At 47.5% G+C, this 71,148-nt stretch overlaps 3 protein-coding genes and 1 long non-coding RNA gene across 4 annotated transcripts in view; 3 read left to right on the top strand and 1 right to left on the bottom strand.

The window, feature by feature from the left end:
- Positions 1–14,684: 14,684 nt before the first annotated feature.
- Positions 14,685–23,634, bottom strand: LOC121834184. The gene is made up of 3 exons (XM_042287925.1): positions 23,315–23,634; positions 16,101–16,320; positions 14,685–15,965 (listed from the first exon to the last, which is right to left on the bottom strand). Exons 1-3 carry the CDS (start codon positions 23,632–23,634, stop codon positions 14,685–14,687), a joined length of 1,821 nt encoding a protein of 606 aa, XP_042143859.1.
- A 6,147-nt stretch (positions 23,635–29,781) lies between these two features.
- LOC120847465 lies at positions 29,782–37,838 on the top strand. The gene is made up of 4 exons (XM_042287926.1): positions 29,782–29,915; positions 30,366–31,244; positions 31,836–33,270; positions 37,668–37,838. The coding sequence occupies exons 1-4, from the start codon at positions 29,782–29,784 to the stop codon at positions 37,836–37,838; spliced, it is 2,619 nt and encodes an 872-aa protein (XP_042143860.1).
- Positions 37,839–51,675: 13,837 nt separating this feature from the next.
- On the top strand, positions 51,676–52,244 carry LOC121834185 (piggyBac transposable element-derived protein 3-like). Its single transcript, XM_042287927.1, has 2 exons — positions 51,676–52,030; positions 52,092–52,244. The coding sequence occupies exons 1-2, from the start codon at positions 51,683–51,685 to the stop codon at positions 52,242–52,244; spliced, it is 501 nt and encodes a 166-aa protein (XP_042143861.1). The 5' UTR covers positions 51,676–51,682.
- Positions 52,245–57,534: 5,290 nt separating this feature from the next.
- Positions 57,535–71,148, top strand: part of LOC121834142 — a 14,560-nt gene continuing 946 nt past the window's right edge. The window contains exons 1-2 of the long non-coding RNA XR_006077078.1: positions 57,535–57,775; positions 70,249–70,359. This is a non-coding gene — a long non-coding RNA (uncharacterized LOC121834142). The remainder of the gene's footprint in view (positions 57,776–70,248; positions 70,360–71,148) is intronic.

The following is a 71,148-nucleotide window of genomic DNA, read 5'->3' on the forward strand; positions in this document are numbered from 1 at the left end:
TGGGCAAACACCTGCGCAGCGCAATTTTTGCTTTATACTAAGTCTTATATCGACCTTAGCACATCTCAATGTCAACGCTCTGGGACCAGGTGCATTCGTCTCTACCTTTCCGAACAACAGACTTCTGGAGGCGTTACCTAAGGCGGGGGTAAAACATTCGCTTTAAAAATAAAAATGCATAAAGGCGTTTCCAACGCGTAAAAATAGGCGCGGTAGAACGCTCTTCGAAAGGGGCAAACACCTGCGCAGCGCAATTTTTGCTTCATACTAAGTCTTATATCGACCTTAGCACATCTCAATGTCAACGCTCTGGGACCAGGTGCATTCGTCTCTAGCTCTCCGAACAACTAGACTTCTGGAGGCGTTACCTAAGGCGGGAGGTAAAACATTCGCTTTAAAATTAAAAATGCATAAAGTCGTTTCCAACGCGTAACAATAGGCGCGGTAGAACGCTCTTCGAAAGGGGGCAAACACCTGCGCAGCGCAATTTTTGCTTCATACTAAGTCTTATATCGACCTTAGCACATCTTAATGTCAATGCTCTGGGACCAGGTGCATTCGTCTCTAGCTCTCCGAACAACAGACTTCTGGAGGCGTTACCTAAGGCGGGAGGTAAAACATTCGCTTTAAAATTAAAAACGCATAAAGTCGTTTCCAACGCGTAACAATAGGCGCGGTAGAACGCTCTTCGAAAGGGGCAAACACCTACGCAGCGCAATTTTTGCTTCATACTAAGTCTTATATTGACCTTAGCACATCTTAATGTCAACGCTCTGGGAAAAGGTGCATTCGTCTCTAGCTTTCCGAACAGCAGACTTATGGAAGCGTTACCTAAGGCGGGGGGTAACCTAGGAACCCACCACGTCGAATGAAGCCAATACTGCGACGTGTTGGCCCCGCCGTTCCCGTCCACGATTCCAAAGTACGAACAGGACTACAGGGGGATTTTTGGAAGTGGTGGACACTGCCTTTTTTTTTTCGTGGCCGAGCTCGGAACCCAGCTCAACCGGGAGCGTACGTGAACGACCCTGCGGAAACTAGTCGTAAGACACGCCGACACTCCGAAATATTATATCGAGAGTGTGCGCAACTACGACCGTGCGGTGATTCACTAGTAAAATAAAAAAAAACACGCGCAAACCAGAAACTGTGTCTTTATTCCCACAAACACCAATCGTCCGGGTACCATGGGCTCGATTGAATAGTATCGACACGTCAGACCGCCGGCGACGCTTCACAGGTGGGAGGGGCTGAGCTTGATACTATTGTAAAAATATTCTCGTGTTTATTATTCTCAAAATGAAATGAGCTCGTGCCGCGTAACGTCCTCTACCGTTGCTCGATCGGGCAATGGGATCCGGAACGTAGAGCGATGTTTGGTGACAGGCGTAGCGAGTCCACCACAGAGGGTTTCCGGTGGAGGAGGCCGACTTAACGGCCAAGAGGACGTAGGTGCTGTCGTGAGCGCCGACGACCGAAGATCCCTTGAGTGGTATGGGGAAGACGACCTTGACCGTCCTGGGCTCGGTGAACTCTATAGGTTCCTCGTCGCGCCCCAGCCGTATCTCGACCACCTCCTTGCACATGGTCACGGTGCTATCTTCTTGGGAATCGTCGTCGACAGTCTTCAAAACTACGTCCGCGCACTTTTCCACCTTCCAGACGTATTCTCGACCGCCGACATCGGTCAGTTGGATCGACCGAAGGTCGCACATTATTTAGATCTTTTCCACCACGGCAGACATTTTGTCGACGAGTCCTGATTCTATTAGAAGACATACACGCACCACGTGGACTCCGCGCACGCCCTGAGTCAGGAGGTGATCTAGCGGAATGACAGCCGCCTTTAGGAAGGAGAAGTGCTCAAACACGCTAATGTGCTCCTTTATATAGTCGGTGTTCTTTTTCAGCACGTGACAGAGTTCTGGGAAAGGGACGTACTTGACGGCAACGTCTTTGAGCTCTATCGTCACCACAATCTGCTGCATGTAGGATACGTACTTGAGGTCGGGATGCTCGGCGCACGCCTTTTGCGCGATGTGTACGAGCGCCTCGACTTTGGCGAGCGGCTGCGTGTCCTTTCGCGTGTGAAGCGACACGACACGCCCCATGCCGCCGACTTCTCCGTTGATCTTGGCGGCGATGCGTTTGAGTCTGTGCGACGAGTTGTCGTTCATGAGCGCGATGCGGAGAATGCCTTCGCCCGATTCCGTTTCGCAGTGATACACCGAGTACAGTCCGCACTTCTTGACGACGTTTTCGTAGACCTCTAGTTTGGACTTGTTTAGCGTCATAAAGTCCGCGAGCTCCTTGGCACTGAGGGGCTTATCTCCGTCGAATTTCGTGGCGATGGGCACGTTAATCAGAAACTGGAGACATTCGGTGCTAAAGAGAGCCGAAGCGCCAAATCTTCCGTCAACGTTGCACGTTATGTAGTCGAGTATTTTGTCCAACCCGGAGACGCGCTTGTCTTCCACATCGCAAAGCGTTCGCACCGGCATGTTTTTATATAAATTAAAAACCAATTATGGAGTATGTCGTAGGGCTGCTGGCTTCTCTGCCTGCCGCGTATAATATACTGAAGAGGAAATTTAAAGGACTACCCGTATTTGTGTACATATATTCGAAAGAAAACCAGTGCGTTTTTTGGGATAACGTGGGTATGCGGTGGAACTCTCTAAATAATAGTTTATACCTGATGAGTGACGATTACAGTCCGGACAACCGCGGAACGACCGTCCTACTTTCGCCGGGCGAACTGGAAGTCGTGCACTCGAAGCGGGACAAGACAGCCGACGCGTACGTCCCTACGCACGAGAGCTCGCCTTATGCGAGCTCTCGGCTGCGAGGAGAAAATCTACGACGTCGTCTGGAATGGCGGTCAGCGCGTCGTCTACACTTCCATGGACCTGTTTCGAATGCTATACAACAAGGGCGTCTTTATTTGACGTCAAAGTTTGGAAAGTTGAGCGAGCACTTTAACAACCCGTTGAGCAGGCGCCTCGGAAGCCTGGCTCTGTACTCGTAAGGAGTCACGTCCGCCGTCGTCGGTCCGTAAATATGTAGCCACACCGAGTCTCGCTCGTCGCTTTCCGACGCCAATCTTCGGTTGGACGCGACGTCGTGGGGGCTTCTTCTCGCGTCGGGCGCGTACTTTACCATGTCCACCGGTACGTTTCGCGGTTCTAAATAACCCAAATTTCTGTTCATTGCAAACACGACAATCATGTTATCGTCGTGCGAGCGCCGCTTGTACGTTTCGTAATGTTCTCTGCGTACGCATCGTCTGATTCCTTTTCCGTAATTGCCGCATATTGCCTGCCCCGTGCATAGAGTCGAGCAGTCTCCGTCGTTGACGCAAGACACGTATTCCTTATCGCAATCCATATACTTTTTTGTTTGAAGAAGAGATGACCTTTAAAATTACTATACTCAAGGCTTCGGAAATAAACGGAGTCTATTTTCTGTGGGCTATGATACTGCTAGCATTTAGCGTTCTGGTTCTTTCGCTCACAATGTGCCGCGTCCTGTTTGCCCAAAGAAGAAAACGGAAACCGAAAAAGGAATTGAGTAAACGGGACAAGCTCGTAAACAGCATTAATAACGACAGCGACTTTTCGGACGACTTGTACGAGAACGTTCTATAAATAAAAATGGACATGTTTAGGAGTGCATTCCTGCCTTCTTCGCGAATCGACAATTACAACAATCCCCACAGCACCACCACGGCCGCAACTCCCCCTTTCAATACGACTGTGCATACAACTACGGCTCCCATGACCACTATTACTACTACTGCAACTACTAGTACTACTACTGCTACTACTAGTAGTAGTACTAGTACGAACCACTGACGACACCCGACCAAAGAAACGTAGCATCTAATGCGACCATAGTCTACGACATGATGCTGGCATATTTCTGGAAAAACACCGACAAGAACAAGCGATCCGACATTTACGACAGTCTCACTCTCCGGAACGCGGTGACTTCCGCGAGCGACCATCGAGCCGGTAGCGAATTGATTGATTGATTGATTGATTGGGGTTTAATGGCGCAGCAGCGACCAAGGCTATAATGCGCCAACAACTAGGACTATTGCTGAATCAAGGTTGAAGAGAAGAAAGAGCTATAGTAGCTTGTAATTTAATAAAACAATGATCATGAAAGTACAAGCGCATAAGATGTGGCAATGAATACGATGAACTATTAAAATTATAGCTGGTTCAGGAGTCTTATATCCTTAAGAAAGTTGAAAACACACTTGTGTGGAATCAACGGCTCATCACTGAGTAAAAGGGCGAAATGTAATGGTGTATGCTGTTGGTAAACCTTGGCAAAGTGTCTGTGGCGTTCTTGGTCATACAAAGGGCATACAAGTAAGATATGTAGGATGCTTAACGGAATGTAGCAGTGTTCACACTCCGGAGCATCCTCCCCACGCAAAAGATGCCCATGGGTTAGACGGGTATGACCAATTCGCAGTCGGCACAGAACCACCTCATAAAAACGCTCGTGGTGACGTGCACTCTCCCATTCCTGAAGTAGTGGTTTTACTGCGCGCAACTTATTGTTTATTTCTCGGTCCCATTCCTCTTGCCACTTGCGTCTTATGGAAAATTTCAGAACATGCCTATAGTCTCTGTAAGGTATTTTCCACAGGTCGACTTCTCGATCCTTAGCAGTACTTGCTGCTCTGTCAGCATCCTCATTTCCGGCAATTCCGACATGTGAAGGAACCCAGCATAGTATTATTTTCTTTTTCCGTTTTGCGGCAGAAATTAGCCTGTTCCTTATTTCTATTACGAGTGGATTGCGATCATTTCCCACTCTGGCAAGAGCTCGTAAAGCACTAAGTGAGTCGGTGTAAACAATTGACTTGTGAAGCTTTTGTTTAAGGATCTTATCTGTGGCGAGGAGTAAGCCATAGAGCTCTGCCGTAAAACTACAGGCACTGTCATTTATTCTCCGGACAAGCTGCATCCCAGGCCCGATCACTGCGCAACCCACAGAGGAATCAGTTTTACTACCATCAGTGTAAAAGCTTATAAAGTCGTGATACTGTACTTGGAGCTCAAGGAATTCTTGTCTCAGGACTTCGCGAGGAGTGTCCTTTTTGTTGAATTTCGTTAGCTCCAGTTCGCACTGAATGGGAACTAGGTCCCAAGGGGCTGCCGAACTCAAACACTGTACAACTGGAGGCAACACGTCCAGTCCTACAGACTCCGCAGAATTGCGAACCCTCATAGCAAGAGGTGGAACAACTGAAGGCTTGTTACTGAAGGTTCGCTCGTAGCGTATTCGTTCCATACAGTGTAAGGTTGGATGGTTAGGAACCGATCTAATTCGCATAAAATATGTGAAGCCCAGTTCAGATCTTCTTTTCTCTAGAGAGAGCTCGTTTGCTTCTGCGTATAGACTAAGAACAGGAGATGTGCGAAAAGCACCGGTAGCAAGCCGCAACCCCTGATGATGAACAGGGTCCAGCATTTTGAGAACCGATGTCCGGGCAGAACCATACACAATACAACCGTAATCAAGACGGGATCGAACGACCGACCGATAGATACGCAAGAGACAAAGACGGTCAGCACCCCAGGACACATGCGACAGGACCTTAAGTATATTAAGCGATTTAAAACATTTCATCTTCAGGCTCTTGACATGCGGAACAAAAGTCAATTTGGAATCAAATATAAGACCTAAAAACTTGTGTTCAGTTTTCACTGGGATAGGAACATCATACATAGTCAAAGAAGGTTCGTGCAAAACTCCGCGGCGACGTGAGAAACTCACACAGACGGTCTTCTCAGGAGAAAATTTAAAACCGTTGACATCAGCCCATTTGACCAAGTTGTTGATTGTGAGCTGGAGCCGACGTTCACATATGGATGGATTACAAGACGATACAGAAATCTGCAGATCATCGACGTACAGTGAGTAATGAACAGATGGAGCTATTGCGCGGACAATCGAGTTCATCTTCACAATAAAAAGAGTGACGCTAAGTACACCACCTTGAGGTACTCCATTTTGCTGCGAAAATTCTCTAGAAAAAGTTGTCCCAAGCTTCACGCGAAAAGTCCGGTTTTGAAGATAACTCTGAATGCCACTTAACATTCGGCCCTGTACACCTAAGCTGAACAGATCCTGCAGTATGCCATGGCGCCAGGTTGTATCAAATGCCTTTTCCAGGTCAAAAAAGACAGAGACACAATGCTGCTTATTTACAAATGCCTCTCGCACAACAGTCTCAAAACGAACTAGGTGGTCGACCGTGGATCGTCCTGAACGAAAGCCACATTGGTACCTGTCAAGAAGATTTTTACTCTCCAAATAAAACATCAGCCTTCTGTTGATCATCCTTTCTAATGTCTTCGAAAGACAGCTAGTTAGTGCTATAGGCCTGAAGCTGGAGGCACAGGCAGGATCTTTTCCTGGCTTTAAAAGGGGGATAATAACGGCAGCCTTCCAGGACAATGGGAAAAGACCCTCGACCCAAACTCGGTTGAAAAGATACAAGATGAGCTCTAGAGTAGATGGATGAAGGTGCTGAAGCATTTGATAGTGGATACCGTCCGGTCCAGGGGCAGTCTGTCCGGACGAATCGAGAGCCATCTGCAGTTCGTGCAGCATGAAAAGAGAGTTATAAGGCTCTTGCAAACCACCGGTCGTAGGCACAATCTTTTTTTCTGCATGTAGCTTATGCCGCCTAAATGATTGCGTATAGTGTTCGGAACTAGAAACAAGTTCGAAGTGCTCACCAAGAATGTCAGCCTGTTCGTCAAGGCTTGCAGGACATATTCCATTCCGGCACAAGAGTGGGACAGAGAAAGCGCCGTAGGAACCCTGAATTTTATGCACGCGGTCCCAAACTTCCTTTATAGATGCACTGCTATTGATTGAAGAGGCATATCCTCTAAAGCTTTGCCGCTTGGCTCGTCTTCGAATAAACCTTGCCTGGGCCCTTTTTCTTTTAAAACCAATCAGATTACTTGAAGTAGGGTAACGCCTAAAGATACCCCATGCACGATTCTGTTCCTTTTTTGCCTGGCGGCAGTCTTTATTCCACCACGCCTTCGGTCTTTTTGGGAGATGCGAGGACGTCATGGGAATGGCGATGATTGCGGCCTGTAATATGTGTCGAGTGATATGCAGAGTGACATCATCGATGGAAAGATCATCAAGTGATGAACAAGCTAAAACTGAAGAGCTGCTAAAAGTTGCCCAGTCAGCCCTCTCAAACTTCCAACGAGGGGTACGCGTTTGAAGACCAGCAGGAGGACTGTTAAACTCTAAAATAATTGGAAAATGGTCACTTCCATATGGGTTTGGGATGACCCTCCATGAAAACAGCGAGTATAGTGAAGGATGGCAGATAGAAAGGTCGATGGAAGTAAAAGTCCTGGTTGCTGAACTAAAGTGTGTGGCTTCTTTAGTGTTAAGTAAGCACAGTCCCGTGGAAAGAAGAAAACGTTCAACAAGTGCTCCTCTAGCATCCCGTTTACCACTCCCCCACAATGGGTTGTGTGCATTAAAATCGCCTAAAATTAAGTATGGAGCCGGGAGCTGACTAACAAGATCCTCTAGCTCTTCGTACTGCAGCTGGTATCCCGGTGATATGTACACTGAACAAACAGTAATCACCCGGTCTAGCAGTATTCGGGCAGCCACAGCCTCGAGAGTGGTGTAGAGAGCCACTTCGGCAGATGGGGTTGTGCGCTGGGCAACTACAGCAACACCACCAGACGCCACAGAGGAGTGCAACCTATCTTGTCTAAACACTTGATAATGGCGGAGTACATTTGACCTAGTTTCTTTAAGATGCGTCTCCTGCAGACAGAAGGCAGCAGGGCGGTGTTCGTCTAATAAAAAAGTGACATCATCATAATTACAAAAAAGCCCACGACAGTTCCACTGTAAAAACAGAGACATTGTGAAGATTAAAACTGGAAATTAAAATTAAAATTTTAACTGGCCTTTAGGACACCGCAAGATAACTAAGTGGACACTTGCTTATGATTCATTTCTAAAGGGACTACGATCCCTTTGGGGGCAAAATTCTAGGAAGTTTATTTTTCTTTTTCTTTTCTACGACCTGAAAAGGTACTGATGACTCAGCACCTGAAGGGACCAGGTCGTCGTCAGAGGGTGGCATGCTCTCATCCATCATTTCATCTACTGACTGCTGGCTTGCGGTCGAGTATGCCTCGTCCAGCTGGCCAGGCTTTCGAGAGCTGGTCGAGGCGGGAGTGGGCAAAGCCCTGCCTCGGCCTGAAGAGCGAGCAGACGACGAGGGTGTCCGCTCCAGCTCCTTAGAGGAGGTGGTCTGCGACGGACCCTCTTTAAGGACTGAGGGTGGTGCGAGAGGCACCACCCCTGATGCCTTTGGAGGGGATACCTCCTTTGGTGCCATGGTGTCCATTGCCTCCTTTAAGAGAGGCGCGGCAGCACCATTCAGGCACCGTGAACCTTTTGGCTCCAACGACAAACGTGGTCGTGGAGCCGACCTTAAGGGGGCAGGGGGTGTCGGCGGGGCTGCCAGGTCTTTGGGACAGACCTGGGTTCCCACCGAGGTTTTCGGTGACACGCCCCCTGTGCGTGTTACCGTAGCAAAGGATCCTTTCTGTAGAAAAGAAAGTCGCTTCCTGGCCTCAGGAAACGAGATGTTTTCTTTTACTTTGAGGGTAATTACTTCCTTCTCTTCTTTCCATTTTTTACAAGAACGGGAGTAAGCGGCGTGTGGTTCGCCGCAGTTGACGCAGTGTGGTGGGTTTGCGCAGTTGTCTGACGGGTGATCGTTCTGACCGCACTTGGCGCACGTGGTCTTGCCCCTGCAGCTCTGGGCACTATGGCCGAACCTCTGGCAATGGAAACATCTCCTGGGGTTCGGCACATATGGCCGTACTCTACAGTTCAAGTACCCAGCCTTGATTGACTCGGGAACTTTGCTCAACTCGAAAGTCAAAATAACATGTTTTGTTTTGATCTCTTGCCCCTCTCGACGAAGGGAGATTCGCTTTGCAGCGACAACTCCTTGGTCACTGAGGCCATTTACGAGTTCATCTTCTGTACTTTCGAGGAGGTCATCTTCAGAAATCACACCTTTTACTGTGTTCAATGTACGGTGGGGAGTGACTGTCACTTTATAATCAGAAACTGAATTTAGTGATAGGAGTGCTGTGCTCTGTTCACTGGTTTTAATTTCAACGAGCAGATCTCCGGATGTCATTTTTTTGGCAGAGAAGTTCTTTCCAACAATGGACTCAAGTGTTTTGGAAACAAGGAATGGTGACATTTTCGCCAAAGGTTTCTCACTCTCAGAGTGCATCACAAGGAATCTTGGAAATTTTTCTGCAGATCTAGTAGTATTAATCGCATGTACTTCGGTGCGGCCCCTTTTGGGGGGCCGATCAAGAAAGGTTTTTTGTTTAGTACCCATAGAGATGGGAGAGAATTTCGGTGCCCCGGGTGCACCACCCACCACGGAGCCCAACACGGGGGTAGGCAATGTGCCATAACAAATATGGCTTTGCTGACAACATTACACTACCAGTGCTGCCCAGGCACTATAACCTAGTGTGGATCCGGACAAGGGGTCTATCGCCACCCAAGGTTAGCCCTTGCCGCCAAAGAAGGTGAAAAGGAATAAAAGAAGAGCAGAGAAAAGAGAAAGATAAGAGGGGATAGTAGAAGATGTGGCGACTGACTGAATCATCCTGGTCGGGCCAAGCCAGGACACCCGTCTATAGGAAGCAGGGGCCAAAGTGGTGTGTTGCCTCGCCCAGGGGGCCCCGAAGGGTCCAAACCTACCCCGGGCTCAGCTCAACCACCAGGATGCCCTTTTCCCTGGACACGGGATCGCCACGCACAGCCAGACGTGGGTGGGTCTTAGCCACTTTTACTCAGGGTCTGTGGTGTCGCCAAAGTGGCTGGGGTCCGTGGTGACGCTACTCACCAAGCACCTAGCACCTAAGGTGCAGGCGCCCCCTGCGGAGCTCGGGGTCCGTGGAGACGCCACTCTCCAAACACCTGCTTTCACAGGTGCCCCCTGCGGGGGCCGGTAGCGAACGTCTCTTTAGAAAACACGTTTACGAGGTTTTGGGCAGAACCTTTCCCTGGATCCTTAGCGTCGATAACGTCCGCGTCTGCGTCTCGGACCAGAGATCCGTACTGCCCATCGAGATCCTCATTCCACGCAGGGCGGCCTACACCAACGAGAGCGCAGACTTGGCTTTTGTCGGGCGCGTCCTATACGACCAGTACAAATCGGTGATTGATCCGTACGATCACGTCACGTATTTGGTTAGGAATCACCCCAAGCTCGTGGAACGCTACCCCATGTTCTGGTCCTACGTGTTTCTCAAAAACGTTCCGGCGTACAACGATTACGTGGAAGGCGACTGGAGCGACGAGAAGACAATCTTTTCGAGTCAGACCTATCAGGCGGGCTGGTTGAATGCAGACGCAATAACAATGCTGGCAAGCACAGTCACGAATCTGCCCTTTGGCGGAACGGGTGGCGTCGGCGAAGAGCCCGTAGCCCTGGGCGTGCGCGCCATGTACAACCTGGAGTTATTTAGTTCTGCCTACAACGGAGACTACCTGTTTACGGCCGCCGCCATCCGCAACGCGTACAAGTTTGCGTACGACTCGTGCCTCTACGTTCCGCGCGGCGTGGCCACGGCCGAGCTCCGTTCGCTAAAGAAGAGGGAGGTCCTTCTGGGCGTGCGGCAACCCACCATCTCCGACGTGGTCAACGACATCAACAACGTCAAGACGTCGTCCGTCATGGTCTACCTGGAGGGAACCGTGAGAAAGAAGCGCGGCGGCGGCATCGCGAGTGGCGGCGTGGGTTGCCTCAAGGCTTCCGGCCTGCAAGAGGACGTGGTGGAGAAAATTGTCGAGAGCGTCGAGTCGACCGTCAAGACCATACTACCCCGACTGTGCGAGACGATAGGAATTCCGAGCGTGATTGCCAACGCCATGACGGCAACGAAAAAGATTCGGCTACTAGACGTGCTGCGCACCGTGGACAACGTCCTCTTCCAACACAGCGACTGGGAAGAGAGAATAAACAGGGGTCTTGCCGCGATTCCGTCTCTGATCAACAACATAACCAACGAGCCGATCGTCAGCTTTGTGCCGAGCAAAACGGCATACACGCACGTACCCACAGGCAGCACCCTCGAACTACCTGGCTTTGACAACTCGATTGTGCTCTCCACTCATCTCGATCCCGAAACAAACAAGCGCTTCTGTCCCCTCAAGTTCATTTTACAAGAGCCCTTCCTCTATCTAAACAAGGGGAGCGGGCGTTACTTTACCCACTCGAGTGGAGGTCACCCGATGCCCTTCACCCAGGTAGAGGGATTACGCATACTGTATCACTTTCTCGTCCAATAAAAAAAAAACACAACCTCCATTATTTGGCGTGACCTTGTGTGATGAGAGTACTTAAGCGTCGCCCTTCTACACACACAATAAACGTATTGACACCATGGGTATCCGAAATCTTTGGAATACACTCAACGCAGTTTGCAACCGCGCCGTCGAGGAGGAACTGGCACCGTTACTCGAGTCTCAGTTACAGCTCTTGGACGACCCCGGCAGTAACGTCGAGACGGCCACGAACCTCGTTTTGCGGACGTATTTTTCGCCTACGCCGTCTGCGCGTCACTTCGACTATGAGAGCGTGACGTCCTCGTTCGTGATCGGAGAGTCGGCGCGCATTCAAGTCGTCGTCGACGGTAACATTTTTCTACACCACTGCAAGCACTCGCTGACGGACCACCATCTCAAGACGTTTGCGGACAAGATCGATGCCGCACGAGCGATCGCCGACCGAGAGGAACGAGAGCGAGCGTGGGAAGCCTTGAACCTCGAGATAATCAAACACTACGTTGGCGAGACCAACGGAGATCTGGTTGGCGATTACGTCGAAGACTATATCGAAGACGACGCGTTTGTTCTTCGAGATTTGGACTGGGACAAGGAGTACGTGGCGAGACCGGGCGAACGCTGCATCCGATACGACGCCTTCTTCACGACGGTGTTTCATTGCATATCTAGGACGGTCAAGAGGGTCGTCAAGGGGCTGTCCCTAAACAGGCGTGTGGAAGTTGACGTGGTGGTGGTGTTTGGCGGAATGTCGCCGACGGTAAAGTGGCCCGAGCAGTACAAGCGTCGCAGTAGAGAGCTGGCCAACGTCATCAAAAACTCGTCTGGCGAGGACACCAAGCGAGTTCGGACCATCAAAAATTCGAGACTGCAGTCTGTCCTGAACGGAAGGCTCAAAAACTTGGCACGCTACGGCAAAGACGCCATGGCTACAATCTGCCGATTGACCGCGGCCTCGGACGTGATGCAGCACGTCAGGGAATATGCCACGCTTCTCGAGAACCCACTCTACGCCAAAGAGGTGATTGACGGCTACTCGAACGAGTCGGCTGCAGCGTACCAACTCTCGTCCTTTACGATCCTGCCGCCGTTCTACGTGGGGGAAGGCGACGTCAAGGTCGTGGACTCTTTAATGTGTCCGCCGCCAAACGACGAGCGCTGGGACGTGTCCGTCGTTGTCACCGACGATTCGGACATTCTCCTCGGGGTAGCTGCGGTCGTGGAAAAGATACCCTCGCGAGACGTCTACGTGTATTCGGCCCGCCAGTACAGCGAGAGTAAGAAGCGACAGGACGAACACAGGTTCGAGTTTGGCGGCGTGCAACACGCCGTGTCTCTGCTGGACAAGTCTCTTCCCAGTCGTCAGGCGGGTTACTACCACATCAAGGACGATTTCTTTACTCGCGCTGTACGCGTCAGTAGTTCCGATCTTCACCCGCTGTCGTTTGTGGTGCCAATCTTGCTGTACGGCGGCTACGAGATGCTCCCGTTTATGATAAGCTCATCTAAAAAGGTGGACGGCAAGAAGGTGGACCTGTTTCGCGCAATGATGAACGCCGCAACGAAGGAGACTAGCTTCTTTGACATTTTACTGGCGGCGGTCGATGCCGCGGCACCTATGGAAGGGTCCACTACGCGGAGGCGAGCGGCCGCAATGTCCAAGGACTGGCCCAAGGCGAACGAGCGTCGGCAGAAAGTAGAGGAGATTGTCACGAAATACCTGAAGCTGCTTCAGTACACCGCGCTCTACACCACGCAGCAGGACCGGCTAGCGTGGTACGTAAAGCCCGTAGAGTTTGTGTACGAAGACCGCGTGGTAGAGAGGGACGCGACAACAAACGCTTTCGTCACGCGACCGATCACGACCATGGGGCAGAACAAGGCGTGCCGCGTGAGTCTCGCCGACGTTGCGAGCGTCATAAGGGCCCTAAAGGCCAGCGACGCGTTGGAATCTGCGGTGGACATACGAGCTTACGTTATCGAATCTAGCGGCGAACACCTTGCGGTTTCCAGCGCCATCAAGGCGCATTTCGGCGCTCTACATGATGGGTGCTATGGAGTTTGATGACGACTACGACAATTGGTCGGACGTGGAAGCCCTTGCTGCCGTCTACAAGTGGTACGAGACCCGCTGTCTGTGTCCCTGCATCAAGACGATGGATCTACGACGCGTCTTGTGCATCTTTAGACAGAGCAGCGACTGGTCTCGCACGTTCACCGCTAGCCTCATCAGACGGGCCTATAAGAAGAACAAGCGGCGACTGAGCAACCTTCGATTTCCTAGTTTCGACGCCATTTACAACGACATGTTGTGAATAAAAGAACGTTTGTTTGGACACACACACACACAGACGCACACACATAGAGACACAGATGTATAGCAGCGTGCAAGCTAGCGTAAGCGTTTATTTTAGGCAAAGCAGACAAACACAAGCGAAAGCGAGTCACTTCTTGTAATACGACACTTTGTAAATGCCACAGTCGTTGGTGGACGTAATGTTTGACTTTGTAACATCTTTTAATATCTGCAATTTCTGTATAGTGATGTAGTAGAAACAGTCGACGAGCCTCAAGACGACCAGATTGTGTAGACACATCCAATGCTTCTCGCAATAAAGGCGATCTGACACATACTGTCCGTCTTCCTTGGGTTTGATTTTGGCCACGAGCGCCGGTAGAGAGGTGGTCACCTCGTAGGTGCCGTGGTACGTGACTGGAATCACGTCGAAGAAGGATTCTTGTTCTTCCAGGGGATCGAAAGTGTAATCGAGTGGCAAAGTGGTCGTCTTGTCGTTTACATAGCTTTGCAGAACGTGGTGGAGAAAGGGTAGAATTGCATGCACGTTGTGATGCGCCGACGAGTGACGGACGTAGAGGTAGACGTAGTGCTTGGTGCATATCACGTCGTGCACCTTGAGATCGCGCAGCACGTTGATGAAGTTTATGCAGTCCACCACCACTCGGTTGGCGTCCTTGTCCCTGTATGAAAAGACGAGTAGATAGTGGGACGACGAGCTGTCTTTCTGACAACACTCTGCTCCCTCTACGACCGATGGGACGTTGTTTTGAATAAAGAAATTTGCGATAGCGATCCAGATTTTATAGGGTATCGATACCGAAAGGTCCAGTTCGCAATGGAGATAGTCTCGCAGGGTCCTCATTTTTTGTTGCGAAAAGATATCGACGAACGTGACCTGTTTCAACATTTTACTCCCTCGATCGTTCAAATCAGTCACCGAACCTTTTTGTTAATGTATATGGGGGCGTTGGCGGTTTTTTTTATTTCAAATGCATATGGGCACGTTGCTGTCGTCGTCCTTGCTGTGAGGCGCGGACGTGGATGGATTGGAGAGTAGCGGCGCCATCATCGTGGAGACGTCTTCCATGGTTTTACGGAGCTTGTCTCGCATCGAGTTGGACAACAGGTCGTCGCTGTCGCATATCAGTCTGTTGAGAAACTTTGTTTCGACCGGAACGATGACTTCCACGTCGTCGGCCACGGACCACCTACAACGGGCTAGGAAGAGGCGCAAGGCCGTCGCCGAAACAAACTGCCCCCTAAACAGGTTGTAGCAATTAGACACGGAGGCAAAAGCCTCGAGTAGTTCCTTCTCGAGAAATTTCTTGTTGATGACGCTAATCTCGGTCTCGTCCTCGATAAAGAGCTTGATGAACATGTTCAAAAAGTCGGCTAGTACGCGTTGGTCCACCTCGCACGTGGATATGGCCGCCATGGCGCACTTCGCTCCGTTGGCGTCGCGCGTAGTGTGCATGGCAGTAGACATGGACGTGCACCACGAGATGATGGACGACGACACGCTAGGCGAGATGTGGTGTTCCAGACAGTTGGGCGACTGGACCCAGAGTAGAAAGTCGTTAAAAAAGCGCGAGTCGTACAGGTAGGTGTTTTCGCCGCGGTAGCTCCTGCAGAAACGCGTGTGATAAAACAGGTTGGTGGCCATCCGAAATAGCGCCGTGTTTGAGTAGGTGGCAATTTCTTCCTGGCGCGGAGTGGGTATGCCCTTGGTCATCTTGAGGCACTGTAAGGTGGCCCCAAACATGTCCGAGTCCATCATCTCAAAGTTTAGGCACTGTAGAAACAGACCGAGGTTACGGGGCGAGACGCAACAGGCCTGGCTGTAAAATTTGTTGAGCTCCTGCGTGCCCTGGTCCGACTGTTTGTGCACTTCGACGAAGCGAGAGTCCACGCGCCCGTTGCTCATGCACTGTTCTATGATGGAGGCGATGTTAAGGACCGACACCTCGGTGGCCGGCGCCTTCTCCTTCTGCAGGGCTAGCACGTAGTGGTTGGTACGCGGCACGGGGATCGTGTCGGAACTCTTCATGATGAGCTCGTTGTGGTCACGCAGCGTCGTAGAGATGGCCGGATCGATGATGTTGACGTCGTCCGTGACCCGCTCGGCCGGCATGACGGTCCGGAGCGTCATGTAGTCGGTGTCGCAGCGGTACACTCCGTTCTCGACGTTACTCGTGTACAACCTGTTGCTCTCTTCGACCAGGAGGTTGATGACGTCCTGTGGCTTGTTGTTTTGCGAAAACTTTACGCGAATGGCCCCGACAATGTTTTCGTTGACGGTGTGTGGCTGCGTGATCCTGTGCACGAGGCTGAGACCGTTGGCCACGTCGAGCCAGTTGTGGCCCATGGCGCTCTCAAACTGAAAGATGGGGTTGCACTTTACGCGCACCGCCGCGTAGTTGCACAGGGATACTAGCATGACCGCCGTAATCTTGGCTGCCGTCCTTGCGCCCACCGCCATACCGCGAGTCGCCTCGCGCGCATGGGAAAATATCTCTTCGATGTAGAGGAGTAGCAGGCGCAGAATGGCAGTAGCGTACGCGTCCACGTACGGCTTCAGATCCCTGATGACGCGCTGAGTGGTCGACGAGGAAGAGGTTTTCCTAAGTATGTTGAGACTGTTTCGTACGTATTCGATTCCCATTACGCAGTGAAATACTGTATTGTCATTCAGGAGCGTTTGGATGGCCATCTGATCCATGTCGACCGTCATCAGTATGTTACTACCGAGCTCGAAAACGCGAAAGAGCATATCTGCAACCGGTTCCACATCTCCGTTGGTCAGGAGCGTCGTGCGCGCCTTGGTAATGTGCTGCATGAGTTTCTTGGACGAGTAGCCGAGTAAGGTCGACGTGTCGTTCGGGAGCGTGGGCACGTATTTATCGCCATCTCTCCTGTAAGACACGTTTTGATTTCCCCGCTGCCGGAATACGGGTAATAAAATATCGGTGGCGTCTTCGTGATTCACCGAGTGTTGACATCGTCCCTTTTTCAACAGGTCTAAAAAATTTTCTGCGACAGACATTTTTATAATAAACAAAATTGCTACCGCCTATGGGAGGTCGACTCCGCTCCCAGTCGAGGTCAACCTAGATATGGAGAGAATATATATTGCGCACCGAGTAGAGGGCTCCTCTCATTATCGTCGCTATGGCGCACCTCGTTACGGATCCCATAAGCAAGGAAGTCGTGCGTCGCTTCAAGACGTTCGCCGAATGGCGACTTCGCACCAGAGCCACGCCTCGAGACTTTGCCTATGCCGGCCTAGAATATTGCGCTGACCGGAAACACATCTACTGTCGGCACTGCAAATTTCAAGTCGCCGAACAGGACTGGGAGACGCTCACGTTTCACCCGATGGACCTTCACCGCCGAATGCCGTGCAAGTTTCTCGAGCAGTACAGGGACCCGCGGCTGAACGTAGCAAAGGTCGTGTCCGTCTTGCCGAGCTACCCTCACCCGGTCTACAAGAGATACGTCGACGAGAAGATTCGAGCCAAGACCTTTCACGATGTTCGAGGCCCTGCGTTCGCCAAGGCCGGCTTTTTCTGCTCGCACGACGACGAGCAGGGCTACCTCTCCCGCGAACAGATAGTGACCCGCATATTCGTTTGTTTCTACTGCGGGGTGCAAGTATTTTCGATCCTCGACTGCGAAGAAGACGATCCGTGGCTGCTACACGCCCGCAGGTCCCCCAATTGCGTGTTTCTACGAGTGAACAAGACCTATTACTACGTGCACGATGCAGTCGAAAAGTTTTACAGGAGCGAGATGTACTGGGCGTCTCACTTTCCCGAGATCGACGATCTCGTCAAGGACCCAAAGTTCCGCAACAGGACTATGAGTACTCTGTACACGGCCAACCTGACGCATCCCTTGAACGTATCGGCGATGGTGAGTGCCATTCGGAGCAGCAAGGCGACTCCGTTGGGCAGTCACACTCTGTTTGAGCCAGTGAACGCCCTTCCTTCGTTCGATCACAAGGCTATCGGTAGGTGGGGTAACTTTGTGATAGATAGCGCGATCTGTGATACGCACTATTCCGCTATAAAGTCACGAGACGAATCAACTAAGAGGTGCATCGTATGCATGAAGGCTCCGGCTAACATTGCCTACCTGCCGTGCGGACACTGCGTGTCGTGTTTCGACTGCACCATATTATTCAAACATTGCAAGGCCCGTAGACTCAAAATCGACTTTATTTCTAGAGTCTACTTTGCTTAAGAACATGTCTTTCTACTGGAGACTGTTCGACCACGACCCGACTGTGGCCAAGGTGATGTCCGACTTTAAAACTTTTGCGACGTGGCCTTTGCGCAACAGTACCCCCACACCCAAGGACTTTGCCATGGCAGGACTCGCCTACGATCCGGAGAAGCGGATTCTCAGCTGCTCGATGTGCCAGCAAAAGACTCAACTCTCTACTATCGTGGCCTCGGACGAAACACTTCCCCAAGGACTGCACGAATCCGACTGTGACGCACCGCTACGCACGCTGAGTCCAGACGTCTCGGCGGTGGTGACCGAACGAGCGCTTGCCTTTAGGCCCGAGTTTCAGACTTACACTGCGAGGTTCGCCTCCTTCGACGCTCGGCCGAAAGAAGAAGACGTCTTTGACGTGGATTACATGGCATCTGCGGGATTTTATTACCTGACCGATCGGACCGTGGAATGCTTTTGTTGCGGACTTCGGTTGCTTTCGTGGGAAGCCGACTACGACGACCCAGTCGAGGAACACGCCAAGTACAACCCTCGCTGCCCCTATCTTCGATTGTGCGCGAGCGTAACCTACATCAAGGAGGTGTCCGACGTGTATAGAAATAGCGATTTATTTTGGTTGCTAGAATATACCAAGGACATTGAGTTTGTCTCAAACAAATACAGCCTAGACTTTATAACAGCATTGGCCACTTCCAAGTTTGATCTTTCCTGTCCGAACAAGCTAAAGTCCTTTCTCGAAAACAGCGATTCTTTTTCGGCGCTGAGCGTAGGACGTCCGTATCCCACGCGCATCGACAAGACGAGCATCTCCATGAAGCGGTCCGATCCGTCCACGACGATTTGCGTCGTCTGCATGAACTGTCCGGTGTGTATAGTTACTTTGCCCTGTGCCCACGCCGCCTTATGTTTAAATTGTCTATTTCCAATGATTTACAATTCGAGAGAGCAATCTGTGTGTTGCCTTTGTAAATCTGCAGTGAGTGGAATGTATCGAATTCATTAAATAAACTATTTGTACTGGCACTAGTGTAGTGTGCATGCAAAAGAACGATTCGTGACTCAAAAATATAAGCACGCGAAATATTTATTTTCAAGCATAACTCAGTCGTCTTCTTCGCCCATTGAGTCTTCTCCTTCGTCGTAGTTGAAGGTGTTTAGGACGATCGGACCCAGCATTCTGTCGTCGTCCGATTCGAGATATTCGTCGGCGTCACTGTCGTAGTCGTCACTGTAGCCGTCGTCACCGTCACCGTCGTCACTGTCGAGGTCTTGGTACTCGATGTCACCCACAACACCGTCCACACCTTCGATAACGTCTAGGTCGGTTGGCGCAATGTTTCTTAGTGACGGAGACACTGTGCTAGAAATACACAAAGTGTATTCACCAAGGTAGACGTCCTTGTTGGGGACGTCTCTAGCGGTGAGTAGTCAGCCTTCGATGCACGTTGAGAAATTGGTGAAGCGTTTCTCGGCGTATAAATCCGAGTCCGGTCATGCAGAGGCTCCGTATGCCAACGTCGATGATCCTCTTTTCTGCGAGATACATCAAGGCTTCGTCGTCTAGGTCTAGGCACGATCAATCTGCAAGTGAGTCAAATTAGGTAGACCGTCCGCTAAGCACTTTACAGAGTCGTTGGTCAAGCCGGGTGCGTGACGTAGGAGCAAAGTCTTGATGTTCGGGTAGAAACGAACCAAATCACTGACGTGGCGGTCTCGCAGCATTGGATAGTGCACCAACTCCAAGAATGTGATGTGCGTAGGAAAGCTTCTTAATATTGAAATTTCGGTATACGCACAGTGAATTTGCCCTTCCACGTTGTCCCAAGCGTAGCCCTCTTCTTCGTGGTATATACTAAGCACCACTGTTTTCCAATCCACCGCGCTTGACACTCTGGACTGAGCGAACACTTGTACGCAGGTGTCGGCCAGCGGGAGAGATGGGGACCTGTCTAGTCGAGCCATTGTCGCTTTGGGTTATAGGGTAGTAGTCGTGTCGTGTCGTGATGTCGGGGGAGAGGGTAGGGTTAGCTTTGCTGTAAGCGTAGTACGTGCGAGTACATATATATATATATACCCTCACTCGCTATCTGAAAACGGAGATAACGTTTCGCTACAAAAAACAAAATCGTACATTTCCTGACTCAACTGATTCGAAGCGCAAAAGACAAAGTGCGTCACGTTATCTTTAGAGGCGAAGAGTTCCGTCGTTATCACAAAGATAGCGTATATAGATTCGTTGTTCTGCAATATCACTCGAAGGACAGCTCGACTGGCGTTTCTTATTCCAGTCAGACACAAACTCTTGAGTCGACGCAAAGGAGCCAGATGAATCCATCCCTCGTTCCTGATACGGCCACCGTTGTTGCTGATTTGAAGATGTTCGAGAGATTGAGCGTAGGTCGCCAAGTATTGTAGAGCAGAGTTTGACAATAGGGGGGCGTTCCTCAGGAGTATGGTCTTGAGGTGCGTATACGTACAAACAATGTACAACAATTGTGCGTCCTCCAAGGTCGGATAGTCGACAAGGTCCAAAACGGTCAGAGCGTTCGCGGACACATGAGAAAGTTTACAAATTTCGGAGAACAGGACGACCCTCTCTCGTTCAAACTCTTCCTCATTTGAGTCTTCCGAATAAACGTTGGCCACTACTCTGCTCCAGTCGAAGGTTCGCGATTGATCAAACTTGGTGGCCTCGCGAAACACTTTGGACACGCTGGATGCTACTCCGGTCATGTTCTACGTTTGTCGACGTGCTTCGGCAGGCGCGCGTATATATACGTACGTTTTGTGTATGTAGAAAAATAAAGCCTCTCGAATGATTGTTTGTTTGTTTATTTCAAAAAAGACACGTACTAGACGTTGCGCAAAGCTCGCATAATGTGATCGCTTTCGGTGTAGTATCTCTTGTACTTGTAGCGCCTGATCTCGTCACTGACGTCGTCGTCACCGTCGTCACCGTCTTCAGCGTCGTCGTCGCTATCCACGTTGCGCTCAGCGTAGTCGTCGTCCGAATTTCCGTGAAACTTGGGCTCATTATTAATATTATTATTATTTGTCTCGTACACCGTCCGTCTGGTACGCAGAGTCGATTTGTAGCGGCCTCCGCCGGTCGAATGGAAGAAGCTATCCGTGGACGGACCCAGCGGTCTCTTTTCCGAGTCGTCCACGATCCTGTAGTTGGGGCGATTGGAAACGCGATACTTGAATTCCTTTCGCACGTTGTCGCGCGCGTTTGGACGAAACTTTGCACCAGACTCTCGGTGCACGATGTTGTCGGAATAATACGTGTCGTGCGTGGGCAAGTTTGTAAAGTCGCCGTTTATTGTCCTATACAACTCGCCTAGCTCGACCATCTCGTAGGCCACGACTATGGTTTCCAGAAAGGACGGCGGTGGGTCGCGAATCACGTCGATCCACTGCCCCACCTTGATCGAGCGGCTGGTGACCACGTCGTGAAACTTGCTAGATATCTTGTCAATGTTTACGTCCACCAAGACTCCCGAAACGTAGGGCGAATGATTATCTCCGGTGGTCCTACCGACTTTGGTTTCCAACAGGGCTGCGCCGTCGCTTCTCGCTTTAAACACGGGATAGAACGAGTTAGATCGAATAGCCTTGGCCGTTTCGGCGTACTCCCTTCCGCACATGACTTCGCCCTTCTTGTTACGCACGGGCACTATCGAGTACATGTCATTCAACACGTGAACTGGAAATTGATTGACGAAAATTGGGGCGCTGCGCTTGTGCATCTTAAAGACCTGAAAGTCTCTGATCACGTCGTTGGCACGCTTTATGAGACGGTTCTTGTCCGACCGCAACCCCTCGTGAGCGCTCGTGAGAAACCTGAGCAGGCTCGGCGGGAGTTGGTCGAAAGAATAATCCACGCGCACTTGATACATTTTTTTATTACACGGGATACATGTACTTGGAGTCGCTGCTGGCGTTTCTGGACATTGTTCGCCTACCGACACTGACGCTGCGACCGAGTCGGCCTCGGTTGATGGAAATGCTACGGCTCCTCCTGTTGCCGACGCTGCGACTCCTCTTCCTTCCTCTTCTTCGACCCGAGGAGAGAACGCTCCTACTCCTACTCCTCCGCCGCGCGACGCTTCCGCTCCTGCTCCTCCGCCGCGCGACGCTTCCGCTCCTGCTCCTAGTCCTCCGCCGCGCGACGCTCTTGCTACGACTCCTCCTCGTTCTTTGACTCGATGGTCGAATCTTGTCGAGGATCGCGTGAGTTATCAGCGCGTGCCTGGCTCGATTGATCGGACATGACGCCGGCAGTCGGTGTTTGCGAGCAAAGGCCTGAATTAGTTTCCCCAATAAAAGTTTCAGGTAGGTTGGACTCTGTCCTCGTTTAACCCGCATGGAGCCGAGAATGCGCCTTTGATCTTCCTTGGTGAAATGTTCGAGGCGATACGGCTTTCTCGTATCGAGTCTACGACCGTTCCTGTTGCATCTCGAACACTTTGTTCTGGCGGTTCGTTTCGAGAAACCGCACTTGGAACATTTGACCATTTTTATTTACTCGTTAAAAGCCATGCCTCTCAACAGAGCCTCGACATTTTCTGGAACGCGCGTCGGAAGACGCTCTTTGTTCTTGAGTTTGTTCACGTAAGAAGAGACCTTGACGGCGATGGCGTTTTCGCGAAACGTTGTCGAAAGCGGGTGCTTGGTGACAGAGTTGTGGGTGACGACTCCCTTTTCAAAGTGTTCGCGGACGTCGCGGGGTATCTCTCTAAACTTGTAGCGTTTGGCCAGAACGTTTGTCGGGTACTGCGATATGTCGTACTGACGCTGCTTACAGTATTGTACGATCGCCTTTCTCAGAAGAAGGTTATTTAGCTGAGTCTTCAATTTCGGATTAGGAGTAAAGGACTTTTCAATTTCCAATCGCATGTCTGTCGGTAGACTACTAATGTCCGGGACTTTTGTCAGGGAATAAAATCCCTCACCCGTCTTCTTTGTCCGGCGGGCGCCGGTCCGTCGACGCTTATTCTTCATTCTCTCGAAACGAACGAACGTGGATATGTTTTCAAACAGAGCGTCTCATAGGGCTCTCGTAGGTTTTTTTTGCTCGTCGTCCATGATCATTCGGATGGCCGTTTGAATCCGCAAGTATCGCAACACGTCGCCCGTGTACAGGTGTTGATATGGTTTATAAACGACGGCAGTGTGTTCCCAAATGTCTTCACCAATCACAAAGTCCTCGATGAATTTCCTCAATATTTTTTTCTGCGAGTCCGATTCCATCATTTTTATAATTGTAGTATCGAGGGCCCTCCCTCGTAATCCATCACCGCATCACACAACGCTCGAGCGTTCAAGTCGCGATCTCTGGACAGTTCCTCGGCCAGGCTCGGTTCTCGTCCATACTTTTCTTTAAATTCGACTCGCCACTGCCGCTTGCAGATTTGCTTCTCCACGATGTCGACCCGTTCGTAGCACTCGACGTCGATTTTGTTGTCTTTCAACACGACGTTCATGACCCTGTAGTCGTCTCGGCGCAGCACAAAATTTATAAACTCTATCACGTTGCGAAAGGCAACGTCCACCCTGGTCATGCGCTTAACTGCCACGAGCACCTTGTAGAGGAATTCGCGTTGGCGCACCGCGCCGAGTTCCTCAAAGGCGCGTTCGAGTTTGTAGGCAAAACCCTGATCTACCGTGTAATGGTTTAAGGTCTCGATCGTCATAGGGCCCAAGATTTCTCTAAACTGTCGCCTGATGGCTTCCACCTTGTCCGCGTTACTTTCGGCCAGTTCAAAATTGTATTGCGGAACGTGAAACGGCGTCACGCCGGAATACCTGGGGGTTTCTATAGCGCTCGATGCCGGTGACTCCATCATTCCGTATTCTTCGTTTGTAAACAACATTGCGCGGTCAGAGGCGTCGTCCAATTCCGAGTCCCTTTTCTTTCTAGCTGCGGGATGGGTATGCGACGAAACGGGTGGTGGAGACGCAGACGACGACGAGGCGCTATAACTATCGAGTACCAGATACTCCGCGTCTTCGTCATCAGAGAATATGGGTGGTGGTGGTGGTGTTTGAGCTGCCCTCGCGGGTGGCGCTTGGGGTGGTGGTGGTGGTTTTTGAGCTGCCCTCGCGGGTGGCGCTTTTGCCGGTGGTGGCGGTGGCGGTGGCGGTGGCGGTGGTGGTGGTGTTTGAGCTGCCCTCACGGGTGGTGCTCGGTGGGGTGGCGGTGGTGTTTAAAAATAATTTGACATAAATAAGTGCTTTTTAGAGGCCTAGAGCTCTCTAAGAAGCCTCTATGAGGCCTAGAGGCCTTCTCTGCAAACCACTTCTCAAATCGCTCTAATGACACACCAAAGATGACAATGTCACACTTAAAGTGTACCTTGTAAACGGAACCTTTTCGCCCAACTGGGAGTCCATGGCATTCATTTCGTCCTTCTATGGCATTGAACATGTGACATGACACCTGCGATTCTCAGTATTCTGATAGGAAGTGTATAGCGCAAAATTAGCAGATATGTATTTGATTGTGCATACTTGTTTGCAGGTGGTGGGAGCGATCAACATGTTCAGCTGCCTCAACTGCAGGATCTTCAGGATTACCATCTACAGGTGGAACCTGCCCAGTGTTTTCTAAGCATGATTCAGATTGCAGTGGAAGCCCACAACGGGAATTGGAGCTGCTGCGTAAAGCTGTAGAACTTCAGAAGAAGTGTTCAGTGGTGAGTTGGTTGTTATTTTGACTTGTTCCCAGCCATCTTTTGATTGCAGCAAAATGCAACAGAAGCTGAAAAGTAGGAACTCAAACCGAAAAACTGGCAGCTTTGTTACGGTTACAGCAGTACTATGAAATCGATTTTGTTTCGGTACGCTATTTACTTGAGTCTGAGCCGGCATTGATTTTATGCAGACCCCGAAAGGTAGAAAAATAATAAAAAATATACTCGAGTATGAGCCAATGGGAAGGTAAAGAACACCGTGCATTTAAAAAAAAAAAAACCTGGCTCGTGCTTTCGACACTTCTTTCGCTTTTGCTTTAATGATTTTTATGATCATGGGAAGTGCTACTGCACTCTCCGTCGAATGGATCACTCGAAGTGAGATTCGCCAATAATAACAAAGTAAGTGAGTTTATTGCGGTTCAAGTAAGGTATCTGACACAAACCAGAATACATCGAAGTCAGGACAATGCTAAACTGGAGACGCGAGCTAAGATAACCAGCTCTTCAAAAAGTCGTAGAGGAATCAATCTCTTAGTTTTGCATAACCAGACCAAAAATCGAACCCAATTTTTCTTTTTAATTTTTGTTGGGAGGTGGTATTTTGAAACAGAAACTCGGGAAAGCATCAGAAAACCAGGTGATATGTCATTCAATAAATCTGCATATCAAAAGCCGAGCTAGTCGGATAATAAAAAAATATGTGCCGACTGACCTGCGCCGTCGCAGTTGGGGTCAGGGAATCCGGGATGCTAGTTACAGCCACTCACTGCCAATAGCGGAAAGACTAATTCTGTGGCAGATCAAAATTAGTACGGTGATTGTAACACACGCCGCAGTGCACACATAGAGCCTTAGTTCCCTTAGAGCACCTGTCTTTCAGCACCAAAACAATGCACGTTTCATGGCTGGCCTCTCTAAATTCGCAAAATAGGAAATGCTTTTTAAGGACATCCAGACCGATGATCTCGGTACTTACAGTCGAGGCTTTGCAGCCTACACGTCCTTCCTCGAAGGTGGAGATGGTTGCACACAAATCACACATCGCGAAGTTTGCGACTTTAGGACACAGCACCGGCCATGGGTATCTTCAAATATTCAGGTCCAGCTGAGAGGACAAGTTTCTTCGGAGGTCATGAAGGCATCCAACATTCAGAGGATTCGTTACAAGGCATTTGAAATTTAAGCATGAGTGCATTTGCTTTGTTTTTGAGCATGCTGCCCCTTGTCCCCGAGCGGAGCTGTGTTTGACGCTGGGGAACCGGCTGCTCTTCTTTCTAATGAAGCTGAAACTCGGGTTGAGCTACACTGCACTTGGTGTACTTTTAGTGTTGACAGAACAACGGCATCACGCCACTTTCGAGCTGTGCTAACAACGCTGACTGCTGCGACAGCGAGGTGGAGTTTTCGGCCTCCATTTAGCATTATGCGGGCTATGTTGCCAGAGTGTATTGAAGCCCACTACCTTAAATTCAAAATGAATATTGATTCCAACGAAGTGAGAACAGAGACGCCGAATAGTGTAGGCCAGCAGCGCGTGCTGTACTCGAGCTACGTGAGTGGCTACACTCTTAAGTTTCTGGTTGCTATACCCCTAATGGGGCTATTTGTTTCCGTTCAATGGCGTACGGAGGCCGATGCTCCGACATCCATTTTACGGTGGACTCTAGGTTCTGAAACATTGTGCAGCCCGGGGACGTACTACTGGCTGACAAATGTTTTCCGGGTATCAGGGAAAGTCTGGCAGACACTGATGCGGTGCTCGTGATGCCGCCTTTTTTATCGGTGCATGGGCAGTTCAGTGAGCCAGAAGTGTGCGACACACTACTTTGCCCAGGTCCGAATTCACGTTGAGCGAATGATACAGCGAATTAATATACTCGGGACAACGGTGCCCATTACTCTGATCCCCCCGATGGATGACGCTTCAACATGTGCTGTACGCTGGCAAATTTGCAACCTGCCATTATCAAGCCAAAGGAATAAATGGCAGCAAATGTAGGTACATTCAGACGCATGGCGAGGCTAGGTACAGAGCTCCAATTTCTCTCGTGGGGTTGGCTCTTCCTGGGTACCAGCGTAGGCTTCTTATCCGCAACCGAATTCTGCGCCAGAGATTGATTTAAGTGTTTCTGTATGATATGTGATGTCCTGCCGTAAAAGATGGCTAACACCTTTTTTATGAGATGCAAAGATGATTGATAGCAACGAGTGTATTTTCCATGCCCTTGTGGTTCTATTCTATAATGAAAGTGTCAAATCGGAGCACGTTTTATAAGTAGCATTGTTTATGCCAATGAGAATAAAACAACAGCAAATAAAAATAACACACTTTAGCAGAAAACTAAACATTCTGATTGCAAGATTATATTTTGTGTACTGGACTTTACATTTCAGCGTAGTTCTAAACCACCACTTCCTAAAAAGACCGGCAAGTATGCAAAAAAACACATGGAACGTTGTCGCGAGTCATATTGTCTGCAGTGAATTGAATGCAGTACTTTATTGTTCTGTCTTTTACATCACTTGTACTGACATGCTTAGAGCTGGTACTTTTGTGCAAGGACTAGCAGTACCAGCTGAAATAAAACCGTTCTAGAGAGGGAATCGCATTGCTCAAAAACTTGTCGTTCCTGGGAACGAACACAGTGGAATCGTGCTCACCGCATGTGTAGACATAAAAATAACATGATTGCAAGTCCAGCACAAACATCAAAACATGCACTTGTGCATAGTACTTGTACGGTGGCTTCAGGCACAACTCGTCATTAACGTAACTCCGGAGAGTTGTCCCAGCGCGCTAGCGCCACCCGCGGTGCGCAGGTGCGTCACGGCTGGATGTGTGCTTTATTGCCAAAAGCGTTGTAGGCGTTGGAACATATTTCATGTTTATTTATCAGTTCAAATATATCAGAATAAAAAATTATACCTGAAATACATATTTATGTTTACTGTAGTAACCAGGAAGGGCGAGTTACCGAGTTACTCCACTACTAGATTATAATGCGCGCCTCTTTCCCGAGATCCGAGTCACCCGGATTCCCATTTCCTCACTTTGTGTACATTCATGATTTTGTTTGTCATATTCGCTGTCCTGTTTCTATTGCCGCACCCGAGCTGATCATGTATATCGTCTGAGTCAAGTATGTCCTGGATGGCTTTAAGAAAACTGCTGAATTCTTCCATAAAGGACTTCCAACCCGAAAGTGTAAACGATTTCGATGCCGACCGAACTTACTACTGTTGGTGGCGTGGAGACGGCCGAACTCGTGCAGAATTTTACGACGAGAAAATTATCACCACGACCGGTACTTTCAACTTCACTAATAAGCTATTTCACGAATGTATGGACTCTTGCAGTTTGCTTAAAATTTTTGTTCATTTCTGTGCCTCGGTCCACAAATACAAGCGAGCGATGTGGTACAGAAACGACCAAGCGTGAAGAGAAGCATCGCGCGGCGTTAGTATCCACACACACGAATCAATTTCTTTCTGGTGGGTAACACGCATAAAGCTGTTACTGCAACACTGCTGGCCACAATCAACAAAAACTATGAATTCCAACCACACAAGTTTGCCCGGCACTTGGTGCGCATTGTTTTCACCGTGGAGGAGAGGCGAACAAAGTCTCTACATGAAAAGGCTTGCACACTGCTCGAAAAGACATCCCCGCGAAGCAATGCATCGACAAGGAAAAGAATGCCATCATCAGTAAGTCCAGAAACTTGTGTAGTTTATTTTGTTTCGTTCTTATACTTTGCTGATACCTAAAGCTCTTATACTTACGCTTTGAGTGACCCACTCTTTGTTGGCCGGTCAAAATAAATAAATAAATACTGTTAACTTTTTCTGCCCCAAATGGTCTAAAATTTGTCATTTATTTCTAAAAACAGTTATCTCCTTACTATTTTCCTAGTTCTCTAATTATATATTTTTTAGTATAATGTAATCAATCATTTATTGATAATACCAGCTTTGCTGCATAAATATATTTTTAGTTACTTAGCCGCTGCTTTAATAAGTGTAATATATAGGTGTCATGTCACACTTAGAAAAAAGTTGTTGCAACCGGGCGATGAGGAAGAAGAGAAGCGGCGGGAGCTCATGCATTTTGTAATTTTTATCAGTCTGAAAAACGAACAGTAAAGGAAAAGGTCGCACCGACCGATTTGTCTAGCGTAATTGCCTTCGTATTCCTTGGTTCCTCAACATATGGTGCCGAAACCCGGGAGTGTCCCGCTTCACAAGGGCCCAAGCTACACGCCGCAGGGAATTTCAATCCTGCAGCTGCAACGGAATTCAGCAGTTCCTTGGCGGGAGCAGACCACTGGGAAAAGAACAGCGACGGAACCTTGGCAGGCGACCGTACGGCCTCGTAAATACGAATAGTCAATGGAGAGGCTGAAGGCTAGGCGGTCGGCTCGGCGGGCACAGAACACTAGGATAATGAACGACGCCAATCGGATTCTCCAGGATCCCAGCCCCGACCTAGCAAGAGTGCGTTCGATCAAGGACAGACTCACTACCAGCAATGCAGAGCTCCGACTACTTGACGGTGAGATAGAGCCGCTAATTCCAATCCAAGAGCTGGAAAGTGAGTGCACCGCCACTGCAGAATACCAAGACGAAGCCGTCATGGTGATCAGCGAGTTCGAGACCAAGATTGAGTCCCTACAATCGCAGAGAATAATAGCTTCGGCGGCGAGCACCGGAAACCAAACCGGCATTCAAGACAACGCAGCGAGACGTCGACCAAAGCTTCCGAAGGTGGAGCTATCTACCTTCGATGGAGAGCAAAGCAACTGGCTCACATTCTGGGAGCAGTTTGGTGGAGCCATCCATACCAATGCAACTTTAACAACCACAGAGAAGTTCCACTACCTTCGTCGGTGTCTAACGGGAGATGCTGCTGCGGCGATTGCCGGGCTACCAACAACAGAAATATGCTATGCCGAAGCGATCACCATCTTGCAACAGAGGTTTGGAGAAAAGAGGAGAATAGAGCGGCAGCATCTGAATGCCCTCAGAAATCTACCGCACGATGCTTCAGCTAATGACGTGAGAGGGTTGAGAAACCTGTATGACACCACACAACTCAACGTTCGGTGTCTAAACTCTTTGAATGTTCCCACGTCAAGTTTTTCAGCCATGCTCTGTGACATTCTTGTCAGGGCGTTGCCTTACGAGGTTACAGTGGAGTATCACCGGCAAGTCAACAACACCGCTTTCACCAACGCAGCGGCTCAAGACCAAGGAGACGGATCGGCGGCTGGAACTTCAAGGTCAGCGGATACTACGTCGGAGTCAGTGACCGAATTGAATGGAATGCTTCGCTTCCTGCGTGTGGAAGTAGAAAGCCGAGAAAGAAGTAGCCTTGAGGATGCTCGAGGTAAACACGAGACAAAGGTAAAGTCGTTTGCATCAGCATCAGCTTTTCATAACGCAACAAATGCTACACATTCTCAGTGTTTTTTCTGCCATTCAAAGAAGCACACCACGCCATCTTTTGATTGCAGCAAACAGAGAGAGGAAAAATTAAGTATGTTATCAAAAGACTGCAGATGTTTCCGATGCACATTGAAAGGTCACCGACCACGAGATTGCAGAAAAAACCTCAGTTGCGCAGTTTGCAGAGCCAGACATGCAACCACAATGTGCGATCCTGAGTTTGTTAGGCGGATGAAGGAACGTTCGCCCCAAGGTAACGATACGATTTGCGTGTCTGCATCCAGCTCGGGCGCGCGCTCAGAAAAGAAGTTTAGTGACGGCATATATCTCCAGACGTTCAAGGCATTTTTAGTGACCAACGCTGGCAGCTGCTATGTCAAGGGAATAATCGACGGTGGCAGTCAGCGCACATTTATAAAAGAAGAGGTAGCGCAACGCCTAGGGCTGAAAGTCCTGCGGAGAACAAAGATAGCACTCAACACTTTCGCCAGTAATGCTTCGAAGGTTATAGAGCGCAGTCCCGTTGTGGAGGTAAAGCTCAAAAGTCAATTTGACAATACAGAAATAACCTTTGAAGCAATTTCCATCCCGGTCATTTGCCAGGACGTATCTACGCCAACAACGGACATCCCGTTTGTGCGATTTCTGCGAGAAAGCAGTAAGAATTTGGCAGACGACGTGATTTTCCCAGGTGTAAAAACAGCTCCTGAAAAAAGTCTGTTGATTGGATCCGACCAGTTGTGGAAGTTCTGCACAGGAGACGTGATCAGGTGCGCAGATGTGGACGGATTGGTAGCGATCAACACAAAGATGGGCTGGACGCTGCAAGGTCCTTCAAGACAGGTGGGAAGGCTCCAATGGGATTCAAGTCTGATGATATGTGTCCTACAAGCGAAGACAAAGGAAACCCAAGTGGAAGAGGCGCTACAGCCCTTCTGGGAGTTAGACAGAATGGGAGTTGCCGACAGTGAGCTCGGAGACACTGATGCAGACACCATTACACACTTTGAGCAAAACATCATTAAGAAAAACGGACTATACGAAGTGGCTCTGCCGTGGAAAGAAGACACTTTTGATATGCTGGCAAGCAACTGGGAAGTTGCCATTTTACGTCTAGGGAGCTTGTTGAGAAGAATCTCACGAAAGAAGGGATTACTCAAGCGGTATGATCATGCAATGAGACAGTATTTGCGTGATGGGCATGCAGAAGTGATAAAGAGCAGAAAGGAAAGCGACAGCGCGCAGGTCATGTATTACATGCCGCATAAAGAAGTAATACGTGAAGATGCAACAACAACAAAGTTAAGGATCGTCTTCGACGCATCTTCTCATGCCAAAGGGTGCAGGTCGTTGAATGAGTGCCTAGTAACAGGACCCAACTTGAACCCCGAGCTTCTGCAGGTCCTGCTTCGGTTTAGATGGTACTCAGTTGCAATGACCACCGACATTAAGAAAGCGTTTTTACAAATTGCCATCCGTGAAGATGATCGTGATGCTTGTAGATTTCTTTGGTTTGCTGAGGAGCCAAGTTTCCCTTTCAACAAGGAAGAAATTCAAGAGTGGAGGATGACTCGGGTTCCTTTCGGATCCACGTCTAGTCCATTCATGCTCACAGCTACAATACAACATCACTTGAAGTTGGTCTGCGAAGACCCACAATTAGCAGAGAAACTCAGGACATCTTTCTACGTTGATGATCTACTGCTCGGAGCCGACGATATTGAGGATGCCGTGAGGCTCTACCACACTTCCAGGAACGTCATGAGACAGGCAGGAATGACACTCCGGAAATGGACTGCGAACAATGAGCAACTGCAGGAGCAGTTCAACAAGGAGGAGCCAACATTTATGGCCGAAGAAAAAAGCCTCTCACCTTCACCAACCTCCAAGGTACTTGGAATGATGTGGGATCACGAAGGGGACTGCTTTATTTACAAAGTTGAAGCTTTGCTTGAATTCCTCTCAGCAAATGTGGACACTAAACGGTTCATCCTCAAGGCAGCCTCAAGAGTATTCGATCCTCTTGGATTGATCGCGCCCTTCGTCCTAACAGCTAAGCTGCTATTTCAGAAGCTGTGGACATTGGGAATCAGCTGGGATGAAGAACTCCCCGCTGATTTGATCACTGAATGGCACGCTCGGACGGCGGACCTTGTTCAACTGCACTCGTTAAGTATACCAAGACATGTCAAGCGAGGCATCCAGGCAGGAGCCAACAAAGTACAGCTACACGTCTTCGTAGATGCAAGCACGAAAGCCTACGGATCTTGTGCGTACTTTAGAACAGCCGATGACCAAGGAGAAACAGCTACCATGTTAGTTGTTGCGAAGACAAGAGTGGCACCGATAAAACCTTTATCACTGCCTAGGTTGAAGCTGATGGGGCCGAATATTGGAGCCAGACTCCTACGATACATAAAACAGTCATATTATGACGTGGAACTTGATTACATTATGTGGACTGACTCAACGGTTGCCCTCAGTTGGGTGAGAGGAGTCCCTGAAAAATGGAAGCCATTTGTAAAAAACAGGGTGGCAGAGATACGCGTCATGACATCCCCGGACCACTGGAGGCACTGCCCCGGTCAAGAGAATCCGGCGGATCTCTTGATCAGAGGACTAGGCGTTCAGGAGCTTCGTGCTAACTCTCTTTGGTGGAAAGGGCCGAGTTGGCTGAGTCAAGAACCTTCAGAATGTCCTGAATCTTCAGTGTTCTTGGAAGACACGCCTCAACTCGAAGTAAAAGAAGAGACACATGTGCTGTTGGAGAAAGGCCAAGAAGTTCCATCATTGTTCGACACCGGAAGTTACGAGAATTACCAGAAGGTTCTGAGGATCACTGCCTGGGTCATCAGGTTCGCTAACAACGCACAGAAGAGAAATGACAAAATACGAGGTGGATTAATTGCGGCAGAGTTGGACAAAGCAGAGCAGTATTGGATCAGGCAGATACAAAACGAAAGGTTTCAGACGGATATTATGCTCCGCGAGAAAAATACGACAGAGGTTAATGTAAGACTCGCAGAGTATCATCCTCTCTTTGGTGAAAACAAAATCCTGCGGGTCGGAGGACGACTGCAGAGGTTGACGGAAAGTCTCGATGTGAAACATCCAGTCCTGTTACCGAACGACCATGACTTTGTCAAGCTAATTGTGATGCACGCTCATTGTAAGGTTATGCACGGGGAAGTAACAAGCACAATGTGTTACCTACGAGAGAGGTACTGGATAATACGTGCTAGGCAGCTGACCAAGAAGGTAATAAAAAGTTGCCTCGTATGTTCACGGTTGAATGCGAGGCCAACTGCTGTTGAGCAAGCTCCGCTACCGACAGATCGAATCAAGAAGGCAAAGCCATTCGAGGTAACCGGAGTCGACTTCGCAGGGCCGCTGTACGCAAAAAGAAACGACGGTAGCTGCAGCAAAGCGTACATCGTACTTTTCACATGCGCCTCCACGCGAGCAGTTCACCTCGAGTTCTCAACGGGCCTCACTGCTGAAGCTTTCTTGCTTGCATTCCGGCGTTTTATAGCAAGAAGAGGCATACCACTGGACATATATTCTGATAATGCACTAGCCTTCAAGAAAGCATCAAAAGACATCCAGAAGGCATTGGGTGCACTGGAGCAAGAAGTTTTCAAATCATATATTGCAGAACACAGAATCAACTGGAAGTTCATTGTGGAGGCCGCTCCATGGTGGGGCGGGTGGTGGGAGAGGCTCGTTCGATCTGTCAAGGCAGCACTTAAGAAAGTGTTGGGCAGAAGCAGCCTATACTTCGAAGCACTGACGACTGTCCTTGCTGAGGTGGAAGCAATGGTAAACTTAAGACCACTGACATATCTCTACTCGGGAGTAGGAGACCCCTCAGTCATCACGCCAGCACATTTCTTAATAGGGCAAATTTTGACAGTTCTACCAGAAACAAGCTTGTCTAACGACCGCCCAGGATGCGTGACACAGAAGGAAACAGCTCGCCAGTTCCAGTATCGAAAAATAATCATGGAACATTTTTGGAAACGCTGGCGGTCTGAGTACCTGTTGGAGTTGCGGTCAGCTCATCAATATCTCGTCACCAATACTTGCTCCCTGAAAGTGGACGACGTAGTCATAGTGGAAAATAACCGAGCATCCAAGCTGTTCTGGGAACTGGGGAGAATCGTAGAGACGTACCCCGGAACTGACGGAATTGTTCGTGCCTGTCTCGTGAAACAGCAAAACGGTACGCTCATAAAGAGACCCGCGCAGAAACTTTATTTGCTGGAAATTCGTCCAAGTCAACTTCAGGCTCGGGGAGGATGTTGCAACCGGGCGATGAGGAAGAAGAGAAGCGGCGGGAGCTCATGCATTTTGTAATTTTTATCAGTCTGAAAAACGAACAGTAAAGGAAAAGGTCGCACCGACCGATTTGTCTAGCGTAATTGCCTTCGTATTCCTTGGTTCCTCAACAAAAGTATTGATTCTGGCTGATTGTAGCAAAAACGTTTTCCTTCCCCAGCCTACGTCTGCAGCCATTGCAAGGTGGATGACGCGAAGTAAAAAAAAAACAACAACATGCTGTCAAAGGACTCGAAAGAATAGACTTGTAGTATTGGAACTAATAAACTTGAGTGAAATCCAATGGCACGATTTCAATCATCAGGAATAGTTATAAGTACACAAATGACGTATCACAACCATCTCAAATTTTTTTTTAATTATACAATGTGATCAAAAGTGCCTGGTAGTCAGTTTTTTGTAGGGACTACAAATGCAATGGAAAGGCAGCAGAAGAGGGTTAATGAATGGCATAATGTCAAAGGCAAACGTGCAATATGAATAGCCTCGAGTAACCAAGAAACGTGGTACAATATTCACTAAAGTAAATTGAAAAGCTAATGAAAAATAGTTGCCATCTCATATCTTCCGTGTCACTTTTCCATTGAGCCAAGAAAACATCTGATGGTACAGTGCTCAACGAAACGAAATGGGCCAGCGGAACGCGTGGCCTCCAGAACTTGCTGCGCCATCTACCGATAAAAGACGGGCTGCCTGGTGACGCGAGTCGGAGGTGTGCAAAGCTGATACGAGCGCTCATCGGCTGTTCCCACGCTGTGCACAACTCCCGATGGGTAATCTCTGCAGAGTGATAGCCTTTTTTTATTATTTAATCGCCGCGTGGTTTTATCGCGATCTGTTTGACGCCCTGTGCATACTTTTATCTTGTCTCAAATATGAAAGAAAAGGAACAAAAGGGCAATATTTTTTTCTTTTAATAAAAAGCACAGTGCCATTTCACTTCACATTTATTTTTCTATAAATTGTCGGTTCACTGCCATCAGTATCCATTCGTGAAGATGCCGTCGCGAGTGCCGATTCACGAACGCTGGCGAATTGTGGCCCTATGCCGCGCGGGAATGCCCCAACGAGAAGTCGCCCGGATGACAGGAAGGACCCGAACCGCAGTGGCCCGAATTTTCACGGCGTTTCGAGACGACAACGGCCGCATCCATGACGCTCCTCACGACGTCCGCCCAAGGTCCACTACCGATGAGGAAGATCGATGGATCGTCGCGGCTGCAGTCGACCAGCCTTTTATTACGGCCCGTGACATTCGAGGCGAACTTGGTCTGAATGTCAGTGACCAACTTGTGCGACGCCGTCTTGCAGAAGCGGGTATTAGGAGCTATGCTGCGTGCAAGAAGCCAATTTTAACTCCTCGACAAAAAGATATCCGCCTGCGGTTTGCCATGGAAAAGACATCATGGACGATTCAAGACTGGAAAACCGTTGTTTTCAGCGACGAGTCCTCTTTCTCAACTGACTGGCACCAAGGAAAACAAGTTTGGAGACCGCGAGGTGCACGGTATGTTACTTTTGAGCAACACGACAATTTTTAACAAGCCGGATCTTATAATTTGTGATTTTGATGTTTCAGGTATGATGCCCCTTACTTGCAGCGTGTGGGCAGGAGTGGGCGACAAACCGTTAACGTCTGGGGGGCATTGTCAGCGGAAGGACTTGGTCCACTTGTAAGAATCCAGAGGCTTAACTCCGAAACGTATTGCGACGTCATTGAGCACGAGCTCATTCCTTACGTTCTTGAGGGACCTTTCCCTGACGGATGCTTTTTTTTCAACATGACCTTTGTCCTGTTCATCAGTCAAATCGTGTGCGTGACCTTCTAGAGGAACGCGGAGTGGCGGTTATGCCATGGCCCCCAAAAGGGGCTGACATGAACCCCATCGAGAACATCTGGGGAAACATGAAGATCCAGCTATCGCGGCGAGGACTTCACTCCGTCACGACTGACCAGCTATGGGATGCTGTGAAGGAAGAATGGGACAGGCTGCGGCAATGTCCAGAGTTGGTGGTGAATCTTTATGAATCCCTTCCGCGTCGCATGAATGCTATTTGTGAAGCCAATCGAGAGTTCTGCAAATATTAGAGTAAGGTGCTGATAATAAAACAAGCACGTTACTTATATTATTTTTTTTCTGGTAGGCGCAGCATTGTGTAACATGTCAAATAAACTATGTTGACACAGCACACGCTTTTTAATGACTGTCAGACGCTCGCTAAAATTGAATAAAACCACGAAAAAATAAAACTCTGCATTAATATATTATAGCTGCAAAAGGCCGGACGCGCTGGCTCATCAATCTTTTATGGAATAAAAAATGAAGCTTTATCTTTTCTTTTTTATATATTTGAAGCAAGATAAACTCATGCACATCATCACGACAGTGTCCCTGAGGAAAAATAAACGTGGTCACTCCGCAAAATCATGGCCTGCGCAGATTATCGGGGGTTGCGCGCCTGTGTGCGAACAGCCGCTGAGCGCTCGTATCAGTTTTGCGCATGCGCGACTCGCGTCACCAGGCAGCCCGTCTTTTATCGGTAGATGGCGCAGCAAGTTCTGGAGGCCACGCGTTCCGCTGGCCCATTTCGTTTCGTTGAGCACTGTACTTTTCTTTTGAAATGCTGTAAAAAAAGTCAACAGGGAATATTGAATGTCAACAGCTTTTCAACAAAAAGCATCACAGAATGTCTGTTGAGTTTCAATTAATAAGTGGGCCAATATTCAATAAAAAGCCAACCGACTTTTTACGCTTTTCTTTTGAAAAGCTGTTGACATTTAATATTCAACCGTGACTTTTCAAGAGATTTTCAATAGAAAAGCATCACAGAAAATCTGCTTACTTTCAAGAAAAAAGTGGGTCAATTTTCAATAGGATGTCAACAGACTTTCTCTGATGCTTTTCTGTAGAGAAGCTGTTGACATTTAATAGCAAGAGACAAGCTGTTGACATTCTATATCCTCTATTGACTTTTTCGGAAACTTTTCTATAGAAAGGTATAACAATTTTTGTAAAGGGGAGAGAGTAAACATTGCGTGCCCAGTATGAGAGTCACGTCAACATAATTCTTGTTGACACCAGAGTTGTTTTTAGTGCTTCAGCTCTTCAAGGCTGAACTTCACAGCTCGAAGAAAGACATTGGAAGCCAAGCTGATACCCTACAGCTTGAGAAAGAACAAGTGCTCGGGATTGTACGGGTTAAAAACAAACCGGCCCTTGTATCACTAACCTGTGTGCCATTTTAAGTTATTCTACAACATTTGCGACCTGTATGTGGAGTCTCGCATGTCGAACAAGAGGAAGGACTTCAGCATCAGTAACGCGGACGCAGTATTGCTAACGATGATGAAGCTCTATCACAATCTGAAATTTTCCCTTTTTGGTGTACTGTCTGGTGTCCAGGATGACAGCTTTTAAGATATTCAGAGCGTCAGTACCAGTCCTGGTAGCAGTGCTCAGGCACGCCGTTTTCTTGCCCGAAAAATAGGCTTTGCTCCAGTCCCTGACCAACTACTTTAAAAGGGCAACTCCCCCAAAACATAGATTCTATAAAAGGGGCCGATATCGCTTTAGGAGATCAAAATAAGGTCATACCCAAAATATCACGTGGAACCAACGTCGCATTCCCGATTAAAACCAATATTAAAAATGTTGTACCAGCCGAGTTAGCAGCCCGACAGCGGGTGAGCAACGCTGGCAGCAGGTCAGCTAGTGAAGCATCGCAGGGCAATGATGTAGGTTTCGTCCTACGCTCTCGTACGAACGCCGCAGACGCTTAGTTTCCTGTGGCACTCTGCGGTTCTGCTTGCGGCGAGAGGTGCTTACAGCGAGTCGAGAACTGAGCTAGTTGGTCGTTGTGAAAAAGAAAAAACACAGCGCCGGAGACACCTTGCCTCTCAACCAAAAATAGAAAAATGAAAGCATGGACTAAAACAGCCTGAACTTAAGAAAAAAACATAGAACGAAAACAGGAGATGAGATGAGACGGCTGACTATCAACGAGCTCTAGTGAAAACTTCTTCCTCAAGTTGTTTTTATCCAAGTATGTACCAACCGCGTGATGATGATTGGGGTTCAATGGCGCAAGAGCGACTGTGGCCATATTGCGCCAAGAAAGTTAACTTAAAAAGCCTAGCATGCAGTTACATCTAAACTTACTTGTCTACCTATATCAGGTGCAAAAAGCAAATTGCATGTAGGAAACTTAAAACGCGAGCAAATGGTACCAAAGGTCTATCACCAAGCAAAAAATAAGGATGAAATGGAAGGTGGTTTCTGAAAAGTTAAGGAAACTATCTTCGGCGTTGATGATCAAGAGATCTACAATTCCAAAGGATGTGAAGGGCAGTTAACACTTTCTCACACTTTTCACAGAGCCTGACATCTTCACCGTAGAGCAAGTGCAGGTGTGTCAATCGAGAATGACCAATTCTCAAGCGGCACAAAAGGACTTCCGAACGGCGGTCCTTATGGGAGGAACTCTCCCTTACTTCTAAGTTGGGCTTAATAATGTGGAGTTAGTTATCGATCTGTGTGTCCCAATCCAGCTGCCATAACTTAATAATTGACTTGTTTAAAGGGTAACTCCGGTCCATACTTTCCATTTTGGGATTATGACTGTTTTTAGTCCAGTCAGCGTCCCTTAATTACAAGGTGTAATTTTTTTCATGTTACTGTGGGTAGTTTTAAAGATATTGAAACCTCAAAGTTTTGTTTGAGGCGAGGCCAACAAAACCGAAACTAGCCGCTCGAGGCTCCGGCAACACTGGAAGTCAGCCACTATGTGAATGTGACGTCAGGATCGTTCTCGTTCAACGAGTACGCAGGCCGAGCGGCACCTACCCCTGTTGCGCTAGCCGTCTAAAGATAGGAGGTAAGCTGATTTTGTTTTAATCCTGTATAGTGTAGTTATCCAGCATATGTAGCAAGAGTTAGTGCGTACACCCAAAGGCTATCGACTGGAAAACGAGTGAACTCGTTCGGTGCCGTACTCGCCGGCTGTCGCCGTGTGTGCGGTCTTCCGTACTCGTCGCTAGGCCTAAATTGTCATCGGGGTTGATTGATTGATTGATTGAGTTTTATTGGCGCAAAAGCATCTAAGGCTATAGAGCGCCAAAGTCCGTGACTATTTCATAAATGGTTTCTAGAGAGGAAAGAGGGCTCTAGTGGCCAGTGATAGAATAAAAGGATGTGCATGAATCTGTATATAAATAATGTGGATGAAAAATTTAAAATTGCAAAGCAAGTTTAAAGTCGATGTAAAAGTCCAGTGCTTTCTAGGAATTTAAAAACATTTGTATGATTTATAAAAGGTTCATCTCCAAGCAAAAGAGCAAGGTGTAAAGGCATCTGTGCTGAATAAAACTGGGCAAAGTAGAATTGGCGGTATCTGTGATATGCGGGGCACTCAAGAAGGATATGAACTACTGTTAATGGTTTTGAGCAGTGTTCGCATGCAGGTGGATCCTCTCGACGAAGCAGATACCCATGTGTTAGATGTGTGTGGCCAATTCTTAGCCGACAAAGGATTACCTCGAAAAAACGGTCCCTATGACGGGCACTCGCCCACTCCTGTAGCATCGGCTTCACAACATGAAGTTTGTTGTTGGTTTCGCGGGACCATTCCTCTTGCCATTTACACTTGATACATTTCTTTACAGTCGCTTTGTAGTCTTGGTAGGGTATGTCGTCAAGATCAACCTTCCTTGTAGCACATGTGGAAGCGGCACGATCAGCAGCTTCATTGCCGGGAATACCCGCGTGACTAGGCACCCAGCAAAAGACTATCTGCAATTTGTTGTCCCTAGCCGCAGCAACCACTTTATGTTGTAGCTGAGTTATTATAGGGTTTTTCGCTATCTCAAGGGATCTGAGTGCTCTCAGAGCACTTAGTGAATCAGTGTAAACTACAGAGTATGTATGCCTATTTTTGATAATATAGTCTGTGGCCAATAGTAAACCGTATAACTCGGCAGTCAAGATAGTTGCACTGGAATTAATCCTCCGCACACATTTAAGTGATGGTCCAATCACGGAACATCCGACACAGGAATCGGTTTTTGTGCCGTCAGTATAAAAGCTGGTGTAGTCTTTATATGTATTTTGTAGCTCAAAGAATTCCTGTTTTAAAACTTCTGGTGGGGTATTTTTCTTAGTGTACTCAGTAAGTGACAAGTCTGTGATGAGCAGACCATGTTCCCATGGTGCCACTGTTCCCAAAAGCTGAGCAACAGGTGGGTTTGTCTGAAGGTTAGCTGATGCGGCCGCAGTCTTGTTCCGCAAAGAAAAGGGAGGCTTAACAGCGGGCTTGCTTTGGAAGGTTCGTTCAAAACGTGTTCCCTCGACTAGTTCCCGACACGGATGTTGTACTACCGACCGTATCCTAAGCGAATACATTAGACCTAGGACATCTCGCCTTTTCTCTAGAGACATTTCATTAGCTTCGGCATAGAGGCTCAGCACAGAGGATGTACGAAATGCACCAGTGGCAAGTCTGATCCCTGCATGATGGATTGGATCCAACATTTTCAGTGTTGATGCACTCGCTGATCCATACACCAAACATCCATAATCTAGGCGTGACCGCACAATCGACCTATAGATTCTTAGAAGGCACAGTCGATCGGAGCCCCAAGTCATGTGGGAGAGAACTCTTAAAATATTAAGGGATTTATGGCATTTTTGTTTTAGAGTTTTGATATGCTGGCTGAAAGAGAGCTTGGAGTCGAATATAAGCCCTAGAAACTTATACTCAGTTTTTAACTGAACTGGTGCACTGTATATGGTCAACGAAGGCGTCGGCATCACACCAAGTTTTCGTGAAAAACAAACACAAGCAGTCTTCTCCGTGGAGAACTTAAATCCGTTATTATCAGCCCACCTTGTCACATTATTAATAGTCAGTTGAACACGCCGTTCACAGATTGCAAGGTTACATGAGGAAACAGCGATCTGGAGGTCATCTACATATAGCGAATAGTGGACCGATGGTGGTATGACACGCGCGATAGAATTGATTTTTATAGCAAACAGAGTAGCACTTAGGACACCGCCCTGTGGAATACCGTTTTCCTGTACGAACCATCGTGAGTGTACAGACCCCAGCCTTACTCGGAAGGTGCGTCTACCTAAATAGCTTTCAATGGCAAAGAACATGCGGCCCTGGATACCAATGTCAATCACGTCCCTCAAAATTCCATGCCGCCCGGCAGTATCGCATGCTTTCTCGAGATCGAAGAACACAGAGAGGCAGTACTGTCTATTGACAAAGGCCTCTCGAACAGTTGTCTCCAATCGAACCAACTGATCCTGTGTTGAGCGGAATGAGCGGAAACCGCACTGGTATTTATCCAGGATGCAATGTTTTTCCAAGTGCTGCATAAGTCGTCTATTAATCATTTTTTTGAGGGTTTTACACAAGCAGCTCGTCAATGCGATTGGCCTGTAACTAGTAGCAGCATCCGAGTTTTTTCCAGGTTTAAGTAGAGGGATAATTGTAGCCGTTCTCCAAGCTGATGGAAAACGACCCTCCTCCCATATTCTGTTGAAAAGGTATAAAACCAAATCAAGTGTAGACGGGTGGAGATGATTCAACATGAAGTAGTGGATACCGTCAGGACCAGTTGCCGAGGGTTTGACGTTATGAAGGACCACCTTTAGTTCAATAAGGGTGAAGAATCTATTGTACGGCTCCCGTGCACTGCCAGGTGCCTTTATGGTCCTGGCTTCTTCCCGTTGTTTTAGCCGAAGAAATGATGGTGAATAGTGCCTGGAACTTGAAACAAACTCGAAATGTTCCCCGAGAATATCGGCTTGTTCCTCTAGACTTTCTGGACAGGTTCCGTTGCAGGATAACAGGGGGATGGTGAAAGCAGTATAACATCCATTGATTTTGTTAATTCGGTCCCAGACCTCTTTCGGGGATGTGTGGCTATTTATTGATGTCGCATACCCTTGGAAACTTGTTCTTTTTGATTGCCGGCGAATGTACCGTGCACGGGCCTTCATTTGCTTAAAGTGAAGATGATTGCTCGATGTCGGATACCGTCGAAATATGCTCCATGCCTTGTTTTGTTTTTTTCGTGATTCTGAGCATTCTTCGTTCCACCAAGGCTTGGGACGGCGTGGGAGGCGTCCCGAGGTCATGGGGATTGCCATTATGGCTGCCTGAAGGATACAATTCGTTAAGTATTCGTTCACTTCATCCATTGAAAGCTTGTCAAGAGATGTGCATGCCAGCAGTGAGAATTCACTGAATTGTGACCAGTTTGCCTTCTCAAATTTCCAGCGGGGAGTTCGGCTGGGGAGGGTCACACCTGGGTTATTTCGTCTTAAAACAATCGGCATGTGGTCACTACCTAAAGGATTATCTGTAACCTGCCACGAAAAGAGTGAAAATAAAATAGGTTCACTTATAGAGAGGTCAATTGATGTAAATGAGTTTGTGGGTTTCTTTTCGTTAAACAGACACAAATTTGTAGATAAAATAAACCGTTCGACAATTGCTCCACGAGTATCGCGTCTAGTACTGCCCCATAAAGGATTGTGTGCATTAAAATCGCCAAGAATAATGAATGGATGGGGGAGTTGCGCGATGAGTGAGTCAAAATCTTCACACCTTAAATGAAAGTTTGGAGGAATGTAAAGTGAACAAAGGGTTATCAGGCGGTCTGACAGAATGCGAACAGCTACTGCTTCCAAGGCGGTCTGCACGGAAACCTCAACACATGCAGCTGATTTTTGCACTACTATGGCCACGCCGCCAGAAGAGTAAGACGAGTGATCTCTATCCTTGCGGAAAAAATGAAAGTGCCTAAAGACTCCTGACTGACTTCCCTTCAAGTGAGTTTCCTGGAGACACACTGCCAGTGGACGATATTCCTCCAAAAGGGAGCAAACATCGTCATAATTATGTAGGAGACCTCGGCAGTTCCATTGAATAAGACTCATTGTCGGTTACAAGTTTGAAACTCGGGACCTCGAGTTCGTAGCCTTAGCGCATAAGCAGCTAAAGCTGTAATGCACCACTCACAAACTAAGGTTCTAAGGAAAAATCGAAAAACTAATTTAATAAAAAACGAAAGAGGACATGAATGGGTGTGGATGTCAACAGGAGGGCAGTTCCGACCAAGCCTTCGGGGAAAGACAAATAGAGGTAGTGCCCCAGGCCAGGGAGTCGCCAATAGTCCTCTGGCTGATCCTTGTGGAGCTGCCCCCTCTGACCTCCAAGGGGGTCGAGACTTTGGGCCAACGCCACTGGCGAGGGAGTCGCCATCATTCCTCTGTCCCAACTGATCCCTAAGAGTGAGTGAGGTAATGCAGGTGAGCGACAAAGAACAGTGATGCTGTGAGGTGTATGAAGTGTTAATGAAAATTTTTGGGTGTTGAAACAGCGTCCACGACTAAGCACTTGCTATGTGCCAGCTTCTGGACCTGTCGCTTTGGTCTTTTTCTTTGGGTCCTCAACTTTTGACGAGATTTTACCAACCTTCGGGGCAGGTGGAGGCTCCGGCGGACTGCTGGAGACATCCATTGCCTCAACCTCGCGATGCGAGGAACATGAAGGGCGCCCCTCAAGGCACTGTGACTCTGTCGTCACAGTTTTCTCACGAGGACGTGCGGGCATACGGCGCGGGGCCGTCGCCTTTGAGGATGCGGTTTGAGTTGAATCCCTCTGTTCTTGAGGGATTCCAGGTGAGATTTTGGGGGCTTGAGGTTTGCGCGGGGCAGAAAGGTCTAAAAGGCAGACCTGTGTCCCCACGGAAGCCGTTGTCGGTGCAGCCCCCTTGCTGACCGCAGCGGCGTAGGTGCCTCTCTGTAGGAATGAGAGGCGTTTTCGTGCTTCAAAGTAGGTCAGATTTTCTTTGGTTTTCAGTGTTAGTATTTCTTTTTCTTCTTTAAACTTTGGGCATGAACGGGAGTATGCAGGGTGAGCACCTGAACAGTTCACGCATTTGGAAAAATCACTTGCACAGCTGTCAGTAGGGTGATCATTGCTTGAACATTTTCCGCAGGTTGTCCGTCCCCTGCAAGTGGCTGCCCCATGTCCGAAACGCTGGCAGCTAAAGCAGCGTCTCGGATTGGGGATAAACGGTCGAACCTTGCAGTTGAGATAGCCAGCCTTGACCGTCTGGGGGAGGGTCGTGGAGTTAAATGTAAGCACAAGGTGCTTCGAAGGCTTCTCTTGGTCTTCTCGACGAAAGGTAATACGCCTCACTGCAATCACACCCTGATTGCTTAGTCCTTCAAGGATTTCATCTTCAGTACTTTCCAACAGATCATCTTCGGAGATCACGCCCCGAATGGTGTTGAGAGATTGGTGTGGCGTTACTGTGACTTTGCGATCAGCTATACTAGTAAGTCCAAGGAGCGCTTTACTTTGTTGCTCAGTTTCAACCTCGACAAGGAGGTCTCCAGAGCGAAGCTTCTTTGCTTTGTAAGATTTTCCAACACATGATTCCAAGGTTTTTGCCACAAGGAATGGGGACAGCTTTCCAAGTGGTAGTTCGTATTCGCAGTGTATTACTAGAAACTTTGAGAAGGCTTGAGTGTTATCTGTAGTCTTTAGAGGAACGGTGGCTTCGGTGCGAACTCTTTTCAGAGATCGATCAGAAGGAAGTTTTGCTTTGGAACCCATATAAAAATGGGAGATCTTCGACATCTCCGGTGTGCCGCCCACCATGGAGCCCAACATGGGACAGGGTAACGGCACATAACAAAAATGGCTTTGCTGTGCACGTTACTCAAGTAGCACCTACCCAGATGTTATACCCAAGAATGGGTCTAGACTAGCGTCCTTCTCCACTCAAGGTTGGCCCTTGCCGCCAAGAAGGTGAAAGGGGAATGGAGAGAAAAGAGAGAGAAGTATAAGTAAAGGTGGGAGTGAAAGATCGGAGGGGATAGTAGAAGAAAAGTCGACTAGGCTGAATCATCCTGGCCGGGCCTTACCAGGACTCCCGTCTACGAGAAGCAGGGGCCGAAGTGGTGTATTGCCTCACCCGGGGGGCCCCGAAGGGTCCAACCCTACCCCGGGCTCGGCTCAACCACCAGGATGCCCTTTTCCCCGGACACGGGAAAGCCACGCACAGCCAGACGTGGGCGGGCGAACCCGCATGGCTCGGGGTCCGTGGAGACGCCACTCTCCAAACACCTGCTTTCACAGGTGCCCCCTGCGGGGAATTGTCATCGGGGCTCCGTGGATGGAGCGGCGTTGCTCTGCGCCGTGCTGCCAGTGACGTAAAGTACTGGGAACCCTCTCGCTATCGCGCTGCGGGTCAGTCCGAGACACAAAGCTCCGAGGCTCTCCGGCGCGGGCCGCGGCGCCCGAACAGACGTGCGCTGGGCTGCACACGTCTGTTTTTTTTTGTGTGTGTGTTTTAGTTCTTTTTCCTCGGGCGCGTAAAAGCCGAAATCCAAAGTCCACTCGCCGAACAGCGTTCACCCACACCTTCTCCAATTTCCGGTCCGTTGGAAACTTGTGAAAAAGCACCTCCGGGTTGTGCAGCGGGTTGTTTGAGCAGCCGACAGAGCTTCAAGTTGTACTCGGCATCTTTCGAGGAACAGCTGGGCAGTCTGGGACGCACCGAGTTGCTCACTAAAACGAGTCTTGCAGTCCTCACAAGCAAATAAACAAAAGGCTATAGCGGAGCTACACGGGCTCCAGATAAAAGCAACGGCTAAACACGCCAATCACAAGCCGAAGTAGCGCTGGTAGCGGCTCAAAGAAGCGCACTCCGCGCAACGCCCGGATCAGAGGAAAAAAAGAGAACGATACTGATGTTACGGCCCAATGTTGCTTTACAATCAGCAACCCGCTGGCCGCCCGCTAAGGAGCAGCGGCTCGCGGTGAGTCTCATTTTTATTATCGGCATTAGTTGAGAATGCGGCGTCCCACGGACGTGATATTTTGGCTGGTGTTGTATTTTGTGTCACTACAGCGATACCAGTAATTTATTTCATTTTGAGTTTCGGGCAGAGTTGCCCTCTAAGGCTGGCTTGAGGTCTTGGTGTGGCAGGCCAAGAGACGTTTCCGTGTAGTTTTTTGCAGAAAGTGCAAGGTGGTCTGCATTCTCGTTACCAGGAATGCCCACATGACTGGGCACCCAGCAGAATTTTATAACTTGTCCTAGATGGAAAGCTTTGTTTATCTGAAAACAAACCTACTGCACAAGAGCATTCTTACTGTCTGCTAAAGATGAAATAGCTAAGAGAACACTTTGGAAGTAAACAGAACTGCTTTGTTAATGTTATTTTCTGGAATATATTCAACAGTAATCAGGATACCATACAATTCGGCGGTAAAAATAGTTGCTAGAGGGTTGAGTTGCCTAACTTAACTGTAAGCGAGAGAACAAACTGCACACCCTACGCAAGTCGACGTTTTCGAGCCATCAGTGTAAAAGTGGAGATAGTCACTATATTTCTGCCCTAGCTCTGCGAACTCCCGCAAGAGAACAAAAGGAGGAACAACCTTTTTGCTGTACCTTGAAAGGGACCAATCGTAAGAGATTGGCACCAAGTCCCAAGGAACAACCCTATAGGCCTGTCTCAACAAGGGAGGCTCATCAAAAGAAAGGTGCAGCGACCTTGCTATGCTCTCAGTCCGAAGGCTCAAGGGCCAAACAATACTAGGCTTATTCTCAAAAAGCCGCAGTGATGCAGAGGTCCGCAGAGCGGAGAATGAAGGTTGGTACGGATCCCTATAAACTTTGTAGGCATAACACAGACTAAGATATTGTTTGCGTCGCTCAAGCGACATCTGATGCGTTTAAGCATACAGAGTCAGCACGGGCGACGTGCGAAAAGCACCTGTGGCTAGACGCAGCCCCAAGTGTTGGATTGGGTCTAACATCCTCAAAGCAGATGGTCGTGCCGACGCATATACCGGTGCACCGTAATCCAACCGGGACCGCACTAGAGTTATAAATTCGCAGCAGACATTGTCTGTCAGGCCCCCGAGTAGTGTGTGACAGCACCTTAAGAATATTGGAAGATAGTAGGCATTTTTGTTTTAGTTCTTTCAAGTGAGGTACGAATGTTAGCTTTTTGTCGAATATCACGCCTAGAAACTTATGCGCCTCCTTTACAGCGATGGTAAGGTTATTCAGATGCAAGGTAGTACCCGGTGACAACCAGACTTGTACGTAATCCGTTACAAGTAACGAAATTACTTGTAATCCCTTACATTTATCAGTAATTTAGTAACGAAATAATTACATATTTTCTGATGTAATTTTAAAGTAATTCCCTTACATTTTTTACGTAACGGATTTCTTTTAATCCGTTACTTTTTTATTGAAGACCCCCCCCCCCCCCACTTTTTTTTTTTCTAAAGGAAGGGTTGTTTTTATTTTGGTAAAGTCGAGCTCAGTGACACTCTCACGCGCAAAGCGAGGCTTGGCACCCTTCAGTTCCGCAAAACCATTTTTGTTTTCAACACCAAGCCCCTAAATTTATATTTGTTTAGACCCTAACAACAATGTAAAAAAAAAAAAGAAATAAAAAACATTTTTACACAAAAAAGGGGGGGGGGGGAGTGGGGTCAAGTTATATCCGCTTTTTTTAGACCCTTTGTTTTTTTCTTTGCTATCGAAGGCGGGAAGAGGACACCAAGTGGGTGTATGCCTCTTTGAAAAAGCTCGAGGCGGTAAGTGCACAGACAAGAATTAACAATGTCCTTCTCGGTTTTGAGTGACTACGACCATTTTCATTATGTTACAACACCAGACAATGCTCCGTATACCCTAAAATTCACTAAAAAGAGATGTGATATTTATTATTATTTATTTACATTGTACCTACATCGCCCTGTGGGCATTATTGTAGGGGGGTTTTAGAAAACATTATAACAAGTGGAAAAAGAAAACGTCATTATCATCAATGGACACAACATCTTCCGGGAGATCGTTCCACTCTCTCGCGGTTTTGACAAAAAATGAATTCGCAAAACTGTCAGTCCTGTAAGTGGGAACAGCAACCTTTTTAGAATTATCACAACGGGTAGAAACGTAGGATGGCTCCATAAGATAAGTGGCTTTATCAATTCCTGTTTTGTTGTGAAAGACACGGTGGAAAAATTTTAGTCTTATTTTTTTTTCGTCTACATTCGAGTGTTTCCCATCCCAGCAAGGCCTTCATATCTGTAACACTAGCATAAGGGTCATAGTTGTTCAGTACAAAACGCGCGGCCTGATTTTGAATTTTTTCTAGTTTATTGATAAGGAAGTCGTGATAAGGGTCCCACACAACGCACGCGTAATCAAGGATCGTTCTTACCAAAGAAAAATAAAGTGTTTCTTTGACGTTTCGCGACGCGGATCTAAAATTTCGACGGATAAAATAAAACATTTTACTAGCCTTTCCGATTGTACGTTCTATATGGCTGTTCCATTTTAGGGAATCCGCAAATAGCACTCCTAGGTAAACATACTCAAACACAGTACATAAAACAGTCCCGTTGATTAGGTAGCTATAAGAATCGTGCAGCTTACTTCTCGAGAAACGAATATGTTTGCATTTACTTAAATTTAGGCTCATTTTCATTGATTGCACCAAGAAGATAAAATATTTATGTCGGTTTGTAACATGGCCAGGTCGTCTGACGTGTTTATTTCCCTGTACAATACGCAGTCGTCGGCGAACAGTTTAATATGAGACTGTATGTTTTCGGTGATATCATTTATGTATATGAGAAAAGGTAAAGGCCCTAAGACACTCCCTTGTGGCACTCCCGACGTAACCCGAGTTGATGTGGATATAGTACCGTTTAAAACAACCCGCTGCTCACGACCTTCTAAATAATTTTGTATCCAATTCAGGACGTTGGGATCTATGTTTAGCAAAGCCAATTTATACAATAATAACTGATGGGGGACCGTGTCAAATGCCTTTCGAAAGTCTAAGAACACGCAGTCGATATATTTCCTGCTGTCTAGTGATCTGGATATATGATGATAAAATTCTACCAGCTGTGTGTTGCAAGAGTAGCCGCTTCGAAAACCATGCTGTGAGGGTGAAAAAAAGTGTAATGAATCCAGGAACGAGTAAAGGTTACTGTAAATAATGTGTTCAAACAACTTACATGAGATCGATGTCAATGAAATAGGGCGATAATTTTCAACACTGGCTTTAGAACCCGATTTAAAAACTGGTGTAACGTTTGCCATCTTCCAATCCATTGGAACCATCCCCGTCTTTAACGTTTCACTAAATATAACAAAAAGATAACGCGCTATGGATTCACTGCACTTAAGAAAAATAACAGGGGAAATGCCATCAGGTCCGACAGCCTTGGTTGCATCAATTCCGCGCAGCAACTTCACTATACCATTCATGTCAATTGTAATGCTGGGCATTACGCTTTGCTGCGTTCGGCAAGCCACTGGAGATAGCAGATGCGGAGAGTCTTCCGAAAATACCGACTTAAAATACGAGTTAAAGCATTCAACCTTCGCGTTATCAGACACCACAGTATTACCATCAACTTTCAACGCAGGAATAGAAGTGTCTTCCTTTCTGTTCGCGTTGACGAACTTCCAGAATTCTTTAGGGTTTCTTTTTAGATTTTCGTTAAACTTGTCAAAGAACACTTTTTTGCTTAATTTTATTTGCAATTTGAGAAGCCTGTTAATCTCTTTGTACTTCTGCTCAGTTTGGACTGACCAACTTTTGGTCAGCGTTTTGTAAGCACGTCTCGCTTTACCTATAATTCTGCGAATTTCTACATTAAACCAAGGCTTATTTTTTTTACGCTTCCTCATTTGTTTCGATGGAATATACACCTCCGCAAGCTCTAATATTTTATTTCTAAAAGCATGCCATATAGTTTCGACGTCACTATTTTCGGACAGACGACTAAATGTATAAAAATAGGATTCAAGCTCTGCATCGATCGCTTCGTAATTACCTTTGTCGTACAAAAATACTTTCCGTGGACACTCCGCTTGCTTTCGCGTTCCGGGCTCCGAGAGCTTAGCAACAACCGCGCAGTGATCACTTATGCCGGGAAGTACAGTGACCTCGGATACAACGCCAGGAAAATTGCATAAAATTAAATCCAAGACAGAATTTTCTCGCGTCGGTTTTTTAACATATTGTTCAAATCCAAATACACTGATTATGTCAGCAAACATCGAGTAAGCGCGGGGTCCATCTGTATCAAGAACTTCATCAGACCAGTTGAACCCTGGTAGATTAAAGTCTCCTCCCAAGAATACACTATCTGGAATTGTCGTCAACAAGTCACCCAATTTGTCTATCGAGTACGCATCACTATCTGGGGGGCGATAAAATGTACCAAAAACTAAAGTGGTCCCCTTAGGTAAAACTACTCGACACCATACAGACTCAGTGTCGTTTTCGGAAAAAACTAGTTCACTACTACTCCAGTCTGATTAAATTAGCAAACAGACACCACCTCCGTGTCCATTTCTATCTTTGCGGTATACGGAAAAACCAGGGGGAAAAACTTCGCAATTAGAAACCGAGTCATGCAGCCATGTCTCCGTTCCCATAATAACTTTGGGTCTGATTGTCTCGACTAGAGATAAGAAATCGTCCACTTTATTTTTTATGCTACGGAAGTTCACAAGTAATACCGAGACATCTACATCTGATAAAGCGGCATTTTGACAGATATCTCTCGCACGGCGTCAATCCTGCTGAATCGGTGGAGCCTTTTTACGAACGAGTATAGGCATGCTTTGTTCGAAATCCCAGGCGTACGTGTCTCCGTTGATAACGAGCTTGTCGTAGGTAAGATATACTTTGTTGTTCTTATCTTGTCGTTTTTCTTTGGAATAGTCCCATAGCTTGCGCCTTTTCTCTCTGCCCCAAGACGTGCAGGAGAGCCTGACTGTGGAGCAAGCGGGAACATTGTTGTTCGATTGTGCAGGTTAATCCCAAGAGGAGTCCACCACAAAGTGTATTTCGATAACTACTTCAACTGTCCAACCCTTCAGGTGTACCTGGAAAAAGAAACCGTGCACTGCATTGGTACAGTCCGGATCAACCGAGTAACGGGTATCAGCATGCCATCTGACAAGGAAATGAAACAGAAAGGAAGGGGAAGCTTTGAAGAGAAGGTAGCGACCCTGGATGGCATTCAGCTGTCGTGTACAAGGTGGCAAGACAACAGAGCCGTCACCTTGCTGTCCACCTTTGTTGGGGCAGAGCCTGTCCTAACTGCGCCAAGGTGGAGCCAAAAAGAAAAGGAGAGGCGCGACATACCGTGTCCGTCGGTGATAGGCGCTTATAACAAGCATATGGGAGGAGTGGATCTCTTAGACTCTCTGATCTCCCTCTACCGCGCCCATCTCCGATCGAAGAAATGGTACTTTCGTATTTTTCTTCATATTCTCGACTTGACGGCTGTAAATGCCTGGCTGCTGTACAGGAGGAGTGCCGAGACTACTTCCGATCAACCAACACGAAAGCTCATGCCATTAGCAGAGTTCAAGGTGGACCTCGCCACGTCACTCTGCAAAGCAGGAAAAAATCAACTGAAGAAAAGGGGAAGGCCCAGCAATGAGTCCGTGGAGCAAGGCATCCAGCTGAAGAAGACAAGAGGTCCTTCAGCACCGTGTCCACCTCAAGATGTCAGGATTGATCAGGTATTATCACTGGCGAATTAATCTGTGTTACAAACCTCACTGTTCATACTTCTATGCTCAGGTTGGCCACTGGGTGCTTTGGAGTCAGAAGCGACAGCGTTGCAAGTTTCCTGGATGCAAGGGCATTTGTATGAGCTACTGCTCTAAGTGTGGCACTCACCTGTGCTCAACAAGCAAGAATAACTGCTTTCTTTTGTATCACACAGGCAAATGAGGCCACATCTCTCACTGATGTCTGTAAATACAAGTTTGGCTCTGGTTCACAAATTTTTAGCATTCGGCTATAAATATTTCGTTATTTCCATCTTGTTGCAAATATGCAACATACCTATCTTTTTTCGATATAAATTTTTCCGAAACTTTGAAATTTATTTTAGTGATAGTATTGTGATAACTGTGGTATTCTACTTCTGCTGGAATAAAATTGTGAAAAAATAAAAAGTTGTGCAGTAAAGGGTTAAGCCACTCGTCGACGCTTGCCGTCTGTGTTTTCTCCAAGACTTCAACACGTACAGCTGTTATTGGCCTCTTCGCCCAGCTGCCCGCCACGGCCCAGTACGTGCTGAGCGCCCCAGGCTCCGCCTGGGTGCGAAACGGGTGCGACGACAATGATGTCGAGGCCAATCCAGGTCCGGTTCGCACCCCGTTGAGCATGTCTGGGGTCGCTGCCGACTGTGGCTACTCAGACTGCTTTCCTCAGAATTTCCAGCAGCGGTCGTATGCACAATTTAATGCGGAGGAAGCGTGGTGTGCCAACATAAAAATAGCTTTTTTGTTGTTGTTAGTGTACTGCAGTGATTTTACCAGTTTACATGTGGTTCTCAACAAATTCCGCTTTTTGTGTGAGTCCTTGCAACGAGACATTAGTTTTTATTTTTGCTAACATATCCATGTATGAATGTGTGCGTTCTACGCACTGATTATACTCATCAACTTAAAAAAGCTAGTTTTGCACATAATTCATGCGCTGTACGATGTAGTTCTGCCATATACAGCTGCTACAAAACAGAAAAACACAGTTCTTTTGCATCAGCACCTTCATTACACTGCTCAACAATAGCTTGCCATATTTTCCAAGGTCGATCTGGTAAGTCCTAGCACCAATACCAGACAAGCCATTGGTAATTCAAAAGGAGCCTAACAATGCCTTTCGGTTTGCGAGTTCGTGTGCATGCCATTCAGAGTGAAAAGCACTCCGACGAACTTTCCGTGATCTGTGGACCAGGTGTAACAAGGACTTCCATTCCGTTATGCCTACATTCACCATATTCTCGTTGTACTGATGGCATCTTCATATTCTAGTAGCTCTTTTTAAGCTGAGTGTCGTCATGCACTCCACAAAAAGAAGAGGTGCAGCAGATTAGTAACCATCCGAATGTTTAGCTACTTACCTACAGACTTATTTTTAATGTTGAAGCAGATTACAGTCATGCTGAGATGCTGGGACAAGAAGTTAACTGGACAAGCTCTCCGAGCACTTACTCTCAACGCTCTTCATACAACTCAACTTCTGATGCCATGCTTCAACATGCATAAACCCTGTCCTAGAAAAAGAAATCTCTAAGGTGCCAATTTCCCGCACAGCTGGATCCGAACCGCAGCAGAACACCCTTTAGTCCAGGGTACCGTCCTAGGTCATACCGTTACTGCTGTGGCCGAGGATCAGTTGTAACCATGGTGCCACCTGCTCAGCGACCATGGTGAGGGATACAAGGATTCAGCGTCTGGCTGCTCCTCTTCAAGTGTCATCGTTTTGCACGCCATCTTACACTGATGACAAGTTTCCATATCAAAGTCATATAAAGACCTGATTGTCTCCTTAGTTAGGAATGCCAAGAGTGCAGAAACTTGTTCCAGTTGGGGAGAAAGAGAGGAAGCAGCCAGCACTTGGTTGTATGGGCTTCTGCCTTTTGGCTGCCTCAGGCACTCGGCTGTGTGGAAGTTGTGCCATTAAACACCTTGAACCTTGAACCTTACTGCATATGAACAATTTATTGATTACAGTGTGACTGCTGGAGATAATTTTTGCTCACTAAACAAGGGAAACTGCTGTTCTTGCAGCTCCTGCCTTGGAGCTAATCAAAACCCTCATGATCTTGAAGGACTTCGCAACTTGTCTTGTCGAGGAATTATGGTATGGAACTTCTGCCGATCTCTTAAGACCCCAGCTCTCAACAGAACTTTCTTTGCTTTCCGATGGGGGAGTAGACAGGGGCGGGGAGCCACTGCCGCCCTTGTTGCCTTCATAAAACTAACACGCCTGTTTAGCAGGAGGCTCCAGCGGTTCTGACATAAATATATAATCTTCAATTTGATGAACACACACAAAGCATCACAAAATGCTGGCAGAGCAGTTTTCAACAGATGAAGCCATGTAGAAACTCAACTTATTGGGCAAACTTCACCTCAGCATTACTGGACATACTGAAGGATGCGCTCTGGCACATAATGCGCGTGCCCACACCTGCCTTCAGAGTGGTGCAACCAGTCCATGCCACATGCAAATCAGAAATTCAGAGCCCACATCTATTGTGCACATGCATGATGGAGTGGTGCATGTGAGCAGCTCACTAGCTATCTAGTAGTTTCAGTTATGGCACAGCTTGGGCTCGCCACGATGCGTGCTTTGTTTTGGAATGTGGCACTTTTTTCAATTTTTTTAACACTGACTAATCGAAGCTGTATGTTCTTGGTTGGGGTACTGTTATATTTATTTTGCTTCTTTTTTTTTTTGAGTTTGTGAATTTCAGTAGGTACAGTTTTTTTTTATATTATTAAGGTTTGATGGTACTTTATAGTAAATTAGCTTCATGTAGAGCTGTAATTACAATATTTAATCAATGGTGTCCCCAAACTTAGAGGTTACCTGCATTTGCTAACTTCTAAAGTTGTGAAATAAACTATGATATACGGTAGTCAGCATTGAAATACAATAGGTTGCTCAAACTAATTAAATATTAAGAACGTTCCTAACATATTGTATACCAATTGGACGAATGCCCCCCGATATCCCCCGAATGTCTCCGATGTCGGAGGCCCCAATCTAAAAATTGGGGGCCTCCGATATCGAAGACATCTGATCTGTGGGAGAAGGGTCGGAGAAGGACGTTCCAGAGAAATCCTGGACGCACTTGAGGTAGCGTCGTATATCTACGCGAATTACGGTTTAGAACAGTTGTTGCTCGTGAGGCTGCTTTGTTCTTATCCGTTCGTGGTTGAGTCTCAGAGAGAGGACATTGAATAAGTTTTTAAGAACTCCCATGTTCTCTTTCAAATCTCTTCTCAAAAGGCAGTATGGCCTCATTCTCCGTGGGAAGGGGAATGCCGTCGAACTTAGAACAGTGGAGGGCCGAGATGCGGCCAGGCTTGACGATGACCCGTTTGCTACTGTCATGTGGGCTGTCCGGCACCGTCTGGTAGAGTCCACGCGTATTAGCACTCGGCGCTTTCCACTGACTCCCCTTTGCACCAACAATCTGACTGGCATCATAGACCTGCAAGGATCATGGGAAGATGATCTGTTTGCTAAGCGTGTCGAGGCACTTGAGGCAGAGCAGGACCCGCTCATCAGGGACCTGCTGGAGGCCAGAGCGGCTTGGGTTGCCGACCCGAGCCTCATTAACCCTATGGCCTTGTCCACCACTATAACTCGTGCCTTTGGCACTCACAGAGTGCGTCGTGTCTTTCCGGATCTACCAGACCCAGTCCTGGCCGATATCTCGGTTGACGACTTCTTTGCTGGCAAACGCGGGTCCGTGACGCTGCCAGACATTGGGGAGGCCAAGGAAGGTCTTCGCGCGACCTTGTCGGCAGTGGCCACGCAGCGGGGTCTGGCAGTGACGTGGAAGGGAGATCAACTTGAGGTGGTCGGGACCTTCGACTTGTTTAAATGTATCAACGGTCCCACCGTTGACATACCAGACTTCCCGGCCGAGTGGGTACAGCAGACTCGACGTCATAGCGAGACTGTCGGAGTCTCGCGGTCGAGAGGAGCCCTAAGCCGCCGCCGCGGGCCCCATTCGTTTGGGACCCGTTGCTCCGGCTGGTGCAGACGGCGGGGAAACATCAGGAGGGGGGCTGCCCGATCCTGCCCTTGTCGTTCAATGTCAGGGATCTTGTCGCCGAAGATCATAACTCGCTCTCTCTGGCGGAGAGCCTCAAATTCCGAGGAGGCGAAGACGGTGAGGCCGCCTGGCTGGCTCTCCCGAAGAGCAGAAGGAGAAGTTTTCAAAGGCGTTTCCGATGGGCTATTCCCGGACGGCTGAGGAGGTGGCCCTAGCTGCCATGGCCTGCCTTAAGCGGATCGGGGGCAATATCATACCCCCCGATCTCCTCGTGCCTGTCACTCCTGGCCCAGCGGGGTGCTTGGTCCCTTCGTATGTCGGTGTGGACCAAGAGGGTCGGCGGATAGTCGGCCGGACACCGGGATGGGGTTGGGGGCGATGGCGCGGCCGCGCCGGTGTCTAGGTGAACGAAGGAAGTCGGGCCCAAGGTAGCCATACGTGGTGCGCGTCGGGCTGTCCGGGGGGCCTTGCTGAGAGGGGGTTCGCGGAGAGCAGGTTTAGCCTGGTGGCCTTCGTTGACCTAGCCAGAGGGGAGACTAACCGTCACGTGCCCGGGGCGTCCCCGGCCGTAGCACCCGCCGTTCATATAAAGCTAACGCTGCCTGGTCGGAGTTCGGGTGTGAAAGCCGGTGTCGCTTCGGCCGCATTCGGAGCCCCCCTATGTCCTTATCCATGGATGCGACCTCACGCCTTCAAAACTGAAAACCGGACATGATCTCAAGTTTCAAGTTAAGAACTTCCATTCATCCTACCCCTAAGGCTAGTCTATATAGAGCTTTGACTTTCATCGCTATGGGCAGGAGCCAGCTGAGTTTGTATTGCTTGGAAGGTGGAGGGGTGATGTGCTAGGGAGCTAAACCCCGTCCCTGTCTCCCATATTGTCTGCTATAATAGTTTAAAATGTCACTCAGAGAGAAGCGGGAGGGCGAGGCAATTGCCCCCCTTGCCTTGCCCTCTTCTTCCGATGCCACTAATAGGGTATGCAAACTTGGGGATTCCCTGCCATAAATAAATGCAACCCCTTATGGCTGCCACTGCATACAAAGGAAAAAAAGAGAGATGTGGTTCATTTTTCTCTTAGATGTTCATATCAGAGGGGATACAAACAGTCGTGGGTAGTTGCGGCTGAGTGAGCCAGCAGTGAGTGCTGCCTAAGTGTTCGATTCGGACTCTCGTTTAATCGGCAAGAAAACAAGTACCAGACAACTATTGGAACGTATCCTGTGAATGGCTCCTGGGATTTTCGCAAATGGTCTCTTGTCTTACAAATGAATGCACTCCTATTAACTAAGGGCACTTAGCGAGCTATATATCCGAGGGTAAAAGACTAAAAACAATGGAAAAGTAACAGAAACCAACAACACTTCTACTTGTTCATTGTTTTTAGCGCTTTTTCCCTCGGAAATATGGATCACCAACTAGCCCAAGTGCATACCCTTCTACACTTAGTGAGTTGCTTCCTCCCTTCTCATACTGCTGAGTCTACATTTAAGCATTCATTCTTCACAGGAGGACCGACACGACAGATTGACCTATCCGCTGATGCGAATTGACAAAGAGGACTCAAAGGCCATAACTGCGGTGTTGGAGAACCACTTATTTGAGGTGACGGACGGATTGGGCACTTCATTGATTTGAAGTACGATATAAAGTCTGCCTTGGCTTTGGATCTCATCACAAAGTAAGAAACTTGTTCACCAGAGGGAATATGTGTGCCATTTTTGCCTTTTTTTTCCCATGTCCTAACATTAAAGTGTTGGCTTATTGAGCTCTATTCTACTTTTTTTATCCTTTCTATGCTGACTTTTCATGAAAACCTATGGCCTCCGAACAGGCTCATGCTCCCTCTTTTATGTCCTTTTTCAGCTGCACTTCCACATTTCCAATGCAACCCTCCCCTTGTGAACATATACATAGCTGCTTTTAGATTTTAGGGCTACTGTTCATTGCAAAGTGCTTGAGTTGTCTCAAGTTGTATGTAGCAGCTCCCATAATAAGGACAGAAGTACTATTCCACATTACAGAGAAATCAAGGGAGGTATTGAAATTTGATACAACAGCTGCAAAAATAAAAGTACAGTGGTAGCACTTCAACAGGCTAAAAATGCCACTTGCCAGTAGAGTTTTTTTTGTTTCAGCAAACGTTTGACTAACAAGGAGCCAATTGTACACTTCCCTTCCCCTAATTCTGTTAGCAGGCATTTACGTTACTTTTTACTGGGTGATTTTACACTCAGCACATAACACTATACTTGAGCAGAGTTCGTGTGAACCCTTCCTGGAAAGTGTGCTTAACTGTTTATTACTGAGTTTAGGCAACACTTCCAAATGGGGTTGTACTTACTCTACAAAATTCTTTAGTGCGAGTAATTAAATCCCCAATTCAAGTGTTGCCTAACTCTGTATGAAAGAGTAAAGCAGTCTCCAGGAAGGGATCATATAAACTGCTAAGTTTGCTGTTATGTAATATTAATTCTTGCTATAGAGCACACTAAACTTTTTAATACGGAGTGCAGGCACCACTTCTAAGGTTACAATAACTCTTCCTGGAGAGCGTGCTTAACTCTTTAGTACAGAGTTCAGGCAACACTTTTTCTTACATACGACAGACTGGTTGTCGCTTAAACAATTGTATTTAGGAGCAAAAAAGGGCAGTTAAAATAATGCACCAAACTCTGAAATTCAAAACCTGTAGACAGTCCTGACTCTTGCAAAACCATTTGTGTGACTATAGAAAAGTTAAGTGAGCACTCGTATGGGAGAGTAAAACATACACTAGTCGTGGAAAGGTAACGATTACCTATCCCTAGCAGGGATAGGCGGTATTTCAAATACAAGTAATTGAAATATGTATTTCAAATACTTTGTGTATTTTGAATTTCTATTTAATTACAAATTGGGTAATGCATTTGACGTGTGTATTTAAATACTAAAAGGTGGGTATTTCAAATACAATTGTAATTAAATACAATTTTTTGGGCGAAAATACATCCCTCAAATTTATTGGCACTGTCCAGAGCAGAAAGAAAACTACGTTCTGCACCGAATGCAGTGTCTCTTAATCAAGCACAAGCGTTTAGTGACTTTGTGATTACGGTGCTAGTCCAGGGCAAGAATAGTGATGAAATCGACGTTCACAGGCAGACTGGCTAAATAAGCGCCTGTGACAACTTGTGATGCTTTCCAGCCTGACTTCCATCCATAATTTTGCCTGGAACATTCTAAATGCGCGTGTCGTCCAGATTTTCGTTAACTGGTGCGAGTTGCAACAATAAAAAATTCTTTAGCTAGTGCTCCGTGTCTTGGTCGTCTCGGTTCTTTGTTGGTATATACCAACATGTAATCGACAAAAAAAGCTGCTTGAGGCTCTGTACTTTTTCACCTATTACGTCCAAGCTGATTACATTTTTTGTGATTATATTTCTATTACGTTACTAGAGCCTCGCAAACTTACTCCAGAGTGTGCGTAGAGATACGTAGAAACCCGTTGCAGGTGCCCTGAAGTCGCTCTCGCAAATTTTGAGGAATGTATTTAGAAAAGTATTTGGAAGACAACAAATACATTTGGTTCTATTTGTATCTTGTATTTAAATGCTTTTTGTAGCGTGAGCTACACTGGCCGAAATTGAGCAGTTTCGCGTGGCTGGCATAATGAGCCATGCTCCGTGCTGCGCAAGTGCGAGGAGCAGTGACGTCGCACGGCGCACAGCTGGCGGGGCGGAGGCCAAGTCGCCGCGGGATCCGCCGCCACCGCGCTCGCCTCGCCAGTCTTCGCATTCCAGAGGAGTGACGTCACAGCCACGGCAGACGCACTGGCGGCGCCGCGTGCCCAGCTATGTGCCTCCGTTGCGCAGTAGCCAAGTCTGACGCTGCACCGGAGCTGCTTGATAGCACCTCTCCTTTTATGCGCCTCAGCTCACGCTGCGTATATCCTGGCATAGCCGAGCTAAGCCACCGCAATTTTTTTAAATGTAATTAGACTCGTAATTAAATACATTTTTGACGAAGTATTTTTGTATTTGTATTTTGATACATATTTGCATGTATTTTTCATATTCCTGGTCCCTAGAGAGAGTATAGCTTGCGATAACCCGGATTCTCTCCAAAAAGAGTACATTCAACACCCGTCCATTCCTTTTTTAATTATTTTTTTAAGAGTGTAGAGTTAACATAATAATCCGAAACGAAAGGTCCCCTGCGTTTGGCCGCTTCGAAATGGCGGAACATAGAAGCGGAGATCGGCGGTCCCAGTTCGCGATTTCGATGAGCCCTATCGCTGCCGAAGCCTTTATATGCACCAAGATGCAGCCAAACATCACCAGTAAAGTCTTTACCTTGTTATTTTCTGTGTTTGCAGAAGAACACAGGAGTCGCGCAGTGATAAATTTAAATAAACCTGACAAGTGCTCGAGCAACTTCAACTTGTCGCGGCAAAACGAACACGCCTAACTTTTTGCTTGCTTTATTTCTCTGCCTTTTTTCGCTCTTTCTCTCGGGACTGGAGATGTTAGCGCCCAGGACTTGCCGTGTTCTACTCCTGTCTTTACCCGCCTGGTTGAGGTTGTGCCGGCGTGTCCGTTGGGAGCCATTCATAATGTCGGCAAACCGATTGCTCGAGCGTCGCCTTGTCCTGGTTCCTAATGATTTCCGGAATTCTAGAAAAACCAATATTGCTGGCCGTGGCTCCGTTGACACCAAGTTTTACGGCTAAAACAATCACAGAGCAACTGACTGTCTTCAACCTCGAGTGGGTGCACAAAGTACCATGCAGACAAGGCCCCAAAGGACACAAAACATAGGATAACAGCAATGAATGCCTCCAACATGGATTCCAGTGGGTTTTGATCAGATCCACGAAGAGGTAGCAGCATTGAACCATGGTATTGTGCAACAACCCTATACTGGTAACAAGTTACTGCTCCGTTCTAATTTACAACCAACTGTCTTTGACACTTTCAATCCAATCCGAGATCCAATCCGCTGTCACTCCGTGCGTGTCGCCAGCATTGCTCGCCTTGGCTGCTCTGGTTTCTCACTTTCGCTTGTTCCTTCGATAGCTTCTTGCCAACCAGTCGTTCCACTACCACCTAGAGGTTAAAAACTAATTCGTAGTGTTCACAATGATCTACGGGTACATAAAGTACATGAAAGGCGGGAAACGGGCCATTTTGCCATTTTCTCTCATCCTAAGGTTCGCGCCGAAGTCGACCGAGGACCTCACTCCTACTTTTTTGAAAGCATACTAGTAAAAGCCAAGTGAAGAAAAGGAAGGCTAATAAGATGCCAATGTGATCCAACCTGGCAGTAAGTATAGGGTGACTGAAATAACCAGGCTCGATCTAAAATGGGCCATAAAAATTGGCGCCTGCACATAGCAATCTGAACTTTGTGTCAAAGGTATATTTCACAGGTTGGTTTTTGTAAAATTACAAAGCGTAGCTCCCTTTCTGCAAAACATAGGGCTAAAAAACTTGCAAGGGTAAACAACGGATGGCGACGTAAACGACCAAGTCGAGCGGCGAGGCGCGTTTGGCGTCCGGTTTTCCGCAGCTCGCCAAGGCCTGGCTTCAAGACGCGCCCGCCGCAGCTCGCAAGACTCCCTGACTACTACAAGATCATCATCCGTGCACGTGGTGGCCTCAACCTAAGCTCGATGAGCACAGGCAAGCTGCAAGACTTCGTCTTTAACACTGCCCAGACCAATTACAACGTGGCACGCGATGATAAAATTCGAATCAATGCCATTCAAAACTATACTACTCAGCACCCCCTCTGAAGGGCGAAGAGAACTATTTTCTGGCCACATATATGGCAAATCCTGCGAAGATCTCACGCGGAATCATCTTTAATGTGCCAGATTACGGTCCACCGGAGAACATCAGCCAATACCTAATCGACTGCAATCACGACCCGGCTATTCTCCTTGCCCGTCGGATGTCTCTCATCACCGCCCCTCTCTACGGCAAAAGGTCCAAACCCTACGGCAAAAGGTCCAAACTCTACGGCAAAAGGTCCAAACCCTCACACAATAAATCACTGCCGTTTAGAAGGAAAATGCAGACTTACGATCCCTCCTTAAACAGAAAGGTTACCCCTCCAGCGCCAACTCCTACCCCTCCAGCGCCCACTCCTACTCCTCCCCCACAACCCGTTGCAGTTGCCATATCCTCACCTGACAGCACCGCCCAGTCTGTCAAGCGTAGAGTAATCAATACTATGGCCTCAAAATCGTAGACAAATTACACCGACTCAGCGTCAATGACCGAAATGTCTCGCATTTTCAGTGCCAGACTGCAAACCTTAGAGCAAAACGTTACAGCCGTTGTACGGCGATAGAAAACGCTGTCTCAAAGTACTCCTCCAGATTGGCCCAACTCACCAGTCAAATAAACCAACTCACCAACATCTCATCCCAGTTGGGGTCCTAAACTCCTCCACCACCCCCCCCATCCATACCCTACCTCTAACAGTGCATCCCTCAATATGGCTTTACCTCTCCCACGCCCGCCACGCCTCAGTAGGCACCAAACCACTATCTGGCAATGGAATTACCACAGCTTCCGACTGAAGCGTGGCTATCTTTAACACTGCCTCCAGTCCCTCCAAACTCCCCCCGATATCATATTGATTCAGAAAACCCGCCGCGCGGTCAAACTAGCCATCTATAGAGCCTTCCAAACTCCTGACAACGAGGAACCCAATACCGCCATCCTCACTCGTAGACATCTAACCGCTTCGTACAAAAATCTTGGCGGAGTCGACGTGGAGCACGACATCGTAGAGATCCTTCCCCAAAGGAAAGGCGGCCCATGTCTCTATATACTAAACATATTTAGCCTCCCGTCGGCTTGCAAACACCGCTTTGGCGTCCTCTTCTCCCGTGCCTTGAGGGAGGAGGGTCCTCGGTAGCAGAACCATCAAACGGCACTTGAATGCAACATAGAAGTACATTCGGACAGCATTGTAGACTTTGTCCAAACGGTGAGCTAAAAATACATATTTTTCGTGTATGGCTCGTCTAATTACTATTATTAGTATTACTATTATTATTATTACATTTATTATTATTTGACCGGGGCATTCAAGACCAACAAGCTGTGCGTTGTTTCGCCGTCAACGAGTCTGAGAGCGCTGTTTGTTACGAAGCTGGCGCCGGATATTATCTGCAAGGACGACTCTTCGCGCCTGTCCTCCGTTGGAATCGACAAAGTGGAGTGCCGTCACCTAAAGACCCGTTTCGACACTTACGGCTCCTTTCATGTGGCCGCGGCTGCGGAGGATTTTGAGAAACTTGCTGATCCAGCTGTGTGGCCTAAATCCAGCCTTTTTAAACCTTTCAGAGGAACCCTTCAGAGAGACATGCTCCACGCTTCAGAGGGACATCCCACAACCGCTGACAAGTGATGCCTGGCATAGATTTATTATATCAAAACGTCCGCGGCTTACGCACAAAAGCCGATTGCTTTTTTTTGTAACGTTACAGTGTCTAATTATGCAATCTTCTGTCTAACGGAAATTTGGTTGCGTCCTAACATCGGGTCCTCCGATTACTTTCCGCCTGGTTTTGTTGTGTACCGGCACGACCGTGACTTGTTTCAAGGAGCTGGAGCGGGAGGCGGTGTGTTGGTCGCGGTCGACAGCTCAAGGAGGCGTCAAGATTTAGAAAACTTTCCTGAGAGCTTGTTCGTCGAAATTGAGTATGCAAAGAGAGAACGTGTTCTTATTGGTCTGTTCTATCTCCCCCCAGAAAAGCCACCTGGTGATTTTCAGCGTTGTCTGGTTGGGTTAGAAAAACTCAACGAGCTACAGGCGTGCAACGTTTTGACTGATAACTTTTATTGAAAGGAGAAATGCAACCGTCTTTTAGACTTCTCTTCTTTTTTGGATCTGAAGCGGCTCAACAATGTTCTTAATAAGCAAGGCAATGCTTTAGATTTATGTTTTTCAAATACGAACGGTGTACGTGTGACTTGGAGTGAAATGCCAATGGTGCCTGAGGATATGTACCACCCCGCGCTTGATGTAGTGATCTCTATTTTTAATTACCCAACTCGCAGTAACTCTGATGCCTCTCCGCCGCAAGCATTGTATAACTTTTCGGCAGGAGACTACGTCGGAATGTTGCCCCTCAGCTTGAGAGGTGGTGGTACATTCCGACTTGAGGAACACAGAAGGGATGTGGTGAAGGCCACGCATGCCACGAGAAGCAAGTCTGAGCTTGTTGACCACAGCTGGACGACTGCGCATACGTTTGACTTGGACAATGCTGCTCGTGAGCAGAGGTGAGGCCCGAGGAAGTTCGTGGAATCGTGGTTTATCCGCCGAGACCCGGAGGCGTGCAAGACGAACCGGGGCCCCCCACCGGACGTTTACGGGGACTTGTAGATTAGAGTCGACTGGTTTTGACTCTCCCAACCACCGGGCCAGTTCACACTGATGATGCCACCCGGATAGGTGGCGAAACGTCTGTGTTGTTGTTAATTTTTTGTTGTTGTGTTAAGCCACTGTAAACTTATTCCGTTATGACTACCCTGGCTTTTGGAGCATATTTGCATTCAGGAGTCGCTTCAGCAAAGTTGCGTCTGTCGCCCCACAGTGCTTTTTTAGCTTTGATGCACACGTTGTTTATATGGGTATTCCATCTTAAGTCAAGATTAAATACTACATCTAGGTACTTAAATTCTTTAACTCTTAAAGCTCAGAACCATTCATGTCATAATTATAGGCCAGCAGACTTTTTGTTTTAGTTATAGACATAAATAATGATTTTTGATATGGTGTGGAAACCCCACGATTCGTCATTTGTCGCACCAATGCCTATTTTCTTTTTTTTTCTTTTTTTTGTAAATTACGGTTTAATTTGATCTGATCATCTTTTGTTTTCATTTTATTATGAACCACACAATTGTCTTCAAAAAGTTTGATTTGAACTGAAACGTCATAGGGTAGATCGTTTATAAATATCGAAAATAAAAAGAGACCCAGAACACTTCCCTGAAGTTTCCAGACCAGATCAAAAACCGCACAAGGTTTACTCCCCCTGACCTCGATATAGACCTTTCCAGCGGCAGTCTCGAACGAAGCGATTTCCAGCACGCATCCCTGGTTTTGAGACTGTACGTCAGTGTTGCCCGACTGCGCTGAGCTGTGGGTTTTCTCGTCAGTAGGCTGTGGCAGCCTGCGTAGGAGCAATTTTGAATGCTGGTGGCGGCAAAATCGCCTCACTTTATTTTTTCTTTTGTGTTCTGTGGCGATTATAACGGCACTATACACTCAGCCGTGTCAACCTTAACTGCCTAATATATTTGACCACACCAGAGGATAGCCGAACTGCATGGGTATTGCCCCCTCACTATATGAAATTCAACGAGTCTCATAAATCGAACAACATATATTGTACGCGTACCCCACGGTGCCGCGTTATCCGGACATGATTTGAGAAAGGTCTCAAATAACACAGCATATCCAAAATACAGTGTCGACGACAGTCACTTCACGACGATCGCACGGAATCCGGCTTGTCTTGGGGTACGTTTTGAAGAGTGATGTTTTTTATACACAGCACTAGTGCGAATGAACGAACGTGTCTATTTAGTTCCCATTCCCCGGACCCTATCAGCTACTTCTCGCCAAGACCGGGAACATATCCGGGAAGGCTTTTCGGAGATTATCTCAACGGAAATAATCCTCGAAGAACGTCGAACGGCCTGCGTCGCGGGCTGCTTGACGTTCGCTTTCTTCGCCCGTTCTCTTCGCTCGTTTCTTGCGAAGGTCCAGAAGGCTATAAGTCCTGGTATTCCCAAGTTCTCACAGTGGAAGATTACAAAAACACGCAAGCATCCTGAACAGGCAAATAGAGTAAACACTTAGAAGGAAAGCCGGCGAACTCCGAACACACGATGCAGGTGGGGAGTCGCGCTGATCGGGTTTCCACAGCTCAGGCGGGTGGCAGAAATTTTTGGCTAATAGGGGTCACTCGAGTCGCAAAATGGCGGCGGCCAGCGAGCTGTTTCTGCAAAGGTCTATACTGTCTCCGTGATAAAAGATAAGAGGAAAACCATATAATAACTTTAAAAAAGAAAGATATGTACTTGTCTGTTTCTGACCTCTTTGGGTTTATTCTTTCTGTGTTTGTAAGTCTCTATAAACAAGCTCCCTAAATTTTAATTCAAGTTGTGTGAGCTTCATGTCCTGACTCAGTACGTCCGCCCGTCACCCTGTGTTCAATCCCCGCAACTTCTTTCAAGCCGTCAGCTACATCTCAATAATTAACTTTCTGCGGCTCCGTCTACGCTCCCTGGGGCTTTGCTTGCGAAAAAACGTGGCCCACGCCTCCGTGCACTTTGTGCTGGGATTCCACTCCCATACTTGGTTGTCAAGCTACAGGATCATGCAGATTTCAAGAATAGAGATATCCCAGGAACTTCGACTCATGAGAATGACTCTCCCCGGCCACGACAGCACTCCTCGATACGTTTTACGCCACAGACCCTCGTTCCTCTTCCTCAGGAGTTCTGCAGTCGGGCTCTTGGAGGCCGCAGGGGTAAAAATCCTGGGGAGGTACGCAAGTCTTGCCAGAAGGCTTCGGACTTCAACTGAAACCCCCTGTTGTACTTTTGGACAAACAGCTTTCCCCGGACACGGTGGGACTTCTGTCTCACGGGCCCAAGTTCGCCCTAGACCATCCAGCATCGAGGGTAGACCAACTGACATCCGTTTACAAGGTAGCAGCAAGTAACCCTGAAAAGGATCGTCAGAACTTCGTAGGGACAGCTGTGCATTCCGTTTGTGCCCACCTGCCTCCTCCAGGCAAGTCATATGTATACTCAACAGTAGAGGAGCTCCGCAACGCCCAGCTAAAGCTGCTAGAGTAAGAAAAGATGGTAGTTTTCGTTGTTATGAACGAGGACATCTAAGAGGAAAAGGTGGAAGCTGCACTCGAAAAAAGAACTGCTTTACTCAAGGAAAGACCTTCAGGGTCTTTAAGGTCTGAGGCTAGGGAGATATGCTCTCAACTGAACCTCCCCGCTCTGAGAAAGAAATGCGTTAGCTTTGCCCGCACATCAGTTCATAAGAGTGCCTTTTTTTTCTGCAAAGACCCATGCAGAAAACGCCCCGCTCCGCGGCATTGTTTCGGAGAACGGGTGCTGGCAGAAGAATGGTCTCCAACGGCCAACTCTGCCAGCAACACCAGCGGTCGAACCAACGAGAGCCCCTGGGAGACAGACGGTCTCCAACACAACCATGGCAAATCGTCACCAATGACTTCTTCGATCTCCACAGTGTCACCTACCTACTTGTAGTGGACTACTTTAGCAAGTACATTGTGATAGAGCAAAAGGGGGACACCTCTGCTATCAAAGGATCGCAACCCTAAAAAAGGAGTTTGCTTGATTCGGCATTTTAGAAGGGGTCTGTGACAACGGCCTGCCATTCAACTCTGAAGCATTCAAAGGGTATCTCAAGTGCTTGGACATGACAAATAATCCAAGTTCTCCTGATTACCCACAGTCGAATGAACTTGCAGAGAGGTCAGTTCAAAGAATGAAAACAGCTTGACCAAGGCACCGAAGGAAGGCAACGACCTGTCTCTTGTCCTTATGGAGCTTAGGGACACACCGATGGATCAGCTCCTGTCCCCATTGGAACTGCTAATGGGCCGCAGGATCACAACCCTCAAGCCAGCTGCTCCGCGTTAACTTGAGCAGCACTACAACATCAGGGAGGTTCAAGCACGCCTTCAGTTCCGTCAAAAGTGTCAGCACCGACATGGTGACGCACACAGCAAACCACTACGTCCTCTGAGTCAAGGCGAGAGAGTCTATTTCCGTCGAAACCACAAATGGGAACCCGGAATTGTGGTCCAAGTCGGACAACAGCCACGATCATACCTAATCAGAGCGGAAGACGGGGGAGGGGAGGGGGGGGGGCATTACAGAAGAAATCGATTCCCCATCTGACCATTCGCTTGAAACAACAACGCGATCCCTGAGGACTACTACCAACTCACGTTCAACGACCAACCTCACCAATGTCCTGCCCAGTAGTCCCGCATACCCGAAACCACTCGATCAAGCCATCAAGTTGTTCAGCCAGCAAGGTATCGCCGAATCTGTGGACTCTGAACTCTTAAAATTCGCATAAACTTTCTTTTTGCAAAATAAAAGGGAAAAAAGGATCTGTTATGTATTTAGAAAACTATGGTTGGTGGTGCCCACTTCGCAGTTTCTCACAAATCGGCGTTGATACCCACACGTGCGACTCAGCTAGCCTTACACCACAAAACAGCTATGTGCCTGGCGTCGTTCCCGTTCTCGTAATAAAGTTTGTCAACCAAAAACATTTCAGTATGAACAACCTTATCCACAAACACGGCACGTGTCAGTTCCTGGATCTCCTGGATGTTTACCTCCACTCAACCTCAGTGGAGTACGAGGGCAATGTTTATATAAAGAGAGCGGAGGTGTGCATCAAGTCATGCTTTGCAACAGTTATGAGTAAGGTATGTATTTACTCGCACAATGAACGCACTCGCGTAATGAACGCACCCCCCAAGTCGGCTTCCAAAATTTCGACTTTTTTTTTTCACTTGCATATTAAACCCACCCCCAACTGGGAAGTCAAAACTTTGACCCCCTCCCCTTTCCCCACACGCGCGAAATGAACGCACTTTTCTATCCTGGTGCAGCGAGGTCGCAAATGCATGGGTAGCGTGGCCGAACAAAACGCCTTGCAAAAGGCCTTAAAAATAAAAAAAGACCCATTGGAATCATTTATCGAAACTACAGTACGAAAACCAGTGTCTCCCACTTAGACTTGGTTCTTTCTAATTTAACTTCTCTTGAATCACGTCGGACAGTCGCTCGCCTTACTCTTTTTCATAACTTTTATTACAACATGCAATCATTTATGCTCACTCACTGTAAGTCTGTCTCATACATTTCTTTGCGTCATGATCATTCCTTGAAAATTGCACCTATATTTGGTCGCACTAATAGATACAAATACTCTCCTCTTGCTCTGTCCATTAAAAATGGGAATTCTCTCCCAAACGACATAGTCACTGAATAGAATGATAAAAAATATTCCGCAAAAAATTTTTGGCTTTGGTACTATGTTTTCAGCGCCATGTCTGCTTGTGTTTCCTATAAATTGTGCACTGAGTCCCCAGTTCTGTTGTGCCCGGTTTCTGTAAACTTTGTTCTGAATTCTGTATAGTTTGTTTTTAGTTTTTGTTTGTTGTTAATTTTTAACCTTAGTTAGTTCTTTTATTTCCATTATATCATTGCATTTGTTTGTATTTTTCTACCCCCCTCATGTAATACGTTTGAACGAACGTATTTGAGGCGAATAAAACTTGAAATTGAACTTGATTCGAGTCCATTGAGCTGCGAAGGCGAATACATCGGCCATCGGAAGATGCCTAAATGCTCGCTTTAGGGAACACCATTTAGATGTTACCAAGGCATCATCGGACTCGTTCCACCCAATAGTTCTGCATGCCCGTACCTGCCACGATTGCACCCCACACTTTGAAAACACCGCTTAGCTAAGTTCACACATAGATAAATGTGGGCCCGAAACAATAGAAGCGTTTAAGGTCAGATATGCCGTGAGCAATGTCTCTGGGACATCTTTGGCTTTGTCGTCAAAAAAGCTGGAATTTCTAGCGTAAAAATTATCGTAAAAAGCTTGTTGTGATCAATTAATTTTGTCTTTTCCTTTCTTTTCTTATTTATTTTCCCCCCTTTTCAGGGGTTAATTTCCTGATTATAATGCAGTTAATGTAAAGGTACAAGCGAGCTGGACAAGAACCTAGCTGTGTTTGGAGATTTGTGTTTGTCCTTTGTCCCTCTTGTTCCCATTTTCCAGGATTATTTTCGTCATTAATTTCCTTTCTTTTTTTTCTTCCTTTCCCCCTTTTTCACGAAATTTCCTTAAGTTTTTCCCTATAATTTTTTTGCTATCATTTTAATTTGGTATTTTTAAAGTTTGTGAGTAAATTGGTTTTATATTAAATTTTGAATATTTTCGTTTTCTTTCAATTCTTTGTCGTTCAAGGTCGTAGCGTAATGGGCATCTCATAAATGTTCGCTGCTCATTGAAAGAACTGTGTGTGTCTGTGTTTGTCCTTTACGTGTTTTATTCTTTCAGTGCATTCTGTCAGTTCCTCAAGGCTCTTCTCACATCATGTGGTGACATTTGCGTCCAGTGTTATATAGCCCTGTCACATGGAAGAGGTGGAGGAGACCAGCTTACTAAAAAGTATATCAGCATCACTGGTATTTCCTTTCTCGTTGGAAATGACTTCTGCCCCTTTTGTTTAATGGGAGTCCTTTGCATGTTCTTTGCTTACTTTTCAAACGGTTCAAAAGTGTGATATGGGGTAGGCAGTTATGCGACAATGGTGCATGCCCAGTATATCACGGTAGCTTAAACAAGAGACTTTGGAAGTGAACATCAGGAGAATCTCCTGTTTCATTCTTTCTAATCCAGGGTGCCAATTTCGAAACATGTTGTACAATCTTTAAATAACTTTTAGCACAAGGAAGGAAAAAGGAGAGGAGGCATTATGTCAGTTCGCTATGCAATTCTAGAAATTTTACAACAGTACAGTACAGGACACCAAGCCGGTTGGAACCAGATCATTACATCTGTCAGTGTGGCTTCTAGGTACTTTAACTAGCTTATTAGTTCGCAAAAGAGCTCAATGAATTGTGGAGGCTAAGCCTCGTAAGACTTCTGCAGACTGACTGCACTGAGCAATAAAACGAAGAATTCAGCTGGATTGTGTAACGTAGAAAGATAAACCGGGAAAAGAGCATGGGCAAAACTGGGGAGCTAAACCACGCAAGGCATTTCGTGCTATGTCTCGTCTAAACTATTTTCTTTGTTGCTGCACTTTCTGTCATCTTTAGCAGGCAGTATGCACTGATTTCACTTACATATTGGGTGGATTCGACCATAAAGCTAGACGTTTGTATTAGAAAGCCAAGCGTATGTTTTATCGGAGTAATGGCACATAGAATTTGCACTCTTTTTAAGAGGGATAAT

This window comes from Ixodes scapularis, unplaced genomic scaffold (genome assembly GCF_016920785.2).
Source record: "Ixodes scapularis isolate PalLabHiFi unplaced genomic scaffold, ASM1692078v2 ptg000597l_1___fragment_1__unscaffolded, whole genome shotgun sequence".
Lineage (NCBI taxonomy): Eukaryota > Metazoa > Arthropoda > Arachnida > Ixodida > Ixodidae > Ixodes > Ixodes scapularis.

Bases quoted from the DNA above. Each gene is read 5' to 3' on its own strand.
- LOC121834184 (XM_042287925.1), bottom strand. From the start codon at position 23,634: ATGACGATCGAGACCTTAAACCATTACACGGTAGATCAGGGTTTTGCC. The intron at 16,321-23,314 runs GTATGGACGAGA...CAACATACTTAG, and splicing joins CGAGTCGAATTTAAAGAAAA to GAAAACCTCTTCCTCGTCGA. The intron at 15,966-16,100 runs GTAAAGTGCAAC...GGGGCCATTCGC, and splicing joins GCAACTACGCGGCGGTGCGC to GTAAAGTTTTCGCAAAACAA.
- LOC120847465 (XM_042287926.1), top strand. From the start codon at position 29,782: ATGCTCTGTGACATTCTTGTCAGGGCGTTGCCTTACGAGGTTACAGTG. The intron at 31,245-31,835 runs GTATGATCATGC...CCACACTTCCAG, and splicing joins AAGAAGGGATTACTCAAGCG to GAACGTCATGAGACAGGCAG. The intron at 33,271-37,667 runs GTAACAAGCACA...TGCCATTTTAAG, and splicing joins GTAAGGTTATGCACGGGGAA to TTATTCTACAACATTTGCGA.
- LOC121834185 (XM_042287927.1), top strand. From the start codon at position 51,683: ATGGGAGGAGTGGATCTCTTAGACTCTCTGATCTCCCTCTACCGCGCC. The intron at 52,031-52,091 runs GTATTATCACTG...TTCTATGCTCAG, and splicing joins AAGATGTCAGGATTGATCAG to GTTGGCCACTGGGTGCTTTG.